The following is a 61237-nucleotide window of genomic DNA, read 5'->3' on the forward strand; positions in this document are numbered from 1 at the left end:
TTAATAAGTCATCCCTTAACCTTGACCCTAGTACTATAATCATGAACTAGTGGCATGTGGTAGTCTGTAAGGCAGTGAGGTAACTTGTTGTTTAATAAGTCATCCCTTAACCTTGAACCTAGTACTATAATCATGAACCAGTGGCATGTGATAGTCTCTAAGGCAGTGAGGTAACTTGTTGTTTAATAAGTCATCCCTTAACATTGAACCTAGTACTATAATCATGAACTAGTGGCATGTGATAGCCTGTAAAGTGGTGACGGTAACTTGTTTAATAAGTCATCCCTTAACCTTGAACCGAGTACTATAATCATGAACTAGTGGCATGTGATAGGCTGTAAGGCAGTGAGGTAACTTGTTGTTTAATAAGTCATCCCTTAACCTTGACCCTAGTACTATAATCATGAACTAGTGGCATGTGGTAGTCTGTAAGGCAGTGAGGTAACTTGTTTAATAAATCATCCCTTAACCTTGAACCTAGTACTATAATCATGAACATGGTGGCATGTGATAGTCTGTAAGGCAGTAAGGCAACTTGTTTAATAAATCATCCCTTAACCTTGAACCTAGTACTATAATCATGAACTAGTGGCATGTGGTAGTCTGTAAGGCAGTGAGGTAACTTTTTGTTTAATAAGTCATAACTTAACATTGAACCTAGTACTATACTCATGAACTAGTGGCATGTGATAGCCTGTAAAGTGGTGAGGTAACTTGTTTCATAAGTCATCCCTTAACCTTGAACCTAGTACTATAATCATGAACTAGTGGCATGTGGTAGTCTGTAAGGCAGTGAGGTAACTTGTTATTTAATAAGTCATCCCTTACCCTTGAACCTAGTACTATAATCATGAACATGGTGGCATGTGATAGTCTGTAAGGCAGTGAGGTAACTTGTATATTAATAAGTCATCCCTTAACCTTGAACCTAGTACTATAATCATGAACATGGTGGCATGTGATAGTCTGTAAGGCAGTGAGGTAACTTGTATAATAATAAGTCATCCCTTAACCTTGAACCTAGTACTATAATCATGAACATGGTGGCATGTGATAGTCTGTAAGGCAGTGAGGTAACTTGTTGTTTAATAAATCATCCCTTAACCTTGAACCTAGTACTATAATCATGAACATGGTGGCATGTGATAGTCTGTAAGACAGTGAGGTAACTTGTTGTTTAATAAGTCATCCCTTAACCTTGAACCTAGTACTATATTCATGAACATGGTGGCATGTGGTAGTCTGTAAGGCAGTGAGGTAACTTGTTGTTTAATAAGTCATCCCTTAACCTTGAACCTAGTACTATAATCATGAACCAGTGGCATGTGATAGTCTCTAAGGCAGTGAGGTAACTTGTTGTTTAATAAGTCATCCCTTAACATTGAACCTAGTACTATAATCATGAACTAGTGGCATGTGATAGTCTCTAAGGCAGTGAGGTAACTTGTTGTTTAATAAGTCATCCCTTAACATTGAACCTAGTACTATAATCATGAACTAGTGGCATGTGATAGCCTGTAAAGTGGTGAGGTAACTTGTTTAATAAGTCATCCCTTAACCTTGAACCTAGTACTATAATCATGAACTAGTGGCATGTGATAGGCTGTAAGGCAGTGAGGTAACTTGTTGTTTAATAAGTCATCCCTTAACCTTGACCCTAGTACTATAATCATGAACTAGTGGCATGTGGTAGTCTGTAAGGCAGTGAGGTAACTTGTTTAATAAATCATCCCTTAACCTTGAACCTAGTACTATAATCATGAACATGGTGGCATGTGGTAGTCTGTAAGGCAGTGAGGTAACTTGTTGTTTAATAAGTCATCCCTTAATCTTGAACCTAGTACTATAATCATGAACTAGTGGCATGTGATAGTCTCTAAGGCAGTGAGGTAACTTGTTGTTTAATAAGTCATCCCTTAACATTGAACCTAGTACTATAATCATGAACTAGTGGCATGTGATAGCCTGTAAAGTGGTGAGGTAACTTGTTTAATAAGTCATCCCTTAACCTTGAACCTAGTACTATAATCATGAACTAGTGGCATGTGATAGGCTGTAAGGCAGTGAGGTAACTTGTTGTTTAATAAGTCATCCCTTAACCTTGACCCTAGTACTATAATCATGAACTAGTGGCATGTGGTAGTCTGTAAGGCAGTGAGGTAACTTGTTTAATAAATCATCCCTTAACCTTGAACCTAGTACTATAATCATGAACATGGTGGCATGTGGTAGTCTGTAAGGCAGTGAGGTAACTTGTTGTTTAATAAGTCATCCCTTAACATTGAACCTACTACTATAATCATGAACATGGTGGCATGTGATAGTCTGTAAGGCAGTGAGGTAACTTGTTGTTTAATAAGTCATCCCTTAACCTTGAACCTAGTACTATAATCATGAACTAGTGGCATGTGGTAGTCTGTAAGGCAGTGAGGTAACTTGTTGTTTAATAAGTCATCCCTTAACCTTGAACCTAGTACTATAATCATGAACCAGTGGCATGTGATAGTCTCTAAGGCAGTGAGGTAACTTGTTGTTTAATAAGTCATCCCTTAACATTGAACCTAGTACTATAATCATGAACTAGTGGCATGTGATAGCCTGTAAAGTGGTGACGGTAACTTGTTTAATAAGTCATCCCTTAACCTTGAACCGAGTACTATAATCATGAACTAGTGGCATGTGATAGGCTGTAAGGCAGTGAGGTAACTTGTTGTTTAATAAGTCATCCCTTAACCTTGACCCTAGTACTATAATCATGAACTAGTGGCATGTGGTAGTCTGTAAGGCAGTGAGGTAACTTGTTTAATAAATCATCCCTTAACCTTGAACCTAGTACTATAATCATGAACTAGTGGCATGTGATAGGCTGTAAGGCAGTGAGGTAACTTGTTGTTTAATAAGTCATCCCTTAACCTTGACCCTAGTACTATAATCATGAACTAGTGGCATGTGGTAGTCTGTAAGGCAGTGAGGTAACTTGTTTAATAAATCATCCCTTAACCTTGAACCTAGTACTATAATCATGAACATGGTGGCATGTGGTAGTCTGTAAGGCAGTGAGGTAACTTGTTGTTTAATAAGTCATCCCTTAATCTTGAACCTAGTACTATAATCATGAACTAGTGGCATGTGATAGTCTCTAAGGCAGTGAGGTAACTTGTTGTTTAATAAGTCATCCCTTAACATTGAACCTAGTACTATAATCATGAACTAGTGGCATGTGATAGCCTGTAAAGTGGTGAGGTAACTTGTTTAATAAGTCATCCCTTAACCTTGAACCTAGTACTATAATCATGAACTAGTGGCATGTGATAGGCTGTAAGGCAGTGAGGTAACTTGTTGTTTAATAAGTCATCCCTTAACCTTGACCCTAGTACTATAATCATGAACTAGTGGCATGTGGTAGTCTGTAAGGCAGTGAGGTAACTTGTTTAATAAATCATCCCTTAACCTTGAACCTAGTACTATAATCATGAACATGGTGGCATGTGGTAGTCTGTAAGGCAGTGAGGTAACTTGTTGTTTAATAAGTCATCCCTTAACATTGAACCTACTACTATAATCATGAACATGGTGGCATGTGATAGTCTGTAAGGCAGTGAGGTAACTTGTTGTTTAATAAGTCATCCCTTAACCTTGAACCTAGTACTATATTCATGAACTAGTGGCATGTGGTAGTCTGTAAGGCAGTGAGGTAACTTGTTGTTTAATAAGTCATCCCTTAACCTTGAACCTAGTACTATAATCATGAACCAGTGGCATGTGATAGTCTCTAAGGCAGTGAGGTAACTTGTTGTTTAATAAGTCATCCCTTAACATTGAACCTAGTACTATAATCATGAACTAGTGGCATGTGATAGCCTGTAAAGTGGTGACGGTAACTTGTTTAATAAGTCATCCCTTAACCTTGAACCGAGTACTATAATCATGAACTAGTGGCATGTGATAGGCTGTAAGGCAGTGAGGTAACTTGTTGTTTAATAAGTCATCCCTTAACCTTGACCCTAGTACTATAATCATGAACTAGTGGCATGTGGTAGTCTGTAAGGCAGTGAGGTAACTTGTTTAATAAATCATCCCTTAACCTTGAACCTAGTACTATAATCATGAACATGGTGGCATGTGATAGTCTGTAAGGCAGTAAGGCAACTTGTTTAATAAATCATCCCTTAACCTTGAACCTAGTACTATAATCATGAACTAGTGGCATGTGGTAGTCTGTAAGGCAGTGAGGTAACTTTTTGTTTAATAAGTCATCCCTTAACATTGAACCTAGTACTATACTCATGAACTAGTGGCATGTGATAGCCTGTAAAGTGGTGAGGTAACTTGTTTCATAAGTCATCCCTTAACCTTGAACCTAGTACTATAATCATGAACTAGTGGCATGTGGTAGTCTGTAAGGCAGTGAGGTAACTTGTTATTTAATAAGTCATCCCTTACCCTTGAACCTAGTACTATAATCATGAACATGGTGGCATGTGATAGTCTGTAAGGCAGTGAGGTAACTTGTATATTAATAAGTCATCCCTTAACCTTGAACCTAGTACTATAATCATGAACATGGTGGCATGTGATAGTCTGTAAGGCAGTGAGGTAACTTGTATAATAATAAGTCATCCCTTAACCTTGAACCTAGTACTATAATCATGAACATGGTGGCATGTGATAGTCTGTAAGGCAGTGAGGTAACTTGTTGTTTAATAAATCATCCCTTAACCTTGAACCTAGTAGTATAATCATGAACATGGTGGCATGTGATAGTCTGTAAGACAGTGAGGTAACTTGTTGTTTATTAAGTCATCCCTTAACCTTGAACCTAGTACTATATTCATGAACATGGTGGCATGTGGTAGTCTGTAAGGCAGTGAGGTAACTTGTTGTTTAATAAGTCATCCCTTAACCTTGAACCTAGTACTATAATCATGAACCAGTGGCATGTGATAGTCTCTAAGGCAGTGAGGTAACTTGTTGTTTAATAAGTCATCCCTTAACATTGAACCTAGTACTATAATCATGAACTAGTGGCATGTGATAGTCTCTAAGGCAGTGAGGTAACTTGTTGTTTAATAAGTCATCCCTTAACATTGAACCTAGTACTATAATCATGAACTAGTGGCATGTGATAGCCTGTAAAGTGGTGAGGTAACTTGTTTAATAAGTCATCCCTTAACCTTGAACCTAGTACTATAATCATGAACTAGTGGCATGTGATAGGCTGTAAGGCAGTGAGGTAACTTGTTGTTTAATAAGTCATCCCTTAACCTTGACCCTAGTACTATAATCATGAACTAGTGGCATGTGGTAGTCTGTAAGGCAGTGAGGTAACTTGTTTAATAAATCATCCCTTAACCTTGAACCTAGTACTATAATCATGAACATGGTGGCATGTGGTAGTCTGTAAGGCAGTGAGGTAACTTGTTGTTTAATAAGTCATCCCTTAATCTTGAACCTAGTACTATAATCATGAACTAGTGGCATGTGATAGTCTCTAAGGCAGTGAGGTAACTTGTTGTTTAATAAGTCATCCCTTAACATTGAACCTAGTACTATAATCATGAACTAGTGGCATGTGATAGCCTGTAAAGTGGTGAGGTAACTTGTTTAATAAGTCATCCCTTAACCTTGAACCTAGTACTATAATCATGAACTAGTGGCATGTGATAGGCTGTAAGGCAGTGAGGTAACTTGTTGTTTAATAAGTCATCCCTTAACCTTGACCCTAGTACTATAATCATGAACTAGTGGCATGTGGTAGTCTGTAAGGCAGTGAGGTAACTTGTTTAATAAATCATCCCTTAACCTTGAACCTAGTACTATAATCATGAACATGGTGGCATGTGGTAGTCTGTAAGGCAGTGAGGTAACTTGTTGTTTAATAAGTCATCCCTTAACATTGAACCTACTACTATAATCATGAACATGGTGGCATGTGATAGTCTGTAAGGCAGTGAGGTAACTTGTTGTTTAATAAGTCATCCCTTAACCTTGAACCTAGTACTATAATCATGAACTAGTGGCATGTGATAGTCTGTAAGGCAGTGAGGTAACTTGTTGTTTAATAAGTCATCCCTTAACGTTGAAACTAGTACTATAATCATGAACATGGTGGCATGTGATAGTCTGTAAGGCAGTGAGGTAACTTGTTGTTTAATAAGTCATCCCTTAATCTTGAACCTAGTACTATAATCATGAACCAGTGGCATGTGATAGTCTCTAAGGCAGTGAGGTAACTTGTTGTTTAATAAGTCATCCCTTAACATTGAACCTAGTACTATAATCATGAACTAGTGGCATGTGATAGCCTGTAAAGTGGTGAGGTAACTTGTTTCATAAGTCATCCCTTAACCTTGAACCTAGTACTATAATCATGAACTAGTGGCATGTGGTAGTCTGTAAGGCAGTGAGGTAACTTGTTATTTAATAAGTCATCCCTTACCCTTGAACCTAGTACTATAATCATGAACATGGTGGCATGTGATAATCTGTAAGGCAGTGAGGTAACTTGTATATTAATAAGTCATCCCTTAACCTTGAACCTAGTACTATAATCATGAACCAGTGGCATGTGATAGTCTCTAAGGCAGTGAGGTAACTTGTTGTTTAATAAGTCATCCCTTAACATTGAACCTAGTACTATAATCATGAACTAGTGGCATGTGATAGTCTCTAAGGCAGTGAGGTAACTTGTTGTTTAATAAGTCATCCCTTAACATTGAACCTAGTACTATAGTCATGAACTAGTGGCATGTGATATCCTGTAAAGTGGTGAGGTAACTTGTTTAATAAGTCATCCCTTAACCTTGAACCTAGTACTATAATCATGAACTAGTGGCATGTGATAGGCTGTAAGGCAGTGAGGTAACTTGTTGTTTAATAAGTCATCCCTTAACCTTGACCCTAGTACTATAATCATGAACTAGTGGCATGTGGTAGTCTGTAAGGCAGTGGGGTAACTTGTTTAATAAATCATCCCTTAACCTTGAACCTAGTACTATAATCATGAACATGGTGGCATGTGATAGTCTGTAAGGCAGTAAGGCAACTTGTTTAATAAATCATCCCTTAACCTTGAACCTAGTACTATACTCATGAACTAGTGGCATGTGGTAGTCTGTAAGGCAGTGAGGTAACTTTTTGTTTAATAAGTCATCCCTTAACATTGAACCTAGTACTATAATCATGAACTAGTGGCATGTGATAGCCTGTAAAGTGGTGAGGTAACTTGTTTCATAAGTCGTCCCTTAACCTTGAACCTAGTACTATAATCATGAACTAGTTGCATGTGGTAGTCTGTAAGGCAGTGAGGTAACTTGTTATATAATAAGTCATCCCTTACCCTTGAACCTAGTACTATAATCATGAATATGGTGGCATGTGATAGTCTGTAAGGCAGTGAGGTAACTTGTATATTAATAAGTCATCCCTTAACCTTGAACCTAGTACTATAATCATGAACATGGTGGCATGTGATAGTCTGTAAGGCAGTGAGGTAACTTGTATAATAATAAGTCATCCCTTAACCTTGAACCTAGTACTATAATCATGAACATGGTGGCATGTGATAGTCTGTAAGGCAGTGAGGTAACTTGTTGTTTAATAAATCATCCCTTAACCTTGAACCTAGTACTATAATCATGAACATGGTGGCATGTGATAGTCTGTAAGACAGTGAGGTAACTTGTTGTTTAATAAGTCATCCCTTAACCTTGAACCTAGTACTATAATCATGCACTAGTGGCATGTGATAGTCTGTAAGGCAGTGAGGTAACTTGTTTAATAAGTCATCCCCTAACCTTGAACCTAGTACTATAATCATGAACATGGTGGCATTTGATAGTCTGTAACGCAGTGAGGTAACTTGTTTAATAAGTCATCCCTTAACCTTGAACCTAGTACTATAATCATGAACATGGTGGCATGTGATAGTCTGTAACGCAGTGAGGTAACTTGTTGTTTAATAAGTCATCCCTTAACCTTGAACCTAGTACTATAATCATGAACATGGTGGCATGTGATAGTCTCTAAGGCAGTGAGGTAACTTGTTGTTTAATAAGTCATCCCTTAACCTTGAACCTAGTACTATAATCATGAACTAGTGGCATGTTATAGTCTGTAAGGTAGTGAGGTAACACTGTTGTTTAATAAGTCAACCCTTAACCTTGAACGTCGTACTATAATCATGAACATGGTGGCATGTGATAGTCTGTAAGGCAGTGAGGTAACTTGTTTAATAAGTCTTCCCTTAACCTTGAACCTAGTACTATAATCATGAATATGGTGGCATGTGATAGTCTGTAAGGCAGTGAGGTAACTTGTATATTAATAAGTCATCCCTTAACCTTGAACCTAGTACTATAATCATGAACATGGTGGCATGTGATAGTCTGTAAGGCAGTGAGGTAACTTGTATAATAATAAGTCATCCCTTAACCTTGAACCTAGTACTATAATCATGAACATGGTGGCATGTGATAGTCTGTAAGGCAGTGAGGTAACTTGTTGTTTAATAAATCATCCCTTAACCTTGAACCTAGTACTATAATCATGAACATGGTGGCATGTGATAGTCTGTAACGCAGTGAGGTAACTTGTTGTTTAATAAGTCATCCCTTAACCTTGAACCTAGTACTATAATCATGAACTAGTGGCATGTGATAGTCTGTAAGGCAGTGAGGTAACTTGTTGTTTAATAAGTCATCCCTTAACGTTGAAACTAGTACTATAATCATGAACATGGTGGCATGTGATAGTCTGTAAGGCAGTGAGGTAACTTGTTGTTTAATAAGTCATCCCTTAATCTTGAACCTAGTACTATAATCATGAACCAGTGGCATGTGATAGTCTCTAAGGCAGTGAGGTAACTTGTTGTTAATAAGTCATCCCTTAACATTGAACCTAGTACTATAATTATGAACTAGTGGCATGTGATAGCCTGTAAAGTGGTGAGGTAACTTGTTTCATAAGTCATCCCTTAACCTTGAACCTAGTACTATAATCATGAACTAGTTGCATGTGGTAGTCTGTAAGGCAGTGAGGTAACTTGTTATTTAATAAGTCATCCCTTACCCTTGAACCTAGTACTATAATCATGAATATGGTGGCATGTGATAGTCTGTAAGGCAGTGAGGTAACTTGTATATTAATAAGTCATCCCTTAACCTTGAACCTAGTACTATAATCATGAACATGGTGGCATGTGATAGTCTGTAAGGCAGTGAGGTAACTTGTATAATAATAAGTCATCCCTTAACCTTGAACCTAGTACTATAATCATGAACATGGTGGCATGTGATAGTCTGTAAGGCAGTGAGGTAACTTGTTGTTTAATAAATCATCCCTTAACCTTGAACCTAGTACTATAATCATGAACATGGTGGCATGTGATAGTCTGTAAGACAGTGAGGTAACTTGTTGTTTAATAAGTCATCCCTTAACCTTGAACCTAGTACTATAATCATGAACATGGTGGCATGTGATAGTCTGTAAGGCAGTGAGGTAACTTGCTGTTTAATAAGTCATCCCTTAACCTTGAACCTAGTACTATAATCATGCACTAGTGGCATGTGATAGTCTGTAAGGCAGTGAGGTAACTTGTTTAATAAGTCATCCCCTAACCTTGAACCTAGTACTATAATCATGAACATGGTGGCATTTGATAGTCTGTAACGCAGTGAGGTAACTTGTTTAATAAGTCATCCCTTAACCTTGAACCTAGTACTATAATCTTGAACATGGTGGCATGTGATAGTCTGTAACGCAGTGAGGTAACTTGTTGTTTAATAAGTCATCCCTTAACCTTGAACCTAGTACTATAATCATGAACATGGTGGCATGTGATAGTCTCTAAGGCAGTGAGGTAACTTGTTGTTTAATAAGTCATCCCTTAACCTTGAACCTAGTACTATAATCATGAACTAGTGGCATGTTATAGTCTGTAAGGTAGTGACGTAACACTGTTGTTTAATAAGTCAACCCTTAACCTTGAACGTCGTACTATAATCATGAACATGGTGGCATGTGATAGTCTGTAAGGCAGTGAGGTAACTTGTTTAATAAGTCTTCCCTTAACCTTGAACGTCGTACTATAATCATGAACATGGTGCCATGTGATAGTCCGTAAGGCAGTGAGGTAACTTGTTGTTTAATATGTCATCCCTTAACCTTGGGGTGTTTATTTGGAATAACACCAATAAAAGTTTGATGGAAGTAAAGTGTAGAATCACAGTATTGACTCGTAGTACTAAAATAATATGACAACGAAGCAGAGATTAAGAGCAATATATAGACAAACAAACTGATATTTTCAGTGTTTAAAGTTTGTGTCTAATGACGTTTTACTCGGACCAGCCTGCTACCGCCACACGAACATAATTTCACAACTGTATGTGTTTGTTATTTCCGCTCTCAGTGGCTGGATATGGGTTTTGATGTAAGGCATGATGGGGCGCCAGTCAGCCATCTTGTCTGTTATGTACATGTCTGGTTAAACTGTCGACAGTAGTTGGTGCCTTTTTAGCTACGTTTTATCAAAAACTAAAGTCGTCGCCTCGCTCCGATCCGGAGCAATACTATAACCGCGTACTGATCAGCGAGTGCCTTAGCCTTCAGCCTAGTACTATAATCATAAATTAGTGGCAGGTGTTTATTTCAAATAACACCAATAAAAGTTTGATAGAAGTAAAGTCTAGAATCACAGTATTGACTCATAGTACTAAAGTAATAAGACAACAAGGCAGAGATTAAGAGAAATATATAGACAAACAAATTGATATTTTCAGTGTTTAATGTTTGTGGCTAATAATGACTTTTTAGTCGGACCGTCCTGCTACCTTCACACAAACATAATTTCACAACTGTATGTTTTTTCTTATTATTCAGGCAGTTTGACATGATTGTTTATAAGCTTAATAAAAAAATTGGAACATATCCTGAGAAATGTTCACAAATACACCTAAGATTTGTTGAAAAATGGAAGATATACACCGGTAGTATAGTGGGGTCACGCTCTGTCGTTCTCAAGTAACTGTTTTTCTGTTTTAACATGTGGACATTGCCAGAGAAAAGAAGGGGTAATGAGATCTAGATAACCATATAATTGGAATACCGCCCTCATCAGTGGCTGGATATGGGTTTTGACGTATTGCTCTAGCAAGGCATTCTGGGGCGCCAGTCAGCCATCTTGTCTGTTATGTTAGGTTAGACTAGACCGTGGACACTCGTTCATGACTTTTTTGCTACGTTTTATCTAAAACTAAAGTCGTCGCCTCGCTCCGATCCGGAGCAATACTATAACCGCGTACTGATCAGCGAGTGCCAGAGGCACGAGCGACTGTGATCGCTTGCTGTATCTCCCTTTCTATTACTTATTCATGATGTGACATCATGGCTATCGTGTGATTTGCATACAGATCACTCAACATTCAACGCGCGCATATACACGTACACCGTAGCGCAAATTTGACCCTGTAAATGTATTTTGATGGTCATATCAAGTAATTTACCTTTCCAATCTTTCTTTGTGAAAGCCTGAAACCGTGTGGTTTTTTTTTGACAATTGTAAATGACGTCGTTGGACAACCTCGATGCCCAACATGGCAATTTCATTGATAATGTCATGCTCATATGCTCACTTAGTCAATGTTGCCGTGTACATGTAGGTCGCTGCGAGTCGATGGGGCTTAATTGGCTCCAACTCATGGACTATTATCATGCATATATTTTTTCTTTTCTGAAAGTCTTTCACGTATGAATATCTGTTAATATCCAAATTTCTCCAGTGCGTCTTGATATGTTAACTCGCTTGGTGACTCGGGCGACACCATGTTCAGTTCAGTCCGATTACATTCCTCCACTACCTGGAGAACCACATTAAAAATGTGGTAAAAAAATAAATAGATAAATAAAATAAAGGTAAAAAGTTTACAGTTTAAGTGTTGGTGTACAGGGCAAGGTTATGTGGTAGTCTATTGCTTCATTGGGATTGAGAGTTGCATGCAGCGTTCGTGGTGAATTGCAAAGCACATTCCTCTTGAAATGGTTTCAATTTGGTTGATAATGATTTTTCTTTTTGGTGAACTTGTTATTCTTGAAATGGTAGTAACGTCAAAGATGCGTTGAAGGAGAAGAGTTTTATTTTGATACAGTTCATCTCAATATTCTATGTCAAAATTATTTACAATTATTAGTTCCATTTTTTCACTAGTGAAGCACGTATGTAGTTTCTGTTGCTGGGCAACTACCGGGTATACGGTACTATGGTATAGTATAGTATAAGTACATAGTATAGTCTAGTATATAGTATAGCATAGTATAGTATAGTATATTGTATAGTATAGTATATGGTATAGTATAGCACAGTATATAGTGTATGGCATAGTATAGTGTGGTATAGTATAGTATATTGTATAGTATAGTATATGGCATAGTATAGTGTATAGTATAGCGTAGTGTATAGTATAGCATAGTATATAGCATAGTATATTGTATATCATATTATAGCATTACCAATTCCAGTGAATTTTGTGACCGCTGTACATTATTACTGATAATGTACTCCGTTATTGGGCATTGCGGCCCCGGAACGAGCATAACAATACAAGCTTATGTCCGTAAGGCAATAAAGGTATGGGTATTTAAGAACAGGGAAATTATGGGGTAAACACCGTAAGAATTTTTTTTAAAAGATTCAAATTAAAATGAAACAAATTTGTGTTCACAGCAGTTCATTGAAGTGTATATGTGTGTGTGTACGTGTACGTACGTGCGTCGCTATGATTAGTATTCAGCTTCCGGGCCGAACATGGCAGACGATGTTCAGCGCTGTGTATATTATCCGTTGTTTTGCGTTTCTCGGTCTACAAATTCACTGGAATTGGCAAAACTATAAAATAATAACAATAATGTACGCCCTCCCAGTCCATAATGGACTCAAGCAAACTTTGCACTCCATAATGGCCTCGCCCATTATGTCGTTCAAAGTTTGCTTTCGTCCATTATGGGCTGGGAGGGCGTACATTATTGTTTAAGTATAGTATAGTGTAGTTTATAGTATATAGTATAGTATAGTATATAGTATAGCACAGTATATAGTGTGTGGCATAGTATAGTATATGGTATATTATATTATGCCAGTATATTGATGGCGCAAATCGAGAGATCTGATTGGTCTAGACATCGAACTAGCACGTCTAAAACGAGCAATAATGCACGGTTGGCACGCGGCCAAATTTTGTTCGTCTAGCTACGTGCGTTGAGTTGTAGTCCGCGTGATACTGATAGTGAACTCTGCGAATTGTCAGGATTGAGGAGGATTTTACAATATTTTATCAGAAATTATGAAGGAAATTTCGAAAGCAATCAAGTCATCGCGTATGTGTACAAATCATCGCCTACTACATGTACTAAGGTCAAGGCATGCACGAGATCGGTCCCAGCCGGCCTCGGCGCGGCTGGAGTAGAAACATTGGTGAGCTGTCCTGTCCTGTCCTGTCCTGTCATAAAATGAAGCAAGTGTAAGAGCTTACACTGGCTGACTTACCATTAATCTAAATAGAAATTTGTCTGGGATCCTGTCCTAGAGTATCAGTCATCAATCCGAGAGGGAAATCCTCAAACCCGAAAATCTACTGACGTAACTTCCAGTAATATAAATACATTGTAAATATCAACCTGCCGCCATGTCTCACTTCACCGAGTCGCGAATTCGGCCGGGAACGATCGAAGCACGCTGTATTCAATAAACCACTTCAAGTTTATACCTTGAGTCAAACAGGTTGTTTATTCATCACTGTGCACTTTTAATGAGCCGATCAATGTACAGATTATCCCTATAAACGACTAGCAGATAAAATAAATCCAGTCGCTGCACGACGTTCACGTCATGGTTGAGGCCAAGATCAGCTGTCTTGAAAGCGGCGTTATTGTTTTGCAAATTAGTCACAGAGGCGCATATGAGACTAGAATCTTGTTTCCGATATTTTCAATATACTAGTATAATATAATAGCGATAAACCACCCCCTGGGGAAGGTATACCACTCGGTTTTGACCAGTGAACTCAATATATGCACTCGCTATCACTCGTGCATATATTTCGTTCCTACATTGCTACAAAAGTAAGTATGAATTTCATTTCATTCAATAAATAAAGTTATGCTGTATTAATACTGTTTTATTTTTTCATTCACTTCAGGATGGCGCCACGGAAACTGGTCCGAAGACCGGAAAAACAGATGAATGGAAAGCTGATGTGAAGACCCAAGACAGATGACTGGATAAGAAGACCAAACACTTGATTGATGCCAGATGCTACAAAAGTAAGTATGAATTTCATTTCATTCAATAAAAAAAGTTATGCTGTATTAATACTGTTTTATTTTTAATTAACTTCAGGATGGCGCCACGGAAGCTGGTCCGAAGACCGGAAAAACAGATGAATGGAAAGCTGATGTGAAGACCCAAGACAGATGACTGGATAAGAAGACCGAACACTTGATTGATGCCAGATGCTACAAAAGTAAGTATGAATTTCATTTCATTCAATAAATAAAGTTATGCTGTATTAATACTGTTTTATTTTTAATTAACTTCAGGATGGCGCCACGGAAGCTGGTCCGAAGACCGGAAAAACAGATGAATGGAAAGCTGATGTGAAGACCCAAGACAGATGACTGGATAAGAAGACCGAACACGTGATTGATGCCAGATGCTACAAAAGTAAGTATGAATTTCATTTCATTCAATAAATAAAGTTATGCTGTATTAATACTGTTTTACTTTTTAATTCACTTCAGGATGGCGCCACGGAAGCTGGTCCGAAGACCGGAAAAACAGATGAATGGATAGCTTATGTGAAGACCCAAGACAGATGACTGGATAAGAAGACCGAACACTTGATTGATGCCAGATGCTACAAAAGTAAGTATGAATTTCATTTCATTCAATAAATAAAGTTATGCTGTATTAATACTGTTTTACTTTTTAATTCACTTCAGGATGGCGCCACGGAAGCTGGTCCGAAGACCGGAAAAACAGATGAATGGATAGCTTATGTGAAGACCCAAGACAGATGACTGGATAAGAAGACCGAACACTTGATTGATGCCAGATGCTACAAAAGTAAGTATGAATTTCATTTTATTCAATTAGTAAAGTTATGCTGTATTAATACTGTTTTATTTTTTAATTAACTTCAGGATGGCGCCACGGAAGCTGGTCCGAAGACCGGAAAAACAGATGAATGGAAAGCTGATGTGAAGACCCAAGACAGATGACTGGATAAGAAGACCGAACACTTGATTGATGCCAGATGCTACAAAAGTAAGTATGAATTTCATTTCATTCAATAAAAAAAGTTATGCTGTATTAATACTGTTTTATTTTTAATTAACTTCAGGATGGCGCCACGGAAGCTGGTCCGAAGACCGGAAAAACAGATGAATGGAAAGCTGATGTGAAGACCCAAGACAGATGACTGGATAAGAAGACCGAACACGTGATTGATGCCAGATGCTACAAAAGTAAGTATGAATTTCATTTCATTCAATAAATAAAGTTATGCTGTATTAATACTGTTTTACTTTTTAATTCACTTCAGGATGGCGCCACGGAAGCTGGTCCGAAGACCGGAAAAACAGATGAATGGATAGCTGATGTGAAGACCCAAGACAGATGACTGGATAAGAAGACCGAACACTTGATTGATGCCAGATGCTACAAAAGTAAGTATGAATTTCATTTTATTCAATTAGTAAAGTTATGCTGTATTAATACTGTTTTACTTTTTAATTCACTTCAGGATGGCGCCACGGAAGCTGGTCCGAAGACCGGAAAAACAGATGAATGGATAGCTTATGTGAAGACCCAAGACAGATGACTGGATAAGAAGACCGAACACTTGATTGATGCCAGATGCTACAAAAGTAAGTATGAATTTCATTTTATTCAATTAGTAAAGTTATGCTGTATTAATACTGTTTTATTTTTTAATTCACTTCAGGATGGCGCCACGGAAGCTGGTCCGAAGACCGGAAAAACAGATGAATGGAAAGCTGATGTGAAGACCCAAGACAGATGACTGGATAAGAAGACCGAACACGTGATTGATGCCAGATGCTACAAAAGTAAGTATGAATTTCATTTCATTCAATAAATAAAGTTATGCTGTATTAATACTGTTTTACTTTTTAATTCACTTCAGGATGGCGCCACGGAAGCTGGTCCGAAGACCGGAAAAACAGATGAATGGAAAGCTGATGTGAAGACCCAAGACAGATGACTGGATAAGAAGACCGAACACTTGATTGATGCCAGATGCTACAAAAGTAAGTATGAATTTCATTTCATTCAATAAATAAAGTTATGCTGTATTAATACTGTTTTACTTTTTAATTCACTTCAGGATGGCGCCACGGAAGCTGGTCCGAAGACCGGAAAAACAGATGAATGGATAGCTTATGTGAAGACCCAAGACAGATGACTGGATAAGAAGACCGAACACTTGATTGATGCCAGATGCTACAAAAGTAAGTATGAATTTCATTTTATTCAATTAGTAAAGTTATGCTGTATTAATACTGTTTTATTTTTTAATTCACTTCAGGATGGCGCCACGGAAGCTGGTCCGAAGACCGGAAAAACAGATGAATGGAAAGCTGATGTGAAGACCCAAGACAGATGACTGGATAAGAAGACCGAACACTTGATTGATGACAGATGCTACAAAAGTAAGTATGAATTTCATTTTATTCAATAAATAAAGTTATGCTGTATTAATACTGTTTTATGTTTTAATTCACTTTAGGATGGCGCCACGGAAGGTGGTCCGAAGACCGGAAAAACAGATGAATGGAAAGCTGATGTGAAGACCCAAGACAGATGACTGGATAAGAAGACCGAACACTTGATTGATGCCAGATGCTACAAAAGTAAGTATGAATTTCATTTCATTCAATTAGTAAAGTTATGCTGTATTAATACTGTTTTATTTTTTAATTCACTTCAGGATGGCGCCACGGAAGCTGGTCCGAAGACCGGAAAAACAGATGAATGGATAGCTTATGTGAAGACCCAAGACAGATGACTGGATAAGAAGACCGAACACTTGATTGATGCCAGATGCTACAAAAGTAAGTATGAATTTCATTTCATTCAATAAATAAAGTTATGCTGTATTAATACTGTTTTATGTTTTAATTCACTTTAGGATGGCGCCACGGAAGCTGGTCCGAAGACCGGAAAAACAGATGAATGGAAAGCTGATGTGAAGACCCAAGACAGATGACTGGATAAGAAGACCGAACACTTGATTGATGCCAGATGCTACAAAAGTAAGTATGAATTTCATTTCATTCAATTAGTAAAGTTATGCTGTATTAATACTGTTTTATTTTTTAATTCACTTCAGGATGGCGCCACGGAAGCTGGCCCGAAGACCGGAAAAACAGATGAATGGAAAGCTGATGTGAAGACCCAAGACAGATGACTGGATAAGAAGACCGAACACTTGATTGATGCCAGATGCTACAAAAGTAAGTATGAATTTCATTTCATTCAATAAATAAAGTTATGCTGTATTAATACTGTTTTATTTTTTAATTCACTTTAGGATGGCGCCACGGAAGCTGGTCCGAAGACCGGAAAAACAGATGAATGGAAAGCTTATGTGAAGACCCAAGACAGATGACTGGATAAGAAGACCGAACACTTGATTGATGCCAGACGCTACAAAAGTAAGTATGAATTTCATTTCATTCAATTAGTAAAGTTATGCTGTATTAATACTGTTTTATTTTTTAATTCACTTCAGGATGGTGCCACGGAAGCTGGTCCGAAGACCGGAAAAACAGATGAATGGATAGCTGATGTGAAGACCCAAGACAGATGACTGGATAAGAAGACCGAACACTTGATTGATGCCAGATGTTACAAAAGTAAGTATGAACTTCATTTCATTCAATAAATAAAGTTATGCTATATTTTAATACTGTTTTATTTTGTAATTCACTTCAGGATGGCACCACGGAAGCTGGTCCGAAGACCGGAAAAACAGATGAATGGATAGCTGATGTGAAGACCCAAGACAGATGACTGGATAAGAAGACCGAACACTTGATTGATGCCAGATGCTACAAAAGTAAGTATGAATTTCATTTCATTCAATAAATAAAGTTATGCTGTATTAATACTGTTTTATTTTTTAATTCACTTCAGGATGGTGCCACGGAAGCTGGTCCGAAGACCGGAAAAACAGATGAATGGATAGCTTATGTGAAGACCCAAGACAGATGACTGGATAAGAAGACCGAACACTTGATTGATGCCAGACGCTACAAAAGTAAGTATGAATTTCATTTCATTCAATAAATAAAGTTGTTCTGTATTAAAAATGCTATAATCCTTTTTGCCGCCACCGCCGTCAACTACCTCGCGTCGCGTCGCGTCGCAAATTTCACCATCTCCGTCAGCATCCGCGCCGTCAACTACCTCGCATCGCGTCGCGTCTCAAATTTCGCTGTCTCCATTTTCACTGCACGCGTGTCTCCGCCAGCGTCCGCGCCCAAACATACAAACTATATGTTTGTATGTTTGAGGTTATAGGGGCCCATGCCCTTATAACTTAACACTATTTGCTGTCAAGCATAGTGTGTGTGGAGTTGCCACAACCCCTCCCCCACCCCACCCCTCCCCTGGTATATGGCATCTCAAAGAGGCTACATTGAGTTGCTTGGCAGCAATGACACCCCTAGCTTTGACTAGATAATATAGAAATTAGACTGTTAGAATAATGTTAGTATACATTATTCTAACATCGAATTTCTAGGGGACCTTATGCCAGAGATATGCCATATCATAACCTGTTTACAGCACTCACAGCAATTTCCATTTTATCTTCAAGGATGGGAATTTAGCTAAAATGTAATGTAAGTTCCATAAACAGTCTATACATAAATTAACCAACTGAAAGTACTGTTGTCTGGCTGTTGTGGATGTCAATCAAGGCAATGGCTATTATATCTACAGCATAGTAAGTGTACATCAGCTACACCTGACGGCTAAGAGTGGTAAGTGCCATCTATAAGTTACTCACTTTATGTTATTCATCTACATTTGATATGCAATGATGATGAATGTAAAATAACTTTTAATTTATACATGCTAACATAAGTGACACATAAGGCAAGTAACGCATGTGTGAATATAAATGATGCACACATAAGACAAATGATGAAAATATGAAAATGAATTACACACGCATAAAGTAAATGGTTCATCATAAAAATAAATGACACATTTAAGGTAACTGATGCATGTGTGGAAATAAATTACACATATAAGACAAATGACATGCCATGTAAAAAGTGATATACAAAGCAAGTGATATACGTATGAAAGAAAATATAACGCTTAAACACACAACTACGACTGCTTGCTGGAGAGTTTGATGTGCCCTCTACGACAGTTTTCCAAGTAATACTGCATTATATAGTAGGAGGGTCGGACGTACAAACATTGAGTACTTTAGATGTCTGACTAAATGTTACAATAAGAATACTGTGTAGGCATTTTGTCAACCGTTGCCAAATTTGAAAGAAAAAGTCATGGTAGGTAGGATGGAAGTGGTTGAGGGTTCATCGAGGGTTACAGACTTAGGCAGTATTTTGACAGAATCAGGTGAAATGAGTTAGGTTTCAATTGAGTCTAGTACTACCCCAGTGTCAGTAGCCGGCCCTCACTGGCTAGACTACTGCCACATTAGCTAGCCATTCCTCGCTGAAACATCTCGTGCCACTACTAAAATACCTCGAGCCACGATATATCTCATTTTCCAACTAATAAATCACACAAAACTCTTCAAGCGCATAACCACTCAAAAGAGTTTTGAGCGGTGGTGTCGTTACACATGTTGACCAGTATTATTGAGCATATGCATGACACCTGTTCACCCTGCATGCCTGTCCAAATGGCTGATGATGGAGACTTTTTGAGTGGTTGTGTGTTGCATGAGAAATGAATAATTGGTGTGCATTTGTTATTTTAAGGGAGAATGGAAGAGGTTGAGGAACTCTGCGTAATTTATTTGTTGGGAAATGCGTCACAAGAAATAGCGCGGGTGGTGGCACTAGCTGTTCCACATGATTGCCTTTGAAGACTCGTACAGAAAATCAACTCTCTAATGCTCCCACTACCAATTACACAACCATCAGATGTGCTGACTTTTAATAAAATGCCATGAACATAATTCAACCCTATGTGTAAAGAATAGTTTCTGATACATGATAGTGCTACTGTCTTGTGAAAATACCATATTGCTAATTACATGATTACTATCTTCTACAGTTTGGAAAGCATATCTTCCTGTAATAATGGCTTTAAAAGTCAAAAAGGTCAGAGCTTCTTGGGAGAGAACCTTACCCCCCTCATCCCATGATATGCGTACATATCCCAATCTCAAGCTTTTTTCCCTAGTTTATAATGCCAAGATGCCATTAAGGTTTTCATTTGCTCATTACATGATGTGCTGTGTGATAAAGTATTACGATAGACTCTCTCACAGTCCTCGTAGCTTCACATAAATATCTAAAACTTGGGTTGTTTTGTATGTACGATATCTACTGTATATAATAGTACTTGAATATGTCTGTACTGTGTGCCCTCGTCATATAGGGCTGACCTTTTGTTAATGTGTTCACACGAACCCCTAGCCCCTCTCAGTTTGAGTATAAAAGCCCACATGGGTGTAGAGGATGCATCTATTACACTATTTAATTTAATAGAACGTAAGAATGCGTACATATGGATTCTTTTCATAGACTTCTTTTGGTACATTCAATACTATAAAGCCATACAATCTATTAAAGTATTTGATTGAGTTAAATGTTAATAATAACTTAGTTCTTTGGATCGGTGACTCTCGTAAGGATAGACCTCAGCGAGTTTGCGTTAATGGTTAAATGTCTGATGAAATTGTACTGAACGTTGGAGTCAGACAGCTTGTTAGAAATGAATGTTACAAATACAAAAGAATTAGTTGTAGCTGGATGATGTCCAATATGTTGGTACTCCATGACAATTCTCCTCGCGCCTAAAATCAGTTGTATCAGAGCTAACTAGCCTTAAGATTGGTGAGATTGATATCATTCCATCTTCTTCAGTTCGGAATCTAGTTGTGATTCTAAATAGCGATGGCGCCATGTCTAATCAAATTGGTCAGATATGTAGAAATGGTTATCATGTTGCACATAATTGGAAAGATTTGTTGACTTTTGGACAAAGCAACCACAGAAAAATTAATCTACGCATTTGTAACATCCTGCCTCGATTACTGTAATAGTCTCTTGTACGGAATAACTAAAGTTCAAATTAACCGTCTACAGACTCTTCAAAATGTGGCTGCACGTCTTGTCAACTGCCCATGCAAGTTTGATTACATCACTCCAGTACTTGTCAACTTGCACTGACTTCCAGTTGAAGTAAGGATCAAATTCAAAGTTCTGGTAACCACTTTTAAAATAATAGATCATGCTCAATTTCTGTATCTGATCGAACTAATTCGATTGTATGTTCCTACTACAGATCTTAGATTAACCTTAGATTGATTTTCAGATTAATAATGATGACAGCACATAATGTACATTCTAACCACTCAGTTACTTTTCACGTTGTCGCTGTCTTTCTTGTTCAGGAAAAAAACAGTTTCAAAGTCAAAGTAAATGGCCGAAGTGTGTGGACATTGTGCTTGGGGTATCCCGAAAAGCGTCGAGTATCTTCAAACAGAACTCTTGGAAAACGTTGTGGTCCGCTGTCAGAAGCAAATTTCGACCCCCCCCCCCTCAAGACGAAGCAGACGGAAACAAAAATGATAGTAGGGCTATTGATTGCGATATTGTTGGTGGTATGATACCTTCAGGTGATCGAGTAAAAGAATCTCATGACTGTAAAAACAAAGTTTGTTGTCAAAGAACTTCACACATATTTCTTTAACACTTTTATGTGAAATTATTCGTTTTCATCAAATGTTGGATAATACTAACCCGAGTTCCATGATGGTTACAATATTCCAATGAACTAAATGTTCAGAAAGTCATCTTTGTCTTAGAATGTCGACATCATAATTTTTTCTCCTTCACTTTACAGATATACCCTTGTCCCTTACGACAGTTGGGAAATGGTTGATGTAATTTACAGTGGTAGTTTATATCTGTACATAAAGTTAAATATGACGTGAAAATTACGTCGATGAAACGCATCAAACTCATGAATTGAAACTTGGTGATATTCATAATGAATTGACCTGTGGATTCTTAAATCGGGTCGACAAAAAGGTCACAACCAAAAACAGGCTGACCCCCCTATCACTTAATTCTAAAACATGATGATCCCCCATATATAATATTTTATCATGACTCAGTGTGGTTTGCTTGACTGTCTTGCAAATACTTTATAAGATCCCAGGATAGCATTATCATAATTATAATTATTGACTACACAGGGTAAATATATTCCAAAAGGAGTTTAGTAGCACCTTTGCAGTGAAAGGTAGGGGGAAAGCTTGAGAGGGGAATGTGTACATCTCTTATGGGGGAGGGGTCCTAGGGGGTCTTCCCCTTGAAGCCCAGGAGGTTTTTAACTCTGAAAAGTCAATTTTTAGACTATCAAGACATTTTCAGAAAATAATTTCCAAGCTTTACAAGACAGCACCAACATGTAAAAAGCAAGTACATAGGGTTGAAATATTTTTGAAAAATACTTTGATAGCACCTTGACAGTAAGAGGTAGGGGTAAGAGCTTGAGATGGGATATGTCCACCTCATGTGGGGGTGGGGTGTCCTAGGGGGTCTCCCTCAAGAAGCCGTGGAGGATTTTTACTCTTAAAGCCAATATTTAGGCTATTCAGACCCTTTCAAGCAATAACTTAATTCATGCTTTACAAGACAGCACCATCAAGTATCAGAAACTATTCTTTATAACTTACATAGGGTTAAAATATGTTCTTAAACAGCTAAATGGCATCATTATAGTAACGGTCAGCACATCTAATGGTAGTATCGTTGGTAGGGGAGAGTTGAAGTTTAAGGCAATTTTAGACTATCTTGGCAAACATTCCACATCTTTACATGTAAAAGACAATGCCATCTCAAATTAGAATAGGGTGAAAGTATTTAGGGAAAGTTTAATACCATTATGACTGTAAAAAGGTTGTTGGTGCATCTGATTGTTGATTGAATGCATGAATGACCTCTGGGGTGGGGTTTTCCCCCTGGCATATCTGGAGTTTTTTGCTTCTATTTAGGCAATATTTAGATTATTCATAGCCTGTGAGGTAATATTTCCAAGCTTCGAAAAGCTAATGTAAATGTAAGTTTCACATAAAAATGGGCCCATGACATTGTTATAGGGCACCAATATTGCATGTATAGTAAAGTCATCGGTATGTTAGAGAACTTTAGGTGGTCATACCTCGTGTATAATAGAAACTGGAATCTGATGAGATGTGGTGATTTGTGGTGTCAATAACATGTAGTTTCCAAAATAGAAAGTGTATTAATCTCTTCTGACAAGTTCAGAACAATTTAGATTATTAAACTTCTTTTATAAACTGTCTATGAAAATTACCATTACGAAACCTTCAAGTTCACTTTTGCCCCAAGTTACAATACAAGTGAAGCATTGATTGTGGAACAGCCAAGCATTTACATGACATGTTCTGTAACTAGTGTGGTAGCTTGGTAATACATGTATATGTATAGGTATATATTGTTTGAACTAATAAGTAATATTAAAGAATTCATGTAAGAAACAGGGACAAGTTGAACAAATATTTACATGTACCACATTTCAGATAAGGCTATATGCCATTGTAGAAAAGGATTTTTTTCTTCCATCACATTCCAAAACACAATACCCCCCATCCACAATTTCCAAAACAGCATGACCCCCTACTGCTAATTTCAAAAACAGGGTGACCCCCTACAAATCCACCCCACCCCCCAGGCCAAAGAAACTGACTGGTCCCCTATAGCAACACAACCGCCGTTTATACTTCCTCAACTCCATTGCAGCGTATGCATGCAAACACATATGAATCAAACGATTCGAATTGCGACCTCTATCCTACAGGTCCCCATTTATACAACTGGGTTGACTCAGGCACAATCTAGAACTTACCCAAGGAGTTTAGCCATTCAGAAACAAACAGCAGCGATGAGGCTCAAACCTGTAACTTGTAGATTCAAAACCACTCGGCGACCCACATGACATTTTCCTGTCTTCAACTGGAAATGTGTCACGAATATCGTATCTACATGTGCGCCTAAATTTGATTAAATTTTGTACAATAACGGTTCATCATTATTCTCTCTTTAGGGATATCACTTGTGACGAAAGTGACAAGTTTACTCATTTGTACGGAGTAGCCACCAACATATTTACAGTATCCATATTTATGACATACATTTCTGGTGAGAAAACATTAGGTGATATAATCTATGACGAAAACTTACAATTGAGTTGGTGACCTGTGACCTTATGACATCATCAACATTTCATGAATATTGAATTTCATTTTCAAGATATGTGAAATGACAAATATGTATTTCGTTTCTTTTTTTGGACAAACAGGTTGACTACACTGTCAGAGTTCGGTTGGCCATACCAATTTTGAAGTCCCTTCCCAGAGAAGCCAGGTCTTTTAAAACAGTAAGTTGAGTTATACAGAGCAGTCTGCACATTGTGTTCGCGTCTTCTTCACATAATTGTGTTCAACCTCTTTCAAATTCACATCTCATCAAAGAGGATGTTGTCACCAACAGTATCTTGTCTCTTGGCCTGAGCACAAAACAAAATTAAATGTTCACCTGACTATCCTATTTTTTGAACTCATGTTTATCGGAAACGAACTTGTGTGTTGTTTTTGCCCAATTCCGCAAACAATTAATTCGGGTTTTGTTTGTAAATTATTGGTAACATTGAGACATTTGGTTTATAAAATATCCGAAAGCGACCTTTCTATTTAAAAATGACGCCTAAATCATGATTAGCAATTGCGTATCTGTAAGTTGAGAACTACTGTATATATCAAATATTAACAGAAAAAAAGTGGGAAATACAGAAGAAAGACACGGTACCGTTTGAAGATTTGGTTGAACAACATTTGTGTATTCACGATTTACAGGTTGATGGTGTCAAATTGACGCTATGTGATTTTGGATTTTCTGGTTGCATTGGATAAACCGATAATATTGGTAATGGAACAATGCAATACGTGGCGCCTGAAGCAGTCCTGATAATGTGTGAAACTTTACAGCCATCGCTTGACATATGGTCGATAGCAGCAACTATTATAGAAATGTTTATAGTAGACCTGCCATGGCCACAAATTAAAGATGGCGATGATATTGAAGTCATATTTGACCATTTTACTCAAGAAATATTTTAATGTACACCTCACTGGATTCAACCAAATTGATGGTTATACCTTGGTCGAGATACTAGAGTCATGTTTATATACCCCTAACATGAGAGCAGGTCTGGGAGAATTAATTCAGAAGTTTGAAAAGTTAATTGTCGAGTATGAGGATGAACAAGATTAACAGAATTATTTGTGTTTAAATTTTGAGACTTTATTGTAGTTAAAGTAATAAAGATTAATTTGTAACGTTTTTATTGTAATTTTGATGGACTGTGTATCAATTCTTGTCATGTCAAGAAACTGGTTTAATACCATTGATGATGTTTCATAAAATCACCATCTGTGTGTGTGTGTGTGTGTGTGGATGAATGGATGGATGACTGCAAGATGGATGCATGGATGCATGGATAAACGCATGCATGCATTGATTACGGACTAGCAGTTTTCCATAAGGACCAGCAGCATTATGCTACCTGTCGGTCTTTATGACCAGTAGTCATTTTCCTTTAATTTCACACACTGACTGGAAATGGAGCTTGATATGTAGACTTAGATAGAAGGATAGCTGACTTAGGGATTCTCTTTTAACCTGAGATAGAATTTGACTACCTAGGCACATCATCTTGGGTTGATGCCACAACTTCTGCTTCATATATGATTCACGCATTAATCTTGGTGCCAGTGAGAATAAGTCAACGTTCTTGTTCTATTTTGACTCTCGAGTAAGATATAAAATGCTATGACAGGTACTTAGAATTGAGTAGTAGAGGGGAAGTCAAATTGTGATTATAAATAGTAGTAGTAATAATAATAATACTTTTTTATTCACCAATATAATAAAAATTACTTAAAATTAAACTAGATACATATACAGAATACATGGCAGAATGGATCAAGAAATAGCAAAGCTAGTCAAACTTGTATCCCCTTAGTGACTAACAAGCATACTCTTACTTTTAGGTGTATATATACAACATTACAGATTGCTATAAGAACTATCACAAATAAGAAACATTTAAAAAAAGACAAAGCACAACAAACAACAATGGAACAGTAAAATTGATACACATACAATTTCCACTATCAATTTACGAAAAGTTGTACATGACATTACAGTTATACATATTCTGAGAATACATGTAACAGCTTTTTAACTGTCTTTTTAAAAAATTTATGCATGAACCAATAGACTGAATCTCAACAGGCAGATTATTCCAGGCTTTGACGCCAGAGTATGAAATGGAAGATTGACCAAATGTTGTATGATTATATTCTAGAAAAAGTTTACGACTATGTCTTTGTCTTGTATCATAGGGATGATCTATAAGAGTAAAGTAATCTGTAATAGAGTGTGCAGACTTGTGATACATCAGATTATGTATAAAAGAGCTAACTTTAAATCTGTAAAGTTTGAAAATATTAAGGATTAGTGGAATAGGTATTTTCAACATTTGCTATGGTGGCGCTCTACTTCCTGTCTGTGTGTATCTTGGGGGTATACATGGTATAGGTTACTTGTTGCTTTCCTCAATGTCTGAACAATATGAAAAATATCCCTGATTTACACTTCTATAGTCGATTTTCCGGTTCCAAGATGCATTGCACGAGAGGACGTCGCTTATGTTGTTAGATTTAGTCTTTATTACATTTGAAATAACATTTTCATCAGGAAATGATGGTAAGACATGTTGACCTCTTTAATTATGGGTGATTTTACAGAACAAAGACTGAATGCCATCGATGACAGAGTTGGATTTTACTGGAAAACCCATGGTATGGTCAGGTGACAATCATCCCCCTCATTAGCGCGTGCAAACCCCACCTGTGCATACAGAATACATGGCATTGTATAGAGAGACGCGCAATGAATCTTGGAACTGGTAACAGGGCCATTGGATGATAACCCCAATTTGAGTGAGGGCGCTGTATTTTCAATTTCCTGTTTGCAGTCTGGAATGGCCTATTGAGATTGCATGTACCACTGATGTTAGTGAGTAGTGTGCAAAAAATCAAAGAAGTTAAAAGTACTTCTGAGAATGTCGAACCACAGCATACAAAAAATAAAACAAAAAAAGAAAACCGACATTTGTTATACAAATGAGTTTATTGAATATTTCAGTGACAAGAAACAGACAAATTTTGAAACATACACAGTATTATATCATTCAACCTTTTCATAAATTTATTACATTGTCTTTAATATATGTCTAAAAAACAGCTAAACCACTAAAAACACACAATATTTTCTTCCATAGTGTCAGTTTCATGGTATGATATATTTCGGATGAATGAGTCAGCTGATAGGATATATAGCATGTGTTGTCTATTAATAACACATAGAGTAGTAGCACATTAAAATACAAACATTTGTTCTGGTTTAAAGCCACTGAAATTATGAAACAAACAAAATAAAAAGTCCTGTTCAATTTTTTCTTCTTATATATACATACAGTCTTCAAAAAATATCCTGCACAATGGTCTTTGCATATCAATTTATGGACGATTTGATAATTTGTAAATGTGTGATTATATGGATGGACTTTTCGACAACCTGGTAATACACATTTTTTGTGATAATTCAGAAAGTACTTTTTTCTTTTCTGGTTTATGGTTTTCTCCACTCAAACTTAGCTAACGGATAAATAGCATCACAGAAAGCGATGTAATTAACGTCGTCTTTGTCGCCGATTTTAACATGGAACTGTTCATATAGAAGTTGGAATTCTCTTTCGCTGACTAAACTGTTGAGCTCCAGTTCACTGAGGACACGTCTGAATTGGGATCGAGAGACTGTACCGTTATGTACGCGGTCATAATCTTCAAACAGTGGGAACAACTGCATACTCCTTGTACGAACCTACCAAATATACAAAACAAAGGATTGATTTTAGATGCATGTAGGCTGAGCAAGATAATTAATAAAATATGCTCTGCACTTTGATATTCTATTATATCATACAGGAGCCAAGATATGGGATATATACTCTGGTCGTTCTACATCACGAGAATGCATGTCTATGTCACTAGTTCTGCTGTGTTCAAAATATGAGTCAAAAAGTTCAAAATTGCTTTCCTAATTGATTGTGTCAGATGTAGGTATCATGTGTCGACAGAACAAAAAAAGAATAAATGACAATAAAAGTAGGTGGTAAATAACAAAATTTTGCCCAGTTCCCTACATCAGATTTTAATGAGATTGATTTGCACCCAGACTGCAGCTGTACTAGGCAAATGAGATAACCACTCCCCAACTGATAATACGCCTTTCCAAAAATTTGCCATGGTGTGCTCTACTTCCTGTGTGTGTACCTTGGGGGTATACATGGTATAGGTTACTCGGTTAATCATAGAGCACTGCTGCTTTCCTTGATGTCTGAACAATATGAAAAAATCCCTGATTTACATTTCTACAGAATACCAAGGGATAAAGTTCTTAAGAACCAGTACTATGAGGTGATGATACGCTCAATATGAGCGAGGGCGCTGTATTATCTATTTCCTGTTTGCAATCTGGAATGGCCTATTAACCATTAATTAAATTGATTACATACCCTATTAGCTAATCTTTCCAGTGTCTGCTGCAAGCACATTTTTTCTTCCGGAGGGAGAACATTCTGTTCCACTTCTACGGGTACACGGTATTGTTGTGGTGTTAACAACAGTGCCTTCTCTAAATTCTTCACGGTAAAGATGCCTTCTATCTCATCATTGAATTTCAAGTATTCCACATAGTTGGGATCTACTGGAGACTGGAAACTGAAGGAGTAGAGATGAATAGCGATTAATTGTCAGTATTGTAACTTATTGCATTAAGAATTTACCATGCTTGGGGTTATGGGTGGCTGAGTGGTTAAACCACTTGCCTCTTATCACTGCGGCCGGGGTTCGATCCCATTCAGGGTTTGATTAAATTTACCACACTGTAAGAAGAGTGTCGTTCAGTTTGACTCTACCGAACAACGCAGGCTTTCCTCAGGTACTCTGGTTTACTCCTACATTAACACTGAACCCATGAGGGATGGCCCTCACTGGACTTCTTGGGAGACAAGTGTTTATATACTTAGATGTTTATGATATCGATGGTCTATCTATTCACTACTTGAAGGTCCTTAATGATTTCAATGATGAACGTTTCAATGATGTTCGTGTTACGTACGACTGTGCATTCGTCACTATTTTAGATGTCTTAGTTTGTTGTCTTGACCAATCAGATCTCTTGATTTGCACCATCAATATACTGGTATAATATAATGCCATTTACTAGTATTTCATTTTGCCAGCCATCGACAAAATCAGAGAATGTTGAAGGTATAGTTGAAATGAAGTTGAAACGTGAATTTTTATAAAGGAGGGCACTCTGATGAGCAATATTCACATGAAGTTTGTTGTTCATAACCTCACTGGATCAACTGTAGCAATGTTAGTCTATGTATAAGGTACCCAGTGACAGAGCACCCTCACTCATCTATAGTGTAGTTGGAGTTAAACATTGAGCATACTTACGCTTGTTCAAGAATGGCGACCTCTGACCCCTTTAAACCAAGATTGGCAGGATCCAAAGCACGACGGAATGTCTCCTTCTTCATGCGTCCTGTACGAAGTTTGTCGTAATCACGTAGGAATTCCAAAATACGAATCCTCTCTTTCATCACCTGAGAAAATAAGAACAGATGTTTGAATTTTCAGAAATCATTTCAAATGATAGACTTGAATTATTTTAAATATCCAAGTTCAATCATAATATACATAACAACTGCCGACATCAGACCGTGGACAAACGGAAACTGTTACAAACAGGGAAAGTAAACAAATGAATTGGATTAATAATACTTGGCACAGCGTGTTGGAACAGCAGAGACTTGTATTACATTTCATGGTTTAATAAGAACAGTTTTATGGCCTCTTTATGTGTATGTGATTTGTTTGTGAACATAAACTATTGCCAGTTATGTGACATGGCCATAAAATTGTATTTATTGGTTAGAATTTTGAGATTGATTAACAAAGACATGATGTTAATGACTGTGTAGGTGGCTGTGAATGAATTTTAAATTTCATCTCATGCATCTCAGGACTTCTAGAGTAACAACTTTGACATACTGTGAGTGGAGGTGTAAATGGTAACGATACTGTATAGGAACTAGACTGTGAGTGGAGGTGTAAATGGTAACGATACTGTATAGGAACTAGACTGTGAGTGGAGGTGTAAATGGAAACAATACTGTATAGGAACTAGACTATATCATACTGGAAAAAAATGGTGTACATCATGTAAATTGAGCTTGTGGAAGTTTTCAAGAAAAAAAATGACAGGTTCATCTACTCTTAAATAGTAGTCCCTGTTGTATTAATACTAATACCAAAATATTAAGATATAAGTTATAACACAGACTGATATTTTTATAGTTCATGTATTAATTTGCAGGAACTTCATTTTGTCAGTTTGTTGCTGATTTCACTCACCTTGGACTTGATTTTGGTGAGAACACTGTCGACGTCTGTGCATGCATTCTTCTCTAGATTAACCACTCTACTGTTGACAGCGTGTAGTTCAACCAATCTTTCCTGATACTTCATGTCTTGTTTGACACCTGGTTGTAACTCTTCTAAGAACCTCAAATAATTAAACCCAAAATTATCTGCAAATTTCATTTCCAAAGCAATCATTTCATCTTCTGTTGCGGTGAGGCTGAGATACGTCAAACACTGACGAAATTGTGAGTTGGTCACGTGGCCGCGATTATGACGATCGAAGTCCTGGAAACAAGGCTTTGCGAGAACTCGTCGTTGCATGGCTCTCCATTACGTTGTCTACGATTGAAACCACCATTCCATCGACGTTGTTCCAGTTTGTTGTACCAGGTTTATCCATTAAGAAGGTGTCTTGTGTAGGAACTTCGTTTGTTGGGGTCTTCTCTAAGTTTGGCTCAACTTGAGTAAACACTGGTAATAGATAAAAAGATCCACAAACCATAAATCCTACTTAAGCAACACAGGAAACAGTATTTTTCTGTTTTAACCAAGTGTTGACATACATTTAGCTTTATCCAAGGAATTCAAAATAAGTTTGACAACTTCTCATTTTGATATAAACGCTGATTTCTAAATATCAAATTTGAATCAAAACACTAATGAAAAATGAAGTTACTAAGTATTAGTTCGGTATTCACAGAACATCAAATTTTTATTTTCATGTACATTAATTTGATAAAAGGCAACTAATATTGAATAAATTATGACATTTATAAGACACAAATATTTCTCTGTAATTAATGCGATCTAGCAAGTTGGTCAAATACAGTTTTAATAATAACAATAGAGTGAATTTATAATGTGCCTGTTTTTTGAAGAGCTCCAGTTGCAGACACAGAACTACTAACAGAATGAGAGGATACAGAGAGACAATTTGAAAATATGGTAAGGATGCAGAGAGAAGTGTGTAAGTGAGTGAGAGTTAAGATTGAAATAGGTGAGTTTTAAGGGCAGAGTGGAAGGAAGACTTAGAGTTAGAGTGACAAAGAGTGAAGACTTCAAAACTAAAGCAGTGTAAGAACGGGAACGCTCACCGAGCTTCTTTAGTGACAAAAATTGCAATCTATTTTTGATCTTGATGTAAAAGCCCACATTAGATTAGGATTTTTAAGTTTTTCACTTTAGTACAGTCACTATAGAAATCTTATATCATATTATTATTACTTTTCAATATCTTAAAGGCCTATGTTTCAATCCTAGGCCATCACATCAGTGTTAATTATCTTAATGAGGATTAATTGAGATCATTCTTTTGTTCTAGACCAACTTTTTGGGGCAAAAAAAATAATTTTCAAACCTAAATTCAAATCCTACTTTGCAGTGGGCCTTTACACATCTAAACAAACAATATATTGCAATTTTTTTTAAACATTACATGGACACTGTTGCTATAGTTACCTGTGTCGACATCTACTTTGAAGTTTGGCCAGAGTACTCTACCGGGGTGTTTAGGATCATTATAGTAAGCACACAGAGCAAGAAACTCTGCCTCGGACAAGTTACTCTGTCCCATAGTACTCAAACCCATGGCTGTTAGACCAATACGGAAACGGGTCTGTGAGATTGAACCATTGCGTAGCGGATCAAAGTCTTGGAAGTATTCATTCACCTGAAAGATAAAGAAGAATTAGTAAATAAAAAATACCACATAAATAACGTCATACTAAAGTACATATATCTATCACACATTTTGATTTTAGTATCCGGTAGGTTTTTTTCCAGTGTACAAGTGTGTATATATTTTTTATGTAAACATGTACACATTATTTTCTTGTGTACAAGTTTATACATTGTTTTCTAGTGTACAAGTATGTATATTTTTTCAAGTATACAAATGTATACATTTTCTAATGTAAAAGTTTCACTTTGTACAGAGGCTGGTACTTGTTTTCAACCACACAGTGTGCCCTCTAATGATAGCTAAAATTTGTTGTTGTGAGTCAAAATGAGAAAAACCGAGATTTCTTGTGAGTCACCACATAGTATAAAGAGATAGGGGAATGCCAAATTTTGGTGCGTCACTAGATATTGTGTGCATCAGTGGCGTGTCAAATTGGCTGAGAGGACACACTAATCACACATACGTGTATGTTTGTACCTTGAATTTTTTTCCCTTCTTTTGCAGTGAACCATCACTTAGCCCACCAGTGTACTGGTGTACCTATCGTTCCTTTTTACATCTTAGATAAAAAAAATAAAGTACATGTTCCTACCCAGATCCTATTAACTAATGAATGATGTCGTATTCTGCCTAAAACTTCTTCAAAGTTGACTTTACTGATATCAACAGGTTTCTTGGTCACAACAGAAGCATCTCCTGCATCTTTCATTTCATCACTTCCAATAGTAAAGCCAACAAACTCTGCAATGAAATAGACAATGTATAACAATCATTAACAAAAAATATGAGTGTGGCAGACAAATCTCAAATTTAAAGTTTAAAGGACTATGTTTCAATCCCAGGTCATTGCATTAGTGTTATCTTAATAAAGTTTGCATGAGTTTTTGGGTAAGGAACACAATTTGAAAATGAATTATAGAAAGAAAACAAATTAACTTATCATAGTGAAGAAATCATTTTTTTTTACCCTTTCTTCTTCAACAACAACAACAACAACAACAACAACTACAACAACAACGACGACGACGACGACGACGACGACAACAACAACAACAACAACAACAAGGTAATATTAGATATGTACCACAAAGTACTTGCACTGGTGCACACACATACTAGTGGTATTTTCACTGCAGTGCAATATCAAAAACATTATTGCATACCTAGCTGTATGCAAATGATATACAAGTGAGGACGCAATCGTTCACTACACACAAAATCATGTGATTGCACTGTATGATTTTTATGGAAATTTGCCATATCAGATAAACATATATAATAACAGAACCCCATGCCACATGAGTTCCAGTGTGGGTACTCAGGGTATCTGCACTCATGCTTTCTGCTGCACTTTCACAAGTGTGGTGAGTGAAAGTGCAGGTGCAGAAAACACTGCAAGCACTCATACAAATACACTGAGTACGCCACACTACACTCGCTATGCTCGTGAGAGTACGGGCGCAGAAAGTTAACTGAAGTAAATTTCTGGATTGAATGATTGTAACTTGACAAATCAGATATATTACCTCTGTCCACAGCTTGGACAAATGCTGGATAGTTGACATCTCCACGGCGTTCTGGGTCTTCAAATTTACGACAAAGTAACTTGAAGTCTTCTGATTGCACATTGAGACTCAAGAAATGTCAGATACGACCAAACTGGGAAAATGTGATGTTTCTTGTATTTGCTTTGCTCTGTTGAAAAGACAGAAATTAACTTGTAATGAACCTCATGGTTCTTTGAACTGGGACTGAGTGTCACAGAGTTTTGAAACCTACAAGGCCTTAAAAAACAACTTGTTTGGTTCCGGTTCCCCGACCCCACCTAGTTTTTTACGCTGACCATAAACTTTTTTTAATGTATTCGAGAAAAATAAAATAAAATCGTGAAAATTGTGAAGTCTCGCAATAAATAGTGGATGTGGAAAATGACATCAACTTAAAAAGACAATATAAAACTGTTCTCCCAATCTGTAATGGCTGTACATCTGATGAGATAAAGCCAATAACACAGAGAGAGACCATATGGAAAACTACAGAAAACATAACTACCTGAACTAGTCACACATGAAAAAAAAAATCCAAAAAAAACTCCCAAAACATCTACCTACCCCACCTATTCTAAAATAGTGTAATCGGAACCGCACAATTTTTATTTTTAGGCCTAACACCCAACAAAATGATTTCACTTATATACCTGATATTTATGCTATAAATGATAGTGGTACACACTGAACTTGCTTTTCTGGGATGTAACAGATTGTATTGTCTATAGATAGACAAGTATTGAAAAGATTTTATAATAGGCCTTTCCAAAATTTGCCATGGTGGCGCTCTACTTCCTGTCTGTGTACCTTGGGGGTATACATTGTATAGGTTACTCAGTTAATCATAGAACACTCCTGCTTTCCCCGATGTCTGAACAATACGAAAAAAATCCCTGATTTACACTTCTACAGAATACCAAGAAACAAAGCTCTTAAGAAACGATACTATGAGGTGATGATACCTCCAATTTGAGTGAGGGCGGTGTATTCTCAATTTCCTGTTTAAAAACTAAGCCTCCTTCAAAAGAAAAAAAAAAAGAGTTAAAAATTGTACATACTCTGTCATAGTCTTTGAAATAGGCATACATCATGATACGTCGTTCTTGTACGGTCACTGACAAATCCATCAATACCTCAGCTACTCTGGCTTCTTCTACATCACTCAATGGATTGAGATATCTGGACAAAGCACCTAGTGGTGGTCTTTTCACTTCCATTGTTGGTTTCTTCTCCAAGTCTGGGTCATTAAATGCTGCAGATACAAACAAGTGAAATGATGACGGTATCCCATGTTATTTATCAATTATATATATAGATAGTAAGTTGATTGGTAAGAATGCACCATAAAATTAAAATATATACACCAACATTTTATGCTATGCTCCTTTATTTTCTTTAATACAATTGTCCGATTAAAATTGAATTTCAAATCTATTTTCGTCAACAACTTGCAGAATTGTAATCCCCCCCCCCCCCCTGGATATGAGTGGGCAGGGGGCGGATGAATATTTTTTTTTTTTTTTTTTTTAAATATTTTTTTTATTTTCCAAAAGATTTTTTATTTAGTCATCTGACAAGAAAGCAATCAATATGATCCAGTTAACTGCCTCGTCTTCACTTGTCATTGAATGGGTTTACTGTGTTTATACACTCCTACTTATCCCTTCATGAAAAGAGTGAAGAGAATTTACATCAAAGCTTGTCCCCTTGTGCTTGGCAGATGTTACTGATTTAGCTTATGTCTATATTCTTACATTGAAATTTTACCTCCCTCCCACATACAATCTTTTTTGTGACGTCACCTAACCATTTCACTTCATTGATCTCTTTCAACAAGACTAATAATTACCACTTTCCATCAGGTCACAGAATTCCTTGTATCGTACTCTGCCGTCTTTGATTTTGTAGTAATCCACCACTTTCTGTATATCACTGCGTGATAACTGTGCCTCCTTGCCCACAGCCAATGACAGACCACAGATGAACTGGTTCTCGGTGATAATGTAGCTACGTAGTCTGTCGTGATCACGGAAAAACTCAGTGGTACGGATACCATTTTTGTACACAGCTGTACGGATCTTGTCAAAGACATCAACGGACCGTGGTGCTACAGTCTGAATTAGAAAAAAAACACCACATTAAGACTTATATAATCTTGATTTGATCACTGAGCAATATCAAACCTTCTGATTTTTTTATTTTTTTTTTTTTTTGGGGGGGGGGGGGTAATTATACCAACCCCTAATCTACACAATTCATTGAACCAATATAGAACCAAACAACAGAAATCATAGTTGATAGAAGTAGTTTGCAAATGTGATATTTTCCTATAACTAGATATTATGCCCCAATATTTTTCTTTGTTCAGCCAAGGAAAATACAAGTGACCTCAGGGCACTTGTTACTTCTCGGCAAGTGACTCATAGTGACAACCCTTAGGTCATGAGTATTTTCCAGCTGAATGAAGAAACAATATTGGGAATAATATAATTATACCATCGCCAGTGATATAAAAGTAAAATTGGGGAAAGTAATGGCACTTTTGAAAGTTTTTACTCATATTTCGAACACAGCAGAACCAGTGACATAGACAATGTGTTGTCGTGACATAGGCATGCGTTGTTGTGAGGTAGAACGACCAGAGTATATATTCCATATTTTTTTATTGAACCTGGCTTGCGCATGGTACAATACTACATTTTATCTGTCTCAACTACCCATTTCGAGTACCACAGGAAGGTCTTGTGTATTGGTAATAGCCAAACGATGTAATTTGAAAACAATCTATTGGATGACTAATTTTCTTCTTCATAACAGACATTTCCAATTCCTCATCAGCATCACTGATGAGACAATAATGATAAATTAATCCTCTGGGGAAAATACATCAAATCAGAAATTCCTACACGTTGACTTACCTTGGCTGGTATGTTATACTCAGCTTTAGCTGGGCTACCTGGATATTCTAAATCCTCAACCAAGGTGTCTTTGATAGCCTCTACATCATGGTGGAAATTCAAGTAGTTACAGAGACTAGCTTTACTTGGATCCAGGTATTTCTGAGCCAGTGTTTGCATCTCATTCTCTGTCACGTCTGGTGGACCAGGAAAACTACGATAGAACTGTAACACAAATGAAAATAAAGTTCAACGTCTGACCGAAAAAATAAAGATCTACAGATAGGACGATATTCCAACAGAAAATCCTCGCATCAATAACTATACTACGCTGTTTTGATTTGTGATATGTAACTATATCAGGTATCTATGTTACACTGTGATGTAGCGTTTAAAGTCTAATTTCAAACACAGTATGTATGTCACGTGACTGTCACATGATGTCCATGTGATTTCTTCCTTACATGACTTTCTGTGACCAACCCATTGTGGTGACTCTGTCAAAATCTTCATAACACATTTGTCATGTGACTGTCACATGATGTCCATGTGATTTCTTTCTGACATGCCTTTCTGTGACCAATCCATTCTGGTGTCTGTCAACATCTACATAACACATTTGTCATGTGACTGTCACATGGTGTCCATGTGATTTCTTTCTTACCTGGCTTTCTGTGACCAATCCATTGTGGTGTCTGTCAAAGTCTTCGTAACAAGTTCTGACATTGATTCCATGGTATTTATAAAATGGTGCAATTCTCCTCAGAATATCAGTACATCTACTACGAAAGGATGGACTGAGAGGACGTTGAGAGCGATGTGTCCCCAGACTAAAGGATATAAAGAAAATAACGTTTTGGAAATGTGTCACATAACAACTATATAATATCTCGACTGAGAGCAATAAATATCAATAGCGACTTCACAATAAATGTCAGTATGTGTCAGATGATAAACACATCTAATTGCATTTTGGAAAACAACAGCCACTAGTATTGAGGATGATAAATATTGATAACGACCTTATAATAAATGTGTCTAAAAGATAAACATAATTCTGAAATTGTCACTGAGGGTAATAAACATTAATAATGACTCCACAATATCCCATGGTGATTACATCAACAATATAAACTTCACCATATCCCTTCATAATTATAACAATAGCAATTTCACTATATTCCAGGGTAATAATACCAATAATGACTTTGTCATATCCCACTATGATTATATGAGTAATAACCTCATTATATCATTAATAACTTTGTGACATCACAGGTTTATAATGCTACTTATGAAATATTATCATACCAGGAGAATAATCGATATAATGACCCAAGAATTTCAAAAGGTTAACAATACAATAATGACTTTGTGATATCTGGGCAATATATTTCATTATCTCATCTGTAATAAGTATTCAATAGCAAAGTGATATACTTACTATTCTGTGACTTCTACTTTTCTTGCTTGTGGTTCAGTCTTCAAATCATTTGGTTCAAAAACTGTGAAAAATACAATTTTAGATAAAAAAGTTACCACTCACTTTTAAAATAATGTCACATAAATTGTTCTAAATTACTGTCAATCAATCAATCATTCAATCAATCAATCAATCAGTCAATCTATCAATTAATCAATCACGCAATCAATCAATCAATCAATCAGTCAGTCAGTCAGTCAGTCAATCAATCACTCAGTCAGTCAGTCAATCAATCAATCAATCAATCAATCAATCAATCAATCAATCAATCAATCACTCAATCAATCACTCACTCACTCACTCACTCAATCAGTCAATCAGTCAATCAATCAATCAATCAATCAATCGAGTGCCTGTATCCAATACAAAGTAAAGTTCAGAGGCACTGTACAGTTAAATATTGAAAACCTTCGCGTTTTAAGGTTTTTCCTGAAGGCATTGACTGTGGGTGTCTGTCAGAGCTCCGGTGTCAATTTGTTTTAAAGACGAGGTGTGGCATGTGAGAAAGCATGGCCACCAAAGGAATTAATTTTAATATTGTCACTGAAAACATTTCATTTTTAGTGACTCTCATAATGTCAGTAATGCAGGTTTAATGAAAAAAAAACATACATCGACAGGACAACATCTTTTGAACAGAAACATGTGACTACTCCAAAATTTGTGGTCAATATGTGTTATTGATTTTGATTTTACTAGTTCATAACCCTGTTACCCAATTAAACAGATATTCTGTGTACTTTCCCAGAATACTCACCACAATCGATGACATCAGAGAATTTACGATAATTAATCATTCCATCGTTTTTATCTTCGTATTTATCTGTCAGTGCCTGCTCATCTTCGGGGAATAGTTGTATTCCAAAGCTTTGATCCAGAACACGCTTAAATTGTGATGCTGTGGGGAAAAAAATGCATACTTTTAATTACAAACATCTATTCCCAATAACTATCAAATCTACAGAGTAATCTACCGTTATGGTTCAATCAATACCAGCTGCTAACAATAATGATACAATAAATATGATAATATCTCTTAAATAAATAGTTCAATATGTACATCATTTCTTATAAAAACATTTCAATTTTAATGGTTCATACAAATATTTGTGTATGTTATGATACATTTAGATGAATAACAATAAATGTGACTCGCATTATTTCTGTATTATTCATTGCTTAGGCTTAAAAATGAAAATTATGTGGTTCCAATTATGCTCAATTTTAGAATAGGTGGGATAGGTAGATTTTTTATGTTATTTTTTATATACCGGGGTATATATTTTTTCATATGTGAGTGTCTAGTTAAGGTAGTTATGTTTTCCACTGTTTTCCATATGGTCTCTGTGTTATTAGTTTCTTCTCATCAGATGTACAGCCAGTACAGACTGGAAGAACAGATTTGTATTGTCTTTTTAAGATGGTGCCAGTTTTTGCATCATCCACTATTTCTTTGCGAGAGATATCACAATTGTCCTGATTTTTTCCCTTGAATATGTAAAATAATGTTTAGGGTGAAAACCTATAGGTGGGGTTCGGGTAACCAGAACCAAACAATTTTTTTGCCTTACAACAAGTCTATAGGTTTTTTGCTTTGAACTCCCTATCAGTAGAATGAATAACAGACTACGTTACTTTAAGGAGAGTTTAGCCTAGGAAATAGTCATCAGGGATTTTTGGCTCTTGTCTATGTAGGGAAGGCAAGAGCCAAAAATCCCCACATGACAGTCTAGAAAATTTATGATTATGTGTAGTTAGTGATCTGAATACATAACGTCATGCTGACCATGTTGGATTTATCTACATTTTTATTTGCCATCATGTGAGAAATATGTAATACGTAGAATAGCAATATAGATATGTTTTTTAATAATAATTTTCTGAATAAATGGGTCAATCTGTTGACAAAGACTGAAGTACGCAGTCAAAAATATCAGATAACAATTTTCAAGTTTGTGTTTGGATCAAAAGTTTAAAAATTACCAACACTGAATTACCAACACAGATGAACTTTCATTTAAAGATGTTTTTTATTGTTCAACTCAGGCAAATAATTATGATATCAACTCTTCATTTAGTTAATGACATTAACAGTAACAGCATGCACACTACTACAATTACACTAGACATGAGGTATAATTTCTTGAAGTTCAAACAAAATCCATGGTCAGCAATCAACTGAACTGTTTCTTTCATGCAGTTACTGTTCATATCATTAAGTTAACTAAATAAAGAGTCTACACTGTGTATGTGATATTTGTCTCTTATCTTTCTTGTGTCTATCTCAACATGAAACCTTGTGATCAGACTCACTGATCTTAATAGTTCATTTAACAGCTTGGGCAAGCTTTTCTGCAAAGAGCTGTAATATGTGGTATGTAGAGAGTGAAAGTCCCCACACTTCTGAAACTGTGTACTGCAATGTATGTTATGTAGATTATTTCAACTTACTTGAAATGTAACCAGATCTGAGTCTGTCATAGTCTTTGAAGAACTCGGTCACACGAGCTCGTCTGGAGAGAATCTTAGTTCGGATCTGATCCTCCAACACATTGATAGATCTTTCAGACATCTTGAATGATGTCCAGTTGTGCCCTTGTGGTCAGATTCACGTCAACGGTTTTCCCTTTTTATTCTAGTAAACATAAACAGAATAAATACATTGATAGTTCTTTCAGGCATCATGAACGATGTTCCATTGTTTTCCCTTTTATTCAAGTAAACATAAACATAAACGAATAAGTATTTGGAAATAGCTCATTAGGTGATGAATTATAAATATGCACAAATTTTTACAATAAAATTGAATAATATTATGAAATAAACTGTTGATCTTTCTGTATTACATTCAGCTCAGAACAAACAAAATATTAAATGGCTATCATAAAGCTGAACATCGTTGAGATTTGAGACTGTTTTTAGTATGTTTTCCACTAGTAGTTTTTATCACTTTTGTAGTGTTTCAGTGCCTATGGACTTTTAGGATATATGGCGCATTACAAGTGAAATTATTATTATTGTTATTATTATTATTATAGATTAGTAATTATGCAACAATTTTAGTAAAAAAAATATCTGTGAAAAATGTGTGTTTCGATCAATCTCGCCTCGATGGTGTACGTCCTTGACCTTGTTGCGATCGGCTTTGTTTATCTTCAAGTTGTGGGTAAGGCCATGGAAGTATAACCCACGATAACACCTATATGTTTGTTTTGACATGCCTTCATTGCTTCATCATTGGCAATATATTACAATGGTCACCGTGCGTACGCGTGATTACATATGAGCAGTTCACTTACAAGGTAATGTTTACAGTGATTTTTTTACCTGTCTTGTTTCCGGAGTTTGATTACGTCTTGCCGACGCCTAACATGCTGTGGTAGTTGCAGTAAATTAGTTTTGAAAATGTTGCTTTCAGTCTAGTCATTGCTTAGTTATTTTGTAATCCAGCATATTTGTTTATGGTCAAGTTTTCCCGAATAATAGTTGTAACATTTGTTTATGAAAAGCCGGCGGAACGTAGTGCATGCCGGGACAGTGACTTTATTATATGCAAGTAAAAGTTCGTCGTGAATTTATTACAGGTTCCGGGGCCGTGCGTGAAGCAAGTAACTTTGCACTCTAGACTAGAGCCTGTTCAGAAAATGTATCGGCTGATATAAATTTACCGGTTTAACTTCACACACACACTTAGGCCATTCTCATTTTCGCGCCTTTTGCAAGTTTCCAGTCACGTAAAACACTTTGTAAATACTTGTTAGTATGTGTCAAAAGTATTAATTGTTGCATTTTTGGTGTGCAACAGTACATTCCATACATGAGGTTTATTTTCAGTGCTTCTTTTCTTTGTCATACAATAAACAGCTATAGACTAGTTAGTACTGTTTATTTCTTTTTATTTTATAAAATGCTATTTTCAGTCAATCTTGAAGTGTCAATTTTAAACAAATGTTTATGGCCCCCCCCCCCCCCCCAAAAAAAAAAAAAATTAAATAATTAAATAATTAAATAATTAAATAATAAGTATATAATAATACTAATTTTTATAATAAACAGGTTTATTCAAATACTAACCACCCTACCTGGGGTAGTTTTGTATGCTGAGTTCAAAATAGGGGGTCATTTTATGAACATCTGTTGCCATGGTAACCAAAACCACCATAATATGTTAACCATTTTTTCCAAAATTTGACATAAAACATTGAAAAAAAAGATAATACAGTGAAAAAATGCCCTTGTATTAGACATGTATGAGTTAGTGCTACCTGATGTAACATAAATTGTATAAAATTGGATAGCTGTTTCCATGGAAACGTATGGTAGACGTGAAAATTATGTTTTCATTATATACACATACATCTCACAAACAATATTCTAAATCTGATAAATATCTTCTTATTTGCACATTGACCCTACTACCAAGGGTACTTTGTCATGCTGAGTTCAAAAAAGCGGTCATTTAATAACATCGGTTGCCATGGTAACCAAAATAACCATATAACGTGAATTTTTGAAAAATTAGACATAAAACACTTTAAAACATTTCAAATTTAGGAAAAAAACATCATTGCTGTTGGAATGTATGGGTTGGTGATATCTGTTGTAACAAGGTTTCATGATTTTTGAAATTATCTGTATCAAACCTATGCAATTCTAAAAGTAAAACTCTAAAAATCACCAGAATAAATTGTAAATTTACTAAATACCTAAATACCAGCAGTCCTTGAGAATTCGAACTACACAACTTGGTTCAGTCTTTCATCACAAAATCTCCAAATGTGTACACATACATTTGAGTACAAGTTGACATACGAGACTCCATACTGTATATCGTTTGTTTATGGATAGAAATTCAAAATCCGACAGTTTCAAAGATCGTCTGCTGCTCCAGCTGACACTGTAGTTTAGTATTGTGAAACTCGATATGTGTACATGCGTATGTACGTATTTCTGGGTCCCAAATTCAGACGATAACAGACACCGATATCATTCATGTCATCGGGGACAAGTGACATCACGGTAGCATTCATTGTCACAGGAATACTTATAAATTATCCAGAAATTCTCGATCATAAAGGCTTGCGAAGTGTCGAGTGTGAGAAATGGCGTCCGTTACTTGTGTGCGCGCGAGGTGAATGACGTCACTAGAATTGAATACAATGTAGCAAAGTGCATTACATTGTCATATGTTTGCATATGCGGTACCGCGGTACACACATCACATACAATATTACAAGTGAGATAGACAACGATAGAAACAAACTCACCAGCTTACAAATGTATTGTTTACATGACTTTGCCGACGATGAGGAATAATCATCATTAATTTACATTAAACTTAGTTGCTAAAATTATGGATGAGTTAAAACAACAAGGGACATTGCATATATTTTTTCCGACATTTCATAGGCGAATGTTAATATGCAGTGTTTTTTCGGAGTGTCTGTTGAGGTGTGGGATATTTATGACATCAATTTGAGGAGTATTTCTATGAATAATAAGTACTGGTTACCTTTGATAAACGGTTGCCTAATAAAGTACACTGAATCCACTGAACTTTAATGATGTCTATATCGCGAGCAAACGTGAAACTGAGATGATGTGGGGGAACGGTTATTTACGTATACTTTCTAGGGAATTGCATAACATACATGTATATCCATGGCCGATACATGTATTTGACCTAAAACCTGTTGTTCTGTATCTCTTTGTAACGTCGTTATTGTTGCTGTTGTTGTTGTTGTTGTTGTTGTAAAGATTCAGTTTGCTTCATCGTACATTACAGTATAGCAAGTATAGTATAGTATGACAAGTTGAGAACTACACGACACGTCTGTTTACATGTAATACAGGCTTCAACATGTGCCTTATGCAGGAGTCAATGTCACCCCCCCCCCACCTCGGGGCATAGTGGGGGATTTGGAAATTAGTCTTATAAAATTTGTCAAATTCCCCACTCCCTGGGGCAAGACATTCTGGAAAATCACCACCTAAAAGAAGTAATACTCCCAACATTTCTCCCACCCTAATGGGTGGGGCATTCACAAATTCTGACTGACACACAACCACTCTTTTACGTCCGTGAAAATGACTAGGGGGTGAATATGAGGCAATTGCCCCACCCCCTCGGGCATTGTTTCATGGCAAACACGGTCTAATCCCCCACATTTGTCTCGAATCGCCCGAGGTGGGGTCCCTCGGGCATTCATACATTGACTCGTGCATTAGTAGGAGTACGTTGCGTTAGACTGGTTAGTACCTTGCCTTTACCACGTTTCCAACCCGAATTAGCAATTACGATTTTATGTGCATTTCACCTGTTTCTATTTCAATCGTGCACAATGAACCAAGAAACACAACACTCTAAAAAATATACACACTATACTTGCCAATGGTCATCACAATAAACTTTACCGATTCAACGAACGTTTTGAAGGCCAGCAGTAAATGTAACTGGTTCCCTGACCAATTAAGTAGTTCCCCGCTTGTGGCTCATGATCAAAGTGAAATCGAAAATTGTGTTTGAACTGATATAAAGGCAAGTCAGCTTCATGATGATAGCAGACTACCGAGAGTTGATTGCTTTTATTTTGATACATAATTATAACATGTATCATTGTCGAAATCAACATAAAAAGACACAACGCTGTACTGATGTTGCAATTCAGTGTTGCCATATTGTTGTGTCTACCTGGATCATGGCAAACACAGGTTCATATAACATATATGGTCATAACACAGTACAGTCAATACGTCAAAACAAAATGATAAATAGATAAAACAAAAATAAGACATTCCTAGCCATAGTTCTCTTCAGCATGTTCAAATTTTATTTTACAAGACAAAAATAGTCATAGACGATACACCATGCCACATGTACAGTGAGTCTTCAGTACACGCACGGGACGGGAAGTTTTTTGAAAGACAACGAAAATGCTTCGTGTCACTCTGTGGATGGTAATGAACGCAATCAAGAGAAAATCAAATAACGTGAGTACATAGTTTTCAAGGTGGCTGGTTATCAGACAAAACTAAAAAGCCCAAAGTGTAAAATAAGATATCTAGAAAATATTTGACGATTGCGCGGCAATCACGAGCGAAAGTGTTCTAGGTGAATTTAACCCTTGACCTATTTTCATAAGGACGTCGAAGTTAACGAGGTCAGTGTGACATCTCAAGCATGATCAACAACGTTTGCATGAGTGAGTACAACTAAATGTTGTCTAAACTTTAGTGGAAGAGAAATTCTGTTGATCAGACACAGACTATTTTCAAATTCTTACAACATCTTGACGATAAGAAGCAAATGTGACACTGACAGACAGGCCAGTCCGTCCGTACACCATACAGGAGGCACAAACATACCACATGTGCATCTGGTTGACTGCGATTGATTGTGATCACGTAATATTTAGCACTAACTTTATGCTGTTGCTTCCAAATATTATTGAACTGCAATCTTTCTAAACAAGTCATGGAAATTGCCAGAAACCTGATTATTTTATGACTGAATATGTTACGATCATAAATTCCCTTACTTTCAGTTAAATTTTCTGATGGGAAGCATTTAGTGTGAAATCTGATGAGCGACATTGATGGGTACAGTGACGTAATTCGTAAACAAATCTAACGTTGGTAACTTTTATTTTTGTAAATGGTCCTTAAATATCAAGTACACCTGTCTTCATAGCAAACAGAAATCTGAGGCCAAATTTTGCCACGAATGGATACATTATTTGACTCCACAATATAATAAGCACGGCAATAGCTCAAAAACCTGGCTCAAATTTTATAACACTCGCACAGCTCAGAGCGCCTGTAGGGTGTCGGAAAAATCGATTATCTTTTCAGTAAACTTTGCAACACTGTATTATCAAAATTTTGTACCTGTCAATGTACTGCTGCATACAATGTAGTAGAAATACTACTACTAAACACTTCATGGAATATTTGTAACAGTATGTTGTGAAAGTCTACGATGATTTGAAAACAGCAGTGGTTTCGGAATAATATTACAAATATTGTGAGACGCATTGCAAATATTGTTTTCAGGGAATGTCATCAGCAACTTTATAAATCATTACAGAACAATGTATTTGTCTGTACCTTGCTCGGTCGTGATGCGAGCTGTTCAGAGAAATATCGGGGGGGGGGGGGGCGGCCTCCTCTCACACAGCTAGGGGTTGGCCGATGGTTGAGGGCGCCCCGTCACGGCGTACCTTACAGACTAAGCTTAATATACATTTGTATGCTCAAACGGATGCATTTTATTGACAATAGGACCAAAAGGCACCATTCCTCTAAATTGTTTCTCACACAATGCTTTATTATTATATACTTTTTAAACCCCTTCACTTGTAATAATAATAATAATAATAATAATAATAATTATAATAATAGTACATAGAAATGATAATAATTGTAATAATCGAGTTTATTCGAATATAAACCACCCTACCTGGGGTAGTTTTGTATGCTGAGTTCAACAAAGGGGGTCATTTTATGAACATCTGTTGCCATGATAACCAAAATCACCATAATATGTTAATCATTTTTCCAAAATTTGACATAAAACATTGAAAAAAAAAGATAATACAGTGAAAAAATGTCCTTGTATTAGACATATATGAGTTAGTGCTACCTGGTGTGACATAAATTGTATAAAATTGGATGGCTGTTTCCATGGAAACATAAGGTAGACGTGAAAATTATGTTTTCATTACATACACATACATCTCACAAATAACATTATAAATCTGATAAATATCTTTTTATTTGCACATTGACCCCAATACCAAGGGTAGTTTGTCATGCTGAATTCAAAAAAAGTGGTCATTTAATGAACATCAGTTGCCATGGTAACCAAAATAACCATATTATGTGATTTTTTGAAAAATTAGACATAAAACACTTTAAAAATGTCCAATTTAGGAAAAAACATCATTGCTGTTTGAATGTATGGGTTGGTGATATATGTTGTAACAAGGTTTCATGAGTTTTGAAATTATCTGTATCAACCCTAAGCAATTCTAAAACTCTAAAATCACCAGAATAAATTGTAAATACCTAAAATATACCAGCAGTCCTTGACAATTCCATTTACGCAGCTTGGTTCAGTCTTTTATCACAAAATCTTCAAAGTAAGCGTACTCACACATTTGAGTACAAGTTGACATGATCGTTGACTCCAACTGTATATCATTGTTTGTACTTGGATTTTATCCAACAAAATATCGTCTGCTTTTAAATTCTCCAACTCAACTGACAACATCATGATGTGCTTATGCGTATGTATATTTCCGGGTCCCAGTGACACATGCCAAATTCAAACGATAAGGACACAATATAGTTGGGGTCGATCACAGTATCACGACATCGATTGCTACAGGAATATCAATATTATTATCCAGAATTTCTCAGTGTGAAGCTCATGACAAGTGCAGTGTAATAAAAATGGCGACTGTTATATTTTGCGCGTGCAAGTCGATTGACGTCACGAATGTATTACAATGTAGCCATAGTTATCACGCGAGTCACCCATGTCATGTGCACTGCATTTATGTGTGTATGCAACGGTACACGTGTGCTATACACATATAATATACACAAGCAAGATAGGCTGTGACCAGGTTACTACTTTATTGTTTACATGTCTTTGCCGAACGACTAGGAATAATCAATAATTTACAAGTAGCTAAAATTTACACGAAGTTGACTTAAAAACAACAGAAATGGGCATTGCAAATATTTTGTAATGCATGCGTAGTCCGGATTGTTTGTCTTGCCATTGTTGCGTCTATCTCCGCGAACACACATTCATATGAACAAAGCACAGTGCAGTACATATGCCACGCTCCCACGTCAAAAATCAAAACAAAATCAATAAATAAAACAAAAATTTGCACTGTAAGACATGATAATCAAAAAAAAGTGAGTACATAGTTATCAACAGAGATAGTACATCCGACCACATTTCCGATGACTTTGCTATTTGTGAGACTAGCTAGCCACTTCGCTGTAACACTGAGTATTAATCTTAGTATATTGTACTGCGATGACACATGATACGTCTAGATCAAAGGGGGACCTAGCGTTCGTTCGATACTGACGTGGCCATTGAAAACCAGACTGCCGTATTTTTCTCAAAAGAAACAAATCAAAGAGACTTTTATCTGACATACACCTAGTACATACTAACCCCATCTTGACATAATCTTGTCCTTTTCAGTTGCGCTGACATTTACAACCATGTATGTTAACGAAGTCATCAGCTCTACATACCTTTTGCTATGAACAAAGTTCAAATTTCCTTTCTTGACAGTGTAAATCATATATACATATATATATATATATATATATTTGCACACGTAGTACATAAACTTCAGTTGAATATATGACATGATCATGATGGATACGCGATGTAACATTCGATTACGTAGGTCTTTGAGTAATAAGGTCCGGTTTGACACAACATTGACAGTCGAGTACCAAAATATCCAACCAAAGTTACGTTCAAGGAAACCGTTAGTTGCGTTATGATTGAACACAGTGTCGCTTTATATAGTTGAGGATGAGTAGCCTTCCATTTTTAAGGGAATATTGATAAATTATCCATGATTTCGCAGTTGTGTCACCATCAAGGTCGTGACCTTTTATTTGCGTTGTTTTAGTACACACACGCTGTTCAGATGCACACGTAAACACCTTGTGAATGTGATACAATGTTACACAGTGTAACAATATCATCATGCCTGGAATGACCTATATCACGTGCACTCCACATATATGCCGTACATTTCATAATTTCAGGTACGTTTTTGCATTCGGATTAATATATTATTTAAGCAATAAACCAGCCCCTGGGAATGGTATACCAAGAGGTTTTGAACAGTGAACGAAATATATGCACGAGCGATAGCGAGTGCATATATTGAGTTCACTGGTCAAAACCGAGTGGTATACCATTCCCAGGGGTGGTTTATCGCTATTATATTATACCAGTATATTGAAAATATCGGAAACAAGATAAGACGCGATGTTTTCTGGTTTCATTTGCATTCCCATCCCTTCACGGACTGCAACGTTCATAGACGAACAGTTAACATCAAAATTTGGATGCGTGCCAACTGTGCATTATCGCTCGTTTTAGACATGTTAGACGCGCTAGTTCGATGTCTAGACCAATCAGATCTCTCGATTTGCGCCATCAATATACTGGTATAATATAATACATGTTATCGGCTATTCATGTAAATACAATTTGTAGTAAATGTAACAATATTCTACAACGTTTTACAGTAGCAGAAGACACTGGTCAAGTCAGCTTTATGGCATGCCAGGACAATGACATTGCATTTTCGATTGCGATCAAATAAAATCAAAACCATACGATTTTAGAAGAGATCAAACGACTTAAAATCTCAAAATTGTATCGCAAGTAACGCAAAGATGAAAAAAATTACATCAAGCGATTGTAGGCTGAGTGCGAATTTGACATTTACTTCCGAATACTATGTCAGATTTCCCATAGAAAAACAATGGCCGTGTTCTTTTATGACAACTGAACTTTGCTCACGTTCAACTTTTTCAAATGCGCACCAATCGGTCTGAAAATTCATAAATAGAGACCAAAGGGGTTTTGTAAAAAATCTCTTGGTTTTAGATTTGTCACTTTTAAAATTCTTTTCTGGAAAATGATGTGCTATCGCTGACTATGTTGTTAAAACTCATTAAGAAAACCATAATGTTGTAATCTGTAAACCGGCACATTTTACCATGTACATCTACATAAATACAGACCTCTAAACTTCGTTATTCTGTAAGTAAATTACACGTAATACATACAGACTGACCTAGCATTTGCTTTCACAAAAATCAGTCTTTAATTTCATGAAAGCTGTGTGGCAAATAAAATCGAGAGTTTCGAGTTATTCCGTATATCTTAGTTTAATACCCGTCAGCAAATACATGTAATGCTATCAACAGGTCAGCGATATGTATTCCACGGACACTCACCACAGTCAGTACAGTACTACTGCGCTCATATCAGAAAAACTTGAAATCGATATTCTTTTCACTAAACTTTACAACATTATTTTATGACAACTAAACTTCGCTCAGCTCATGTTCAACTTTTTCAAATGCACACCAATCTGTCTGAAAAATCCAAAGGGGATTTGTGAAAATCTGAGTCATCGCTACCGTAGCTGTCAATCAAATATTAGTGCCTAAATGCTTTGGGGAATACTGGACAATTGAGATCTTCGCTGGGCCGCAGTGCTAGTGCCAATTTAGTCATAAATAAAATAATATTGTCATACTATTTTTCATATACAAGACAAGTACCAAACTCCCAATTGTTACGACTTGAAGCTTGAATGGGAAATGTTGAACAATTAATATGGGTGCAAAACGTCAACCTTTACACCTCCTACGTATACACACCAACCATAAGTGATATTCCTCTAAAGTTCTCGCAACATTCTTTTCACTAAACTTTACAACATTATTTTATGACAACTAAACTTCGCTCAGCTCATGTTCAACTTTTTCAAATACACACCAATCTGTCTGAAAAATCCAAAGGGGATTTGTGAAAATCTGAGTCATCGCTACAGCTACCATAGCTGTCAATCAAATATTAGTGCCTAAATGCTTTTGGGAACCATGGACAATTGAGATCTTCGCTGGGCCGCAGTGCTAGTGCCAATGTAGTCATAAATAAAATAATATTGTCATACTATTTTTCATATACAAGACAAGTACCAAACTCCCAATTGTTACGACTTGAAGCTTGAATGGGAAATGTTGAACAATTAATATGGGTGTAAAACGTCAACCTTTACACCTCCTACGTATACACACTAACCATAAGTGATATTCCTCTAAAGTTCTCGCAACATTTTTTATTATTATGTACTATTTAAACCCTTCCACTTGTAATAATAATAATAATAATAATAATAATAATAATAATAATAATAATAAATAAAAACATCACATTTGGTGTAAAAATATCTAAGAATAAATCTAGGTTTTCTTGCACCTAGAAAGTTTGAAGTACTAGTGTGTGTCAATTAAGCAACATAATCCTAATTTAATCATAAATTGACAGTTTGATTTGCTGTATTTTATTTCATCGAAATAGATGAAAATAACCAACTGCCTTGCTGCATCATCCATTAAATCCCCATTTCAGCATTCTTGAGGAAACTAAATTTGTCCTGTACTCTTCTAATGGAAAGTGTGTTTGCTAAGGGTTTGGAACCCTGGTAACAATTCAAGAAGTAGTAAATCTGGTAAAACTGACAGTTACCCCATACACTATTTACAAGGATTGTGGTGGGATGGGGAATTCTGGTAAAATGAAAGGGGAACTCAGGTAGATTTTGCCTACTTACCGCCCTTAACAAAAAACACTGAAACAACACTCCCACAGCTCTGTCTCCTTCCTTTTACCTGTGCCAGAGCCTCTACATGTAGGTTATGAAGTATGTAAATGTTACCATTTTTCTCACACATTTACCATATATCTTGCTAAAATACAAGGGCAAGGTTCAATTGGTAAATCATAAATGACTGAGCATGTACAATTGCAGGTCATTCATTGAAATAAATTGACATTTGAAAAAGATTTTTTTTTTTTGTTCTGTGCCTGAAAAAAAGGGGTGGGTGCTATTTCAATGTGTCCAAGGTCTGTCTATGTAAAGCCATATATCAAACATGCAATGGCCAATTTTATTCAAAACCTTGATGATTTCACACCCAACATTTGAGAATTTTTATTTACATACCAAAACCAGTCAAATGTCTCTTGTTGAGAAAAATGTGTTGATCACTTTTGCAATTATTTGTAATTTGTGATGTAATTTTATTTGAATTGTCGATGCTATTCTTCAGTGGTAAAAATATCTAATTTAGTGTCATCACTGGCTGCATCAGAACACTACATTGTGAAATCTTTGTAAATTAACAGCTCTAGCAAAAAAAAGGTTATGTCAGTATTGATTGTGTGTGTTGATTGTATTTTTTCACTTTATTTAATCATAGCATTTTGAGTAGTGCCTGACCATTTCTTGTTTATTGTCAATTATGTTTTTTTTTGTTTCTCTTGCAGCCTGCATGTAGCAGATCCATGGAGTATTGCACACTTGTTTTTTAGAACCTACATGTGTTTCTCTATTCATTTCCTATACCAAGCTGAACATTAGTAGGACAGGTTGAAGGGGTGAAAAAAAGATTATGAAAACTTATCACTTGTCCAGTGAGTCCACATAGTTGAAAATCTTTGTGGTCTAAATATGCACCTTTGCAATCGATTTATATTTTCATTTGCTTATTGCCATTGTCAACAAATATTACTCAGCAAGTTTCTGTAGGTACAAGACAGTTCTGTCCATAATATACCGGACTATATTAATTGTCATGGCCTAATTAAAATCAAAATTATTATATTCATATATAAAAATAATATAGCATAACATGATTTTTTTGGCTCATGATCAGTTATTATAAGTAGAATCACATTATATTGTGACATGTCAATATGAAGAATTTTTGTTCTAACCTTTATATAAATATCAATATTAATTTTTTTTATTTCAACATTTATATAAAATCTTGCTAAATATTTCCTCTTGTGCATGTCCCATGTCAATATATTTCTTTTACTTCCACTTGCACATCTACTATATTTCCTCCAGTCACTAGTGTTTGTTTCTTTTTTCACAGAACTATTTTAAAATAAAATCATGGAAAAATTTGCAGTTGATTCGATGACCTAACCTAAGAAATCATGCAATTTATTATTGACCAGTGATGAATGATGTATGTTTTCTTGATAGACTGAAGCAACATGTATCAAGGACAGCTGGTCCAAATTGTTTCTCGAAAGACGTCTCTCTAACTGCTACATTGTTTATAGTTTTCAAGACTTGTTGGCACCATACCATACAATGTAAACAAAATACCATCAGACACGTGAATAAACACATACTTGGGTCCTTACATTATTAATCTTTCTACTAAGTTTCATGTAAATTCATTGATAATTCTTTGAGATATTACTGCAAAGTAAACAAGCCAAGGTGAAATGATAATCTGTCTAGTCAGCATATACTTTTACTGTATTGTTCCATAAACAAGGCTTTTTCCCCCATGTCTTTCATTGTGCCGTACTCAGATTAGATGGTGTTATTGTGAGTGTAAGATTGATTGTTTCAATAGATTTCAACCGAGTGGTGTTGCTGAAGAAGTTGTTTAGAGCTCAGCACCTCCTTGTAAGTTGTACACCCATCAAGATCGCTGTCCAAGCTATGTCTCGTCTAGTCTCGCTTCACTTCTCGGGTCATTTTTGCCTTGTAAATGTTTGGCATGAAGGAAGGGTTTCGTAGCCGCCTCGCAGCAAATAATCAGACAGAGTATTTGTATCTTAAGATTTAACGAATACATTTGTACTTCTGAATCAGTAAACAATTATGGATTTTAGTAATTCCTTTATTTTTTGGCACCAACATTTAATTAGTAATAAAGACATTCCCATCAACTTTTGAGGTACATTGGAAATATTGTTGTGACGTGTTTTATGTTTGTGTGCTGGTTATATGCCAATCTGATTAAAATCCGATGTAGATGTCGGCTAATCGTTCATTGCTATTTTACATTCGTTATATTGCCTGAATTGACCTTCATGGTACATGTTTACGTTTTTATTCTGGTCGCCTCCTCTACTAGAGAAGGCGATCAGAGGAGGCGATCAGGATAAAAACGTAAACATGCGTACCACGAAGGTACGTCAATTCAGGCTAAATAACGAAGTATTATAGCAAAATGAACGATTAGCCGACATCTACATCGGATTTTAATCAGATTGGTTATAGGCAATCCTGATCACAAAAGAAAATTCGGCCGTTGTGGGCGCTCTTTTGAACCCTTTATTATAAGGATGCCACCAGTGATGTAGTCTACAGTCTAGGGAGGGATGACGACGACGCCCCCGACGACGCATTTTATAGTCTGGTACAGTCTAATCTCGGTTACCCTGACTCTCAACCTAGGCTATGAAGTGAGCCATCAGCGGTGAGGTTAGGTAACCGAGACTAAGTTAGTCGAGGGAGGGATTATAACGACGCACCCGGCGACATCTTTATTTATTTATTTATTTTATTCACATACCATCCAATAGGCATAGTCCAATAACAGGATGAGAAAAAAACAATAAAAAATAGAATACAAAGAAAATAGTAAATAAAATACACAAATAAAACAATATACATACACTAATGACAAAATGTAATATTAAAACGTACACACAAAACATTCTTGGGAGGGATGATAAGCACGCCACCAGCAACGCATTTTACATTGTAGGGAGGGGTGCATTTTTACACCATAGGTAGGGGTGAAAAGGGCGCCCTCAGCGACACATTTTACAGTCTAAGTATGTCATTGTTTAGGTTTTATTCCAAATCAACACTCTTATCACTCACCTTTACTATTACAATAAAACAGTACGTCACTGAATAAAATCTATCGGACTCGTCTGGAAAAATATTAACAAAGTCAAGGATATTTGCCGTTTGTATCACTTTCTCCCTGATTTCAATGAAATCATAGTCGATAAATGTCACTGTATTCCAAGATTTACACGTACCACTACATGTGGCTAATAAGCTGTAGTTGGTACATGACAATACTATCCAAGGTTAGCCAATTATCTAGACTGTAAGATACGTAGTGACGTTTCGCCCTCACCGACCTCGTCTAGGTAGGGGTTGGCCGATGTGTGAGGGCGCCCCGACGGTCACGGCGTACCTTACAGACTACCAATTATCTAAAGCTCTACAAACTGTATCACACCATTATTAGGTTCATTATATTTACATGTCATGCCATACAAAAGTAGAGTTTTTAACAAACAAAGAAACAATTACCTAACTATACATAAACAAGGCTACAATTTTTTTCAGAAACCGGAGAAAAAGTGGGATTCTGAGCAAGTGTGTCTACGAATTAAAATATAATACATCTACTAAATGCAGCAGATTTCGATGAAATGATGTAAAATTTACACCTAATCTATTTGTTATTTTGATTTCTTCCACTTTTTTGATATTTTGCAATTAAAATACAACATTTCAAAACCTTGGATAACAATTATTGTTTTGCAGTAGTTTCACCTGTAAAGTGTAATATTGAAAATTATGATGTAAAATTTATCACATTGGCTGATTTCTTGGTAGGTAACAAAAATGCAAAATATATCAGAAGTGTTAATTCAAATATTTCTGGATTACACAGATATTACTAATGCCGACTGCACCTCTAATAAGTCAAAGTTTAACCACATTGTGTTATTATATGCCAATTTTAAAGTACGCATCGTCCCAGTACTATAGTTACACCAACCATTTAAACAATGCACATTATACATGACGAACGAGTGAGTGAGTGAGTGAGTGAGTGAGTGGGTGAGTGAGTGAGTGAGTGAGTACGTGCGTGCGTGCGTGCGTGCGTCAGTGAGTGAGTGAGTGCGTGCGTGCGTGCGTGAGTGCGTGAGTGAGTGAGTGCGTGCGTGCGTGCTTGCGTGAGTGAGTGCGTGCCTGCCTGCGTGCGTGAGTGCGTGCGTGCGTGAGTGAGTGAGTGAGTGAGTGCGTGCGTGCGTGAGTGAGTGAGTGAGTGAGTGAGTAAGTAAGTAAGTAAGCAAATACTTTCATTGTACCCCTAAAACAAGAAAAACATAGTTCATCACTGTATTTATTCTTTGTTCCATACATATCCCTCTCTGTAAGGAAAATCTCAGCTATAAAATTCAAAATATATCAGAAGGTGCTAATTAAAATATTTCTGGATTACACAGATTGCACGATTGACATTTTTTTCAAAAATATTAATCATGGAAAGTTTGCCCCGACTATGTCAGCTTTCAAAAATGCCAATCGTGCTACTCGATTGACATTTTTGAAATGCAAGATTGACATTTTTGGTCTTGTCTTCAAAAAAAGCACCATCATTACACTTTTGATGCATTTTAGACTCTCGATACTGTCGATGTCAAATAACGATCTCTTGTCCATCGTTCAGAGTGTAGCATGTACAGTTTCTTGATATTGGTTTCTGTATGCATGTTTGTATCAAATGAAAACAGTGAACACTAATGTGCAAAGCACTATACCCATACACCTACGTATACAAATGAAGCAAGTTTATAACTTAACATTTATCGCGACTTTTCCCCTCCCTCTGATAACCTTTTGTGTACGTATACATCAAATGTATCAATTTTCCTTCCACAAGCTTATCAAGATTTCTCTCTATTTTGACGGTTTATTTCTTGACCATTTGAGTCTCGTAATACACGAAATCTGTGTGATAGCTACTGTTGATGCGCACACACAAGTCAGAGAACTTAGTTGCCAAGGGCAACAAAAATACCGTACGGTCACGTGTATCATCTACTATTCGTTCGATGACGATTCCATAATTCGGTTGTGAGCGAAGACGATGAAAGCGGCGGCACAGTCCTCTCTCCATATACCACAGAAAATCGTCAATTTGTAAGTACATGGATTCAAAATACTGAAAATTTACTTTCTCTTTATGTTACGTAGGTCATGAAAGGTGCATATGTCCAGGTTAGACTCACAGTCAACATTATTTACGACTAAAAACAACTATAGATGAGCAGATTTACCATTCGTCCCGAAAACAAGCGTTACTACCATTCTCAACACAGAGGGCGCAATCCACTACGCATATACGTACGCCATACGAATACAACTGTTTTCGAGGACCGAGTTAGTATCATCTGAAAACTCTTATGACAACTACGATTGTTTCAATTTTCTATCATTTTCGTTTAACTTCATGGTGCAAAGGTTCGTGCAGCAATTGATTAATTTAGATTACTTTCAATATCCCCATCGATTAATATCCCATACCACATTATAATGGTATCCGTCATTTTATTTGCCATCGAAAACAGATTCAGGATTATCACTGATGAGGTTATGAACTTTACACTATTCACAATATTCACATAAAACCTAGCTATAGCTTCAACTATTGTAGGATAATGTCCGTGCATACCTTTCATGACATTACACTTGTCTTCTGACATTGCAAGAACAATTGTTTGCAAAGTATGTAACAGATACAATCCGACCAATATGCGTCGAGCGGTAGCGAGGCGCATATTGGTCGGATTGTATCTGTTTTGTACACCGGCTAATTTCCTTTGTTGTGTATTGAGTTCGAATTCCAATATACTCCGGAGATAACTCATACACTGCTATCATACCACCGCAACAACAATAATAATAACAGTGTCTGCGCCATCGTGCATGTCTGCATATCTTCCGGGCTATTTATACACTCTAGCTAATACACATACACCCCCTAACAAAATTAGACACTCACTTCACACTACAAGTTCTCAAATACAGTGTCTGCTGTACTGTGCATTTTCTCAGAGGATGTTTTTACATTGGAGTTAGAAGACATACATCAATGAAGTTGGATACTCTCCATGTTCTTAAATGTAAACTGACCGAAACGTCGCTTTCGACAAGACATGCTTAGCTACTGAAAGGTTCACACACACTAACCAGGCTATTGACGTTTATTTGGTTGGGCTTTCGCCATCATCAATCATTCATTTTGACAGCTCTTTCTGGTTGATAACAAACTCGATACTTCGATACAAACATCTTCCTGTTGGAGTCTATTGCGCACACAGTCAATGTCTGTCTAATATACTCCGGATGTTGACTTTTCATTACCATGTCTGTCTAATATACTCCGGGTATGGACTTTTCATTACCCGGATGGTATTTTTCATATTCTCAGCTCCCTGGATTTTGAAGCGGGAAGTTTGCGGACACCTGATTGGCTGATCGCCCGATTAATCACTGTCGCTTGACAAGTAACGCCCACGCCGGTGTACAAATATTTTTAGAGTATATCATTTCTAAGTAAGTAAGTATTGAGTTCTGATCAGTCAATAGCAAATGGTGGTTAGAGACGCTATCCCAGTACAGTAAGAAGTATACTACGAATACCTTTATAATATACAGCAATGTTTGAAGACAAAATGTATAAAGTCGACTTTAGCATCATTGTGCCCAAAAAGTATTTCTCATGACGTCATAACAATACGACCAACATAACTTCTTGCTTTCAGTGTGTGATATCTACTTCGTCATTGCACAGACAACTAACACATACTTGTCTGTGGTCATTGAAGCGATGCGAAAAGCCCCTAGGGGGTTTCTCAAGAAATAAAGTAAAGTTCCTTCCCTTCCCTACCCTCTCTAACGAACTTCATTCATTGACGTAATTATTTCAAGTTGATGAAATCAGGATAGATGGTAAAGATCTATCCCAACGGTGGGTTACGTGCTGGTAACCTCTGACCCCATGTTATTTACGAAATCCTAGAATATTCAAATGTATCCCGTCAAAAGAAGATGAAATCTGGATAGATGGTAAAGATCTATCCCTACGGTGGGTTAAGTGCTGGTAACCTCTGACCCCATAATATTTATGAAATCTTGGAATATTCAAAATTATCCTCTCAAAAGAAGATGAAATCTGGATAGATGGTAAAGATCTATCCCAACGGTGGGTTAAGTGCTGGTAACCTCTGACCCCATACTATTTACGAAATCTTGGAATATTCAAAATTATTCTCTCAAAAGAAGATGAAATCTGGATAGATGGTAAAGATCTAGCCTAACGGTGGGTTAAGTGCTGGTAACCTCTGACCCCATAATATTTATGAAATCTTGGAATATGCACATTTTTTTCATTTCAAAACGAGATGAAATCTGGATAGATGGTAAAGATCGATCCCAACGATGGGTTAAGTGCTGGTAACCTCTGACCCCATAATATTTATGAAATCTTGGAATATGCACATTTTTTTCATGTCAAAATAAGATGAAATCTGCATAGATGGTAAAGATCTATCCCAACGGTGGGTTAAGTGCTCGTAACCTCTGATCCCATATTATTCATGAAATATTGGAATATGCAATTTTTTCCTGTCAAAAGAAGATCAAATCTGGATAGATGGTAAAGATCTCAATTTATCCTCTCAAAAAAAGACGAAAGCTGGATAGATGGTAAAGATCTATCTCAACGGTGGGTTATGTGCTGGTAACCTCTGACCCCAACATTATTTACGAAATCTTGGAATATTCAAATTTGTCCTCTCAAAAGAAGATGAAATCTGGATAGATGGTAAAGATCTATCCCAACGGTGGGTTAAGTGCTGGTAACCTCTGACCCCATGTTATTCATAATACCTGTTTTATCATACCTAGTTTCTGTGATGCTATATAAGTTTTGGTTCATACATACAACAGTAGGGGGGGGGGGGTATGACATCGCTACCGATTTTATAAGAATATCGCCAATACCTATAATAACGTCATTGTTCTGTATTAGGACCGTCATAGACAAGAATAAAACCATTTAGGAAAGGAATAACAGTTTACAAGCGACTGTAATTTAAAGAATATATTTGTACTTCTGAATCAGTAAAGAATTTTTCATTTCATGTATTTTTCGACATCCACATTTAATCAGTAATAAAGACATCTGTCAACTTTTGAGCTACATTAATTGTAAATATTGTTGTGATGTGTTTTATTTCATGTGTTCGCTAAGTACCCAATCGAGAACGTAAGATACTGTTGTGTCACTCTGCCCTCACCAGCCTGCTGTGTGAGGGCGCCCCATCATGGCGTATACTACAGACTATACTTACTCCTGGTCACAATAGAATAACAGGTTATGAAAGATTTGAGTTTGTTCCATAGTAAAAGTTTGCATGCCATACCAACAAGATTACATCACAGGAATGGAATCTGCTGGACATCCAAGTAAAGCGTGCACACGCAGACTGACACAGACACACAGACACAGATAGATACAGACAGACAGACAGACAGACAGACAGACACACACACACACAGACAGACATGTTCAAGAAGTCCAGTTGCACTTATAAAACCATGAATATGAAGAGATGTGTTAATGTTGTAAGTTTTACAGCACATCCTAGCAACCAGATACCATGGCAACTGGTGATATACTAAAGATCTATCCCAACAAGTTCAAGATATTGAGAAATAGCATATCACACAGTATTAAAACATAATAAATGAACACAGCCATGCACATGTAATGGTAAATATGACCTTTATCGGTCCATTCTTTCACAAAAACTTCAATTTTAAGTGTTTTTAATGACATTTGGGGTTATTTTTACACAAATAACATTTTTCAGGAGTTTTAGTGTCAATGAGATACATAGAGTGATATTTGGATTTGTACCAATAGACTATTAAATTACTGGGCTGTGAACAGATTTGACATAGAATAAATAACAGGTCTTTGAAAAGTTATTTGAAATTCCACAACAGTCAAGGACTTTCCTGGTGAGGTTCTGAGGACTTTGAAGGTCTTTCCAGGAGTAGTTTGAAATTTCAGGACTTTCAAAGGCCTTTCCCGGAATGGTCTACAATTCCAGGTCTTTCGAAGAAATTTCTACAAGATGTTTGAAATTCCAGGACTTTCCAGGATTAGTCTGCAATTCTGGGACATTCAACATTCAAGGAGTGGTTGAAATTCCAGGATTTTCAAAGACATTTCCAGGAGTGGTCTACAATTCCAGGACTTTCAAAGGAATTTCCAGAGTGGATTAAAATTCCAGGATTTTCAAGGTATTTTCTGGCTGACATGGA

The 61237-nt window shown here is 36.5% G+C and overlaps 2 protein-coding genes across 3 annotated transcripts; both read right to left on the minus strand.

The window, feature by feature from the left end:
* Window positions 1–27540: 27540 nt before the first annotated feature.
* On the minus strand, window positions 27541–31330 carry LOC144437607 (uncharacterized). Its single transcript, XM_078126580.1, has 4 exons — window positions 30873–31330; window positions 29913–30061; window positions 28961–29165; window positions 27541–28266 (listed from the first exon to the last, which is right to left on the minus strand). The coding sequence occupies exons 1-4, from the start codon at window positions 31200–31202 to the stop codon at window positions 28015–28017; spliced, it is 936 nt and encodes a 311-aa protein (XP_077982706.1). The 5' UTR covers window positions 31203–31330; the 3' UTR covers window positions 27541–28014.
* A 2764-nt stretch (window positions 31331–34094) lies between these two features.
* On the minus strand, window positions 34095–44982 carry LOC144437606 (uncharacterized). Of its 2 annotated transcripts, none has more exons than XM_078126579.1 (9): window positions 44904–44982; window positions 40941–41124; window positions 39247–39387; window positions 38451–38511; window positions 37671–37836; window positions 37028–37231; window positions 35959–36223; window positions 35168–35361; window positions 34095–34257 (listed from the first exon to the last, which is right to left on the minus strand). In XM_078126579.1, the coding sequence occupies exons 2-9, from the start codon at window positions 41059–41061 to the stop codon at window positions 34207–34209; spliced, it is 1203 nt and encodes a 400-aa protein (XP_077982705.1). In that variant the 5' UTR covers window positions 41062–41124; window positions 44904–44982; the 3' UTR covers window positions 34095–34206. The 2 variants fall into 2 exon arrangements, with proteins under 2 accessions (XP_077982705.1, XP_077982704.1); XM_078126578.1 differs by lacking the exon at window positions 44904–44982 and adding an exon at window positions 43196–43309.
* Between the last annotated feature and the right edge of the window lie 16255 nt (window positions 44983–61237).

The sequence above is a fragment of the Glandiceps talaboti genome, chromosome 7, assembly GCF_964340395.1.
Source record: "Glandiceps talaboti chromosome 7, keGlaTala1.1, whole genome shotgun sequence".
Taxonomy (NCBI): Eukaryota; Metazoa; Hemichordata; class Enteropneusta; family Spengelidae; genus Glandiceps; species Glandiceps talaboti.

Excerpts from the sequence above, each read along its gene's own strand:
- LOC144437607 (XM_078126580.1), bottom strand. The coding sequence starts at position 31,202 with ATGCAACGACGAGTTCTCGCAAAGCCTTGTTTCCAGGACTTCGATCGT. Across the intron at positions 30,062-30,872 it reads TCACCAAAATCAAGTCCAAG|GTGATGAAAGAGAGGATTCG; the intron begins GTGAGTGAAATC and ends TTATTTTCTCAG. Across the intron at positions 29,166-29,912 it reads GTCGCCATTCTTGAACAAGC|TTTCCAGTCTCCAGTAGATC; the intron begins GTAAGTATGCTC and ends CTACTCCTTCAG.
- LOC144437606 (XM_078126579.1), bottom strand. The coding sequence starts at position 41,061 with ATGTCTGAAAGATCTATCAATGTGTTGGAGGATCAGATCCGAACTAAG. Across the intron at positions 37,837-38,450 it reads AAAGTAGAAGTCACAGAATA|TCTGGGGACACATCGCTCTC; the intron begins GTAAGTATATCA and ends TATATCCTTTAG. Across the intron at positions 35,362-35,958 it reads CTGTGACCTGATGGAAAGTG|CATTTAATGACCCAGACTTG; the intron begins GTAATTATTAGT and ends TTGTATCTGCAG.